Source organism: Cajanus cajan, chromosome 7 (assembly GCF_000230855.2).
Source record: "Cajanus cajan strain Asha chromosome 7, NIPB_CcT2T_4, whole genome shotgun sequence".
NCBI classification, from domain to species: domain Eukaryota; kingdom Viridiplantae; phylum Streptophyta; class Magnoliopsida; order Fabales; family Fabaceae; genus Cajanus; species Cajanus cajan.
The window spans coordinates 41479522-41551610 of NC_138523.1; the positions used below are offsets into that span (position 1 = coordinate 41479522).

At 30.9% G+C, this 72089-nt stretch overlaps 5 protein-coding genes and 1 non-coding gene across 6 annotated transcripts; 2 read left to right on the forward strand and 4 right to left on the reverse strand.

Annotated features, from left to right (window-relative positions):
* Positions 1 to 22178: 22178 nt before the first annotated feature.
* Positions 22179 to 26092, forward strand: GA2OX6 (gibberellin 2-oxidase 6). Its single transcript, XM_020372881.3, has 3 exons — positions 22179 to 22713; positions 24946 to 25342; positions 25553 to 26092. Exons 1-3 carry the CDS (start codon positions 22328 to 22330, stop codon positions 25823 to 25825), a joined length of 1056 nt encoding a protein of 351 aa, XP_020228470.1. The 5' UTR covers positions 22179 to 22327; the 3' UTR covers positions 25826 to 26092.
* A 10137-nt stretch (positions 26093 to 36229) lies between these two features.
* LOC109809704 (putative pectinesterase 53) lies at positions 36230 to 38400 on the reverse strand. Its single transcript, XM_020373085.3, has 5 exons — positions 37846 to 38400; positions 37531 to 37720; positions 37098 to 37301; positions 36662 to 36897; positions 36230 to 36561 (listed from the first exon to the last, which is right to left on the reverse strand). Exons 1-5 carry the CDS (start codon positions 38187 to 38189, stop codon positions 36411 to 36413), a joined length of 1125 nt encoding a protein of 374 aa, XP_020228674.1. The 5' UTR covers positions 38190 to 38400; the 3' UTR covers positions 36230 to 36410.
* A 3529-nt stretch (positions 38401 to 41929) lies between these two features.
* Positions 41930 to 42307, forward strand: LOC145950026 (uncharacterized). Its single transcript, XM_083060940.1, has one exon. The coding sequence runs from the start codon at positions 41930 to 41932 to the stop codon at positions 42305 to 42307; it is 378 nt and encodes a 125-aa protein (XP_082917066.1).
* Positions 42308 to 52539: 10232 nt separating this feature from the next.
* LOC109808747 (transcription factor MYB78) lies at positions 52540 to 53941 on the reverse strand. The gene is made up of 3 exons (XM_020371868.3): positions 53583 to 53941; positions 53369 to 53498; positions 52540 to 53280 (listed from the first exon to the last, which is right to left on the reverse strand). Exons 1-3 carry the CDS (start codon positions 53755 to 53757, stop codon positions 52740 to 52742), a joined length of 846 nt encoding a protein of 281 aa, XP_020227457.1. The 5' UTR covers positions 53758 to 53941; the 3' UTR covers positions 52540 to 52739.
* A 10449-nt stretch (positions 53942 to 64390) lies between these two features.
* Positions 64391 to 64486, reverse strand: LOC114916592 (small nucleolar RNA Z107/R87). Its single transcript, XR_003805149.1, has one exon. It is a non-coding gene; the product is annotated as a small nucleolar RNA Z107/R87 (small nucleolar RNA).
* Positions 64487 to 69235: 4749 nt separating this feature from the next.
* Positions 69236 to 70339, reverse strand: LOC145950027 (uncharacterized). Its single transcript, XM_083060941.1, has one exon. The coding sequence runs from the start codon at positions 70337 to 70339 to the stop codon at positions 69236 to 69238; it is 1104 nt and encodes a 367-aa protein (XP_082917067.1).
* Between the last annotated feature and the right edge of the window lie 1750 nt (positions 70340 to 72089).

Sequence of the window (72089 nt, forward strand, 5' to 3'; positions counted from 1 at the left end):
TTCTCAATAACGTCATACATATATCTCTTCTCAAATTTTTAAGTGAGTATTAATTTTCTTATTTATTTATTTAAGAGGCACATACAACTACTTATATAAGATAATATTGTTTATATACTATTAAGAGAAAATAATTTATTAATACAAATATCAATAATTAAATGAGATTTGATCTCTTATTTCATTATTTCAACTTTTTTGAAATTTATTTTAAATATCATGCACACTGTGATTTAAAAAAATATATTAAATTTAAGTAATAATTTTAAAAATGAATTGAAAAAAATCTTATTTTCAAAATTGAAGATTAATGAAAGTTTTCATCAAAATGACGTAGTATTGGATGTAATTTAGAAATAAATGATAGATACATATATATGATTTGCAGAACATAATTTAACTTTTTCCCCCTTATTTAATTAATAACGTTATTTTCAAAGAGATGAGTGATTTTTAAAAATTAAAGAAAAGATGTGTTATTCTTAAATTTGAACGTCATGTGTTGATATTTTTCAAGATAAGTAACAAAAAACACATTTACGCTAATTAGTTTATAATTTATAATAACCTAAACATATAATTATATATAGGTAATATAAGTCATACCTCACACACTTTGATTTATATTTATCTTATTTATATTTTGAAAACACCCATATAATAATGAAAACATTATATAGTGCATTGTTGTGTGTATTGATGCGATTAGGATTGGTTGCATTTGAAAAATAATTGGCTTAAATTTTATTTAATAATTTTAGACGTGGGAAACTCTGTCAGAAATTTCAGACGGATTTTAATCCGTGGGAAACTTCGTCAAAAATTTTAGACGGATTTAAATCCGTGGGAAATTCCGTCAGAAATTTCAGACGGATATAAATCCGTGGGAAATTCCGTCGGAAATTTCCCATGGATTTAAATCCGTCGGAAATTCCGTCGGAAATTTCCCACGGATCTAAATTCATGGGAAATTTCCGACGGATTTTGGTCCGTGGGAAATAATCCGTGGGAAATTTGACTTTTTCTTGTAGTGAGTAAGCCAAGTGAAAGAAAGTGCATGGAAGTGAAGAAAAAGGAGTATTTGAAGAACAAGTGAAGGAGTCCTACACAGAGTGCCATTCTATGTGCGCCCATTGCAATCTTGGCAAAGAGTCACTCAAACTCTAACGTCGAGCACTACACTACTCATGCCTGACGCCACCTTGGTAAAGAGCCTTTGTTTGGTGTCCTGGTGTTTGTGCTCAACATGACTTAACTTGTGTCAAGTGTCATTTTTATGACATAACAGTTTTGGCTCACTTTTTCACTTTCTCTTGGAGGGATTAGAGGCATTCCTTGACAAACCATTGTGGGGACAAGTTTTTTAGGGTTCTTTTGGTGCTACTAGCTAGGGCTCGCTTGAAGACCTACAATCCTCTCCTTGGCTCTCCATCTTCCACCATAGATCTTAATTAATTTCTTTTGTGTTCTTCATGATAATGAGGGACTAAGTCCATTTTGTTGGGATTAGATTTAACTAACTAAACTCTCATGTAATTTGTATTGATCAATATATATGTCTTTTCATTTCAATGTTAGTATTTTGTTTCTTCTCTTAATGTTTGTTGTGAAGTGATCAATCATAACTTGATATTTGATTCATTAGGTATTGGAAAATATCTTTTGTAATCTTGAACTGAAATAAAATACCTAATGGAGCTTGTATTTAGGGATAGAACTTGACTCATTATTTGTCTTAAAACCTTGTTATTAATGCAAGTTTGTTTATTAAGTATTCAAGGGATTGATGCTTAATAAGGGAACCTAGGTTCTTTCTTTTAAGGAATTAGGGTTTGCGTAAACTAGTGGGTTGACATAATGTTAAATGCGAAAGAAGATTGAGTGGTTATATGCATGAAAGTGAGGTTTAGTGAAGTTTAATCCCAACATTTATATTCCGTATCATTTCCTAATCTAATCTGCCTTCTAACTATTCAATGAAATACCAAAAAGAGCTTTATTTTCTCTTGCACACTTTTTATTTCTTTTACAAACCAATACTCAATTTATGAAAGTATTCTTTTGTTTAATTTAATTTTAAATTGTATCTATTGTCATGTATTATACAAGTCCTTAGGTAAACAATAAAATATTTTCTACTAGTTACTTGCACAATTGGTAAACTTGCCAAAAATTGCTTAGCAATCATTCACCATCACCACTCACAACTGTATTTTCATAACTTAATATTTTATCTAGAGATATATACATGCTATCAAGTTCATCTTTTTTTTTTTAAGAAAAAGTTAAGAAAATTAACAACTTCTATGTTGACCTCAAGAGCTAGTTTTGTCATCGATAATTTTTAAAAATTATAAAATTGTAGTATTTCATCTTGAATCTAATATTTGTTCATTAATTTGATCATAACTTGAATTCTAGACCTTATTTTTAGGTGATTCCAACGACATTTGAAAACTAACATCCAAGATTACAATTTTTATAAAGATCACAAAATTTGATTATGACGTTGACACGCCTGACACAAAGAGGAGAAAACTCTATCGGGAGCACTTGTATCCAGCATGGTTGAGGTCATGCTTGGCACAAAACTACATAGGAACAACGTCAAATGGCACCCAACATGACCCATTTGACACCTGACATAATACCAATTTGTGAGCTACTTGCAATATGTGCAAAAATCACATGTTACGAACCAAAAACCCCAAAACTCCAAACCAATCGATAATCACAATTAAAGCTTAATATTATTCTATTATATGATCAATTACTCAAAGATAACATCAATTTCACATTATCACATATTCATCTCAAATATCTTATATTAACCTAATACGTTTATCCCTTAGGGTTCCCACAAGAACCTAGGGGGTGCAATTCAAGATCTACAAGATTAGTTAATAAACACAATTGAATATACATATACATCAACAACATCAATTAAAATATTGAATAATCATATATGGGGAGTAGAAACACAAGTTAAGGTTTGAAACTGGGATTTCTCTCTCATACAACACATACAACAAAGAAAGAGATTGAAAGTCAACCTCACTACCTAACATATATCTCACACCTAGAACAAGACTACTCACTCTTCTTTACTTTGTTGAGTGTTAGGTGACGGTTGTAGAGCTCCAAGATGATCTCCTTCATGTTCTCCAAATGTTTCTTTTATTCTAGAGAGAAAAGTGTGTCAGAATATGAGGAAAGCATAAATGTGAAATACCAAAAGCGTAACTTTTTATAAAAATTGATTTTTCCTCATTTCTTTTTAAAATAAAAATACAATTAAATATTCCAAAATATAAAAACATATTTTCCAAAATACATTTAATTACATAATTAATTAAAACATATATTTTCTCCAAATATTTTCTATAAAAAATAATTTCACAAAGTTTCTTTATTAATTAAAAATACTCATAATTATTAAAAGTCTTTAAAATACTTTTATAAACTCCTTTAATTAATTAAAACATATTTTTTAATAATTTTCAAAAATTTAGGGTGTTACGTGATACATTTGTCCTCTAGCCTTAAGCATGAGGTGTGTAAAGATTGTAGACAACAATCTCCATATTTTGCTTAATAGTCGGGACCTCTGAAAATAATATCGAGACACTTCACTTGCATTCAACCTTAATCCCTTGATTTTTGTGCATGGTGGTCATTTTCAAGTTGATCTTATGTACCCATGTCTTTCCAAGATGATTTTTATGTGTGATGGCTGGTTTGTGAGCCGGTCCTACTCACATTTTTTCAAGACGATATTTGTGTGTAGTAACTAATTGCGAGCCAATCCTACTCATGTCTTTTTGAGATAATTTTTATGGGTGATAGCCAGTTGCAAGTTGGTCTTATTCACGACTTTTCAAAATAATTTTTGTGTGTGGTTGTTAGTTGCGAATTGATCCTACTCATGTCTTTCTAACATGATCTTTATACGTGACAAATTATGTCAAAATTGCACATACCTTATTTTCATGCCTATTATTTAATTTAAAACAAACAAATAAACAAAGAATTATAAAAATAATAGTCTACTAATAACTACTATCATAATATATATATATATATATATATATATATATATAATATGATAATTTTATCATTTTCTCGATATAATATCCTAAAATTTAAGATAAAAGATAATTAATGCATTTAGGTTTTTTATTAATATATACTATGCATAACAGACATCATTAGAAAAATACATTAATTATTTATTTTTGTATATCAATTGTTTTATTCCATAATTCTCCGTAACAAACCACAACTTAAACATTTTATACAAGTATGACAAAAAAAAACTTTTTTAACCAAAAAATAACTTATTAATAAGTCTGACAAGACATAAATAAAAATATCTCTTGATGAATATTTATAAAATTTAATTATAGTAACTGAATATATGTTATAAGATTATGGCTGTTTATGACAATAATCATCATAATAATTGAATATGATAATATCAAATAATAAATTATTATTGATTAAATTGTAATAAAAGAAATATAGAAGTTGCAGATGTAATATCAAATTTCATGCATCATGCATTAAAAAAAATAAAAATAAAATAAAAAGAATTCAAAAAGTTCAAACCGACACGTGTTATTTGACGGAATTATCACATGTCATATATATGCAATAAAAATAAAGTTAGATGGGTAAAAGGTATTTTAAGACCTCTAATATAGGGGAAAATGAGAATTCTTTCATATTTGTGTGTAGAAAACATTTCTTTTAGACACAATTTACTAATCTTTAGAAGTTGAAATCTCGTTACTCTAAAGCAGTTTATCCGTCTTCTGTCTTGTTTGTATTGATTTTATTCAAAACATATAGCATTAAGTATTTATGAACCAAATAATTTAAGATCATTCTCTAATCAATTAACATGATAAAAAATAATTGAATTGCTTCTCTAAACTAATACGACTAAACAAAAGGAACTTTTTTGCTCAAACTATAACTAATAATGTTTTATGGTGTTAATATATTTCACGCTTTTATGACAAAAGTTTCGATTGTAAAATAAATTTTGAGATTGAAAAATAGAAAAGAGGAGACAGAGATCAAATACTTAGCTACATTATATATTTTAGTAGTTTTTCCATGACTCCAATAATCAATGTATGAATGAAAATCACTAGAAGAGTTATCTAGTAATCTCATTTCGACACATCATGGTGTAAATTCGTCTTCAACAAAAAAAAATAAAAATAGGGATGTCAGAAAGAGTTTTATTGAGTCCCACTATAAATGCTAAAATGTTCCTGTATAAAATAAACACATTAAAAAAGATAAAATCATTGTACAAGTCTAAAACATTTAGAATATATATATATATATATATATATATATATATATATATATATATATATATATATATATATATATATATTTATTATTATTTTTTTGTTGATATAATCTTTTTTTATACTAAACTTATCTCGAAATGATTGATATTATGTTATGAAATTTAATGTATATATTAATGATATTAATTTTTATATTAAATCTCTCAATTGGATGAATATTCAATAACTTTTAAATTTATATTACTAATTTGAATATTAGACGATGAGTAGACTTCGTAGAATATTTCTGACATGATAAAAAAAAAACCTTTTATTTGTAAAAGTTAATTTTACATTCTTATGCAGGATTATTCGTGTTTTTCTCTTTTACATTTTTTTTTAATCTAAAAAGGACCATAAATCTCTTGTCTAGGGATTTTTAGAAATCATACTAGTGGATCTCTCAGTTTTAGCTAAAGACAATATAAAAAAAGGGGATGTTTAATTTCATACATAACTTTCATCAAAATATTTTAATCTTTTACCTGTCTTGTTTTATTAAGAGTATAAGTATCACAAATTATTTTTGTTGTCAAAAAGAAAATTCACAAATTATAATTATTCATTCATTTTCTTTTCTATCTCTCTTTTATTCTTTTCTTTTCTATTACATCACATAATTAATCAATCACCTTCTCTCTTAACTTTTTCTCCTCTCTCCTCATTCACTCCAATCCACTTATTTTGAGGTGAACGTTAATTAATTTAACACCCTAGAAGTATCACTGTACCATCGTAGCCGCTACATCACAGGGATTCCACAATCAAATTTTCAAAATAAGCAAGACCCAAGCATATACTTCAATTTCTAGACTTTTAATGTAAATAAAAGAAGTAATTTGCAATTACGATAATTTTTACACATTTATTTTTCTCTTTATATCTCTTTCTGGCAGTGTCATTTGGATCATATTCTCACGTAGATTTGGCCTATTCGTAAGTCTCTTTGTCCTTTTATGCTTGAGCCTAGTTTGGGGTTTTACAGACACAGTAGCATCCAATTTCGAGACTAAACTATTCAACCTCATATTAATAAAAATATTTATGTAATTATAAACTCATGTTTTTTTTTTAATGATGTGATAATTTATTTGTATATCTAAACAATCATCATTCTAATGTGTTAAAGATGTTACATAATCAATTCATAAATCTCTTTCATTCTTTTATGTATTAAATTAGACTATAACTTCATATTTCATTTCATTAATTATTAAAATATTATTGTAAAAAATTCTTGTATTCGTTTGTGAAACATTAATTAATTCTAAAAATGATTAACATCTATCAAGTTGAGTAACATGTTATTAGAATATCTTTAGGAAAGGAGCCAAAATTGTATCATAACATGACTAAAATTAAAAATTTAAGTTCATTTAATAAATATATAAATATTAAACTTTTTAGAAAAATTATAATTGATGAGTTTTTTTTAAATAATATAAGAATATATAATTGAAAACATGTTTATATATACATCAAATTAAAAAATATATTTTTAACGACCCTATATTACGACTCTCAATGATCAGTTTCATATATCAATATGAAGTTATCAATTTATTAAAAAAATGTGTACATTAACTCTATTACACTATTATTTTAAAACAAAAAAAAAACTGTTATTCATGTTATAAAAATCTACGAATCAAAATAAACTACGCTACTTATTGAATTTTCTTTTTGAACAACTAATAGTCATTTTAAATAAGAAATTACAATTGTTAGAGAATAGGATAAGAAAAATAATGTAAAATTTGGTTGATATTAGATGAGAAACACAAAGAGAATATTGAGAGAGAGAAAAATTTCAATAATAAAAATGAGAAAATATTTATTGAAGAATCTCAAAGTTTAAAATATCAATTTTTTAATTGTAAAAAAAATTCCTGATAGTGTTAGTAAATTTATTTATTGTAACACTATATAATTTTACTAGTTGTTAATTTTATTAATTATTGTGTTGTGATGGTTTATGGTTGTGAATTGTTGAAAGATTATGAGGATTTGAGAAATTCTTATGAGTTTAAATAGTTTTAACGGTTTCTCTAACCAAAGGTCCAATTTGACCCTGAAAAAAAAGTATATAAGATTTCTTTTGAGATTTGAACTTTATGAATCCATTTCTTAGAAAACTTTAGAGAAAGAATAGTGAGAAGAACTCTAGATTTCTGAAATCTCTTTTAGCCTCTTGAGAATCATATAGAAGCTCTTAATTGAGTAGCTAGCTAGTGATTCAAGGGTGTTGGGATTGAGAATCAATTTTGAATTGGTGGTGGTGTGAAGTTCTTGAAACTCATTCATCATCTTCTTCTTTTCGCTTGAATTTGGAGACTTAGAGGTAAGAAAAATTAGAATTGTTTTATGTTGAATTGGTGGAAGAAAAATGTTATTTGATTCATTGAAATGGTGATTGGGTGGTTGAATCTTGAAGGAAAATAGGTGTTTCTTGAGTTGAGTGTTCTAGATTTCTAGCCAAGATTATTGTGTGTGTGTATATATATATATGTATATTATGACATGTGTATCTAGATTTTGTAAGTATATGAATCTTAGGTTACACTCATTAACAAAAAATAATAAATAACTTTATTCTAAAATCAATTTATAATCAAATCAATATAGAAGAATTTAATAAAATCATTTCGATACAATTGCAATCATTTATAACTTAAAAATGTAAAAAAAAATTATAAAAAACTTGTTGTACACAATATTCTATCTTGAATGAAAAAGGAAACGATGGATAAAAGATAAATAAAAAATAGAATACAAATATTTTTACAATGAAGCTTATAAAAATAGAAATTTTAAGTTTTTAATATTTTTATTAATTATTTTCACAATAAATAAATAAATAAAGTATCATGTTAATAATAGAAGAAAAAAAATATTATTACTTTCAAAGCTAGATATTTCGACCAATTGAAAAAGTAACAACCCCAAAAAAATTCAACAATATCCTAATGTACATTTAAAATTTAAAAAATAAAAACAAGGGGCTAATTAAGGCCCCACCCTTAAAAATAGATTCGTCGCTAAATGTTGTGAAATGCAGACGTCAAATTATTTGATTCTCGACTAGAAGATATATATATAAGAAGAAGAAAAAAAATTATTACATGACAAACAATAAAGAATCATTTACCTTAATATATTTAAATTGAATTGATATATAATTATTTTTTTTCACATGCATGGTCATTAAATAATATTTGTTCTTCGGAAATGAAATTTTGTTGAGACCAAGATTAACATGCGTGGAGGCCAAGATAAAACATTTAGGGAGATCCAAATGAGTATGAGTTGAAATAAGATATGGTTTTCTTAGGTAGATGAAATAAGATATGGTATTCCTTTTTAAAAAGAGAGGGATGAGTCCCCACCCCAGATGACACATAAACCCAGAAAATAATACAAGAGGACCAAATTAAATTAATAAGGGGGGAGTGGAGGCCACTACCAACTGCAACTGCAACCGTAACGAAGGGGGTGGGCATGGCAGGTTGGAGACGAAAAAGGCGTTTTTGTCCCAATCGTTAATTTAATACCTACATTTTAAAACCATTTTCTTATTTAATTAACTATATATCTATATAATATAATATCATTCTGTCTTCGTCCTTATCATCATCAAAATGCCACCCACTTGATGGCCATTATTAGTAGATTCTACCTACCATTGCAAGTAGCAGAGTCATTCACGTCAACACCTTCAGCATATTCCTTACTTTTTTCATTTTAAATAACAATTTCTTTGGGGTGGGGAAGGTCAAGGGACCCAACATCAAACCATTCTCCTCACAAATTAGGACTCAAATACCTCGTCTTTATCAACCTTATACATTTATTATTATTATTATTATTATATATAATTCGTCTATTGGACCTCCTCCCGTAACTTACGCTCAATCATTGCCTTCTTTCATTTATATATTCTTTCTTCCTGCTCTTAATTAAGCACTCATCGCCCCAGTAATTCATTATACAAAATCATGTTTTTTTTCTTCTTCTTATTTATTTGTATTGCCTGCGTCTGAGAGATATCTTTCAATTTGTTTCCATCATTTTATCAATTTGAATTTGAATTTGAACCATGTATATGTATGCATGTACATCATTTCACTCAATTCTAATAGGATTTAGGGTCACTATCGCGATACGATACGGGCAAACAATTATACATACACGCCCAAACTTATATTCTAATAGGATCGTTGTGCCCCCTAATACATATCTCCCTTATTATTATTATTATTATTATTATTTTTAATAAGCAAAAGAGATTTAAATTAAGAAGGAGTACAAGGGGTACTCTAACCCGTTACAAGAAACACAGAGACATAATTAGAAATTAGAACGAAAGCAAAAACTATGAGAAACATAAAGACAGGTTATAACACTAGCTAATGTAACTAAAAGAACATCCAAGGACAGAACTAGTTATCCACTTCCATGAGCGTAGTTTAATGTTGTCCAGCACTTCCTTGCAATCCTTAACACCTTGTTAAAAGGTAATCACATTCCGATGAAGGCATAGTGACCAGATAACAGAAACTCAAACCGCAAAAAACACTGAGAACGTCTTTTATAAATACCAAGATTCGTCCAATATAAATAAAGAGAAATTAGAGAGTTAGGAAGGACCACCGCAACCTCCAACCAATTAGCCACAGATAACCAAGTATTAAAAGCCATAGGGCACATTAGAAAGAGATGAAGGGGGTCTTCAGCAAATAGAGAGCAAAAAGAACATAAATTGTTATCCAACACTACCCCGCGTACTTGTAACAATGATTTGCACGAAAACGCATTCAAAAACACCTGTCAACAAAATACCAAGCACTTGATCGGAGCCTTGCTTTTCCAAAGACTTTTTATAATTTGTTGAAAATTTGAAGAATATCTAGGTTCTCCACCCACCAAGTGTTGTAGGCAAAGGTATGCACTTTTCACCGAGAATACACCATCCTTGTCACAAGTCCATCTCCAATAATCTTGCTTAGAAGGAAAAATCTGCAAGCCTTGAAGCATATCCAACAAGGTATTTACACTACTAACTTCATGGACAAAAGGTTCTCTTCTCCACTTAACCTGCCACACCCACGTAGATCCCTCCCACGTTCCATTCTGTGCCACCACTGACAAAGGATCAAAGGCAAAGGAATATAAACGAGGGAAGACATTCAACAAGCGCAAACCCCCTATCCACTTATCCTCCCAAAACCGGGTCCTAGTCCCATCACCAATACAATGATCAATTTTTTCATATAACCAAAAATTTCCTTGTTGTAGCACATACACTAAATCCTTCCACCACCAAGAAGCCCTCTTATCCACATTAGAGCAATTAGAAAAGGACTTGATGCGTTCATACCTACCATGAAAAACTTTAGCCCACAATGTACCGGAGAAAGCATGCACCTCCACACCCATTTCCCTAGTAGTGCCCAATTAAACAATCTTACATCCTTGATTCCTAGTCCACCTTCAACGTTAGACTTACACACCATTTTCCATTTTACCCAAGGAATCTTTGAGCCATCCTTGACACCTCTCCACAAGAAATCACGTTGGATGGCCACAATTTCCTTAATCACTGAGTTTGACACTTTAAAAAATGAAAGAAAATGGATGGGCATAGCATTCAAAACCGAATTAATTAAGGTCACCCTCCCCCCAATGGACAAATACCTATGCTTCCAAGAGGATAGACGCTTGCGTAAGCCATCAAGCATTGGTTTCCAAGTAGACAACTTCCTAGGATTTGCACCAAGAGGTAAGCCCAAATGCTTAAACGAAAATTGACTCACCTTACAATGTAAAAAAGCAGTTTCCAAATCAATGAAATCTGCCCCTGAATGGATACCAACCACGCAGCTCTTGTGAAAATTGATTTTCATACCTGAAATTAACTCAAAACAACGCAAGATGGCCTTTAAACACCACAAATTCTGCCTAGTAGCTTCTCCAATAATCAAATTATCATCCGCGAACTGTAAAAGAGAAATCATCAGACCTTCACCACCCAACTGTAATCCCCCTGCTTTAATCCTCTACCAATAGATACTTCCGCTGTAGGACTCCCATTCACAAGGGCTGATAGACTACCCCCACATACACAACCTTCCATCCACCGGACCCATCTCTCATCAAAACCGCACCCTCGAAGCATGAACAACAAATAGTCCCATTCCACAGAGTCATATGCCTTCTCATAATCAATCTTCATAACAAAAATTGGCTTCTTATATTTTTGAGCATAATCAATAGCCTCTACAACAACTAGAACACTATCCAACATATGTCTACCAGGAATAAAAGCAGACTGATTCTCTGAGATAATTGATGGTAGAATACTACGCAATCTATTCGCCAATACCTTAGAAATAATTTTATACATGCACCCAAGCAACGAGATAGGACGAAAATCAGTCATACCTTGAGGGCAGGAAACCTTGCGGACCAAAGCCACAAAATAAGACAAAAGAGCCTTTGGGACCTTCAGTTTAGTATGAAACTCAGCAAGCAAATCCATCACATCACTTTTCATAAGAGGCCAAAATCTCTTCAAAAAAGCAAAATTAAACCCATCAGGTCCTGGGCTTTTGTCACCATCACTCTCCCTAATCAAACACCACACCTCCTCCTCTATAAAGTCACCAACTAACGTTGCATTCTGCGCAATAGACACCATAGGAAAACCAACAAGTGACAATCGCGGTCTAAGCCAACTTCTGGCTTTGAAATGCTCCTCAAAATATAACCTCACAACTTCCTTAATCTCATAGACCTCCTCTACCATACGCTCACCCATCTTCAAAGCAATAATCTGGTTACGACGCTATTTTCCCCTTATACAAGCATGAAAATATTTGGAATTTAAATCACCATATTTACCCCCAACGAACTCGCGCCTTTTGAGCTAACAAGCTTAGTTTGTTCCTCCGAGCACACCAAATACCATCCACTAACTCCTTTTGCCTACTCTTTTCTGATTCTGCAAGAAAGTATTCCTCATTCTTTGCATCCAACTCCTTTAATTCTTTAGTTAAGCTTTTTATCTTGGTATCCACATTACCAAACACCTCAATGTTCCACTTTTTTAGAGCAATTTTAACATTCAAGAGCTTTTCTCGTAATCTTTGAGCCGCCCACGAACCTTAAACCTGTTTCATCCATGCAGACCTCACTACACCGTCAATACCACTATGAGAAAGCCAACAATTATTAAAGCGAAATGGTTTAGGACCCCAGTTTAGCACCTTATGGTTCAAAATCAATAAACAATGATCAGAGAAAATAACATATTTCATTTATAAAAAAAACTATAATTGTAAAAATTGTCGATCAATGATATAAATGTAATATATAACTTAGATTTTATCTTATAAATTGATTTTATATTCAAAGTATTTAATCTATGGAGATTTTTCATCGTCCAACAATATGAATAAAATTTAGTATATATATAAAAAATAATTCTTACCTTATAGTAAAGTTGAGTTAAACTATAAGTCATTTTTTAATAAATAAGAAATAAATTATAAACACTTTTTAATAAATATTTTACTTTTTGTTTTATAATGTTTAAATTTTGTATTTCAATAATTAATTTGGACTAATATTATCATATAATTATATTAGCTATTTATCATTAATGAGCTTTATTTTAAATAATTAAATTAAGTAAATATATTAGACTGTTAAATTAGATGATATAAGTTTTAATGAACAAATGTCACTGTTGATCCATTAAGAAATAATATAAATTTTTTTAGATTAACATACTACAACAAGGTTACATATGATTTCTATAACAACGGAATTTATATTATTTTCTCTCCATTCAAAGAGAGATTAAGGTCCCATGCAGAAACTTAAGAAATTTGATTGAAGAAGAACCATAAAATCATCACCCACCTTTAAATCATCATCACAATCAATTGACATAAAGATTCCACAACAATTACTTAAAAAATACTTAGATCAAGAATCAGCTTTTGGACCGGAATACTTATTCTATCCATAATAATCAAACATATTAATTATAAAGTTTTTTCTAGTGTACTACTCTAGGATGTAGATCTGTCAACTTTAACTTCCGCATAAAAGATAAAGATTATGAAAATAAAGTTTATAAGATTTCCGGCGTACGAAGATTAAAATTTCCGTTCACAAGAAACAATCATATTAAAGTCATGCATGGCTACTATCAACAATTACATGTATCCTCCTAAGAACATGTCTAAGATGTTGTGACCAATCCAAACCCATCGTCTAGATAAACAATTAATGACTCCTCGGCATCTCGAGAATTTTTATACAATTACAAAAACAAAACCTTGTGTCTTGTAGGCCACAGTTACACATGTTACCATAGTCATATAAATTGCAGGAGAAAAGATTAAATATTGATTGGGCCATGGGCCACACTTGGGGAACATCCGTCTCTACAAAATGGTGCCACATGGCAGCTTTTGAATATTGCATAACTCACTCTGTGACCTAAGAAGGGTGGTTAATAATAATAATAATAATAATTATTAATATTATTTTCTGCTCTCGTTCTTGACTTGCTTTCCACATTCAAGAAAGACTGCACTCCTCCCATTTACTTATAAAGTATAGGTAAAATACAGGGTCGAGGACGACTATTATCTAGTATTTGTTTGGATCAATGAAAGTAAATGAAATAAGATAATAATTTAATTAAAACATCACTACAAAAAATGTTCCATATAGTGACATATAAAAAGTGTCACTATAGGTATAATATATGTAGGTATATACCTATTTGACATATAATTACATACAATTTTAGTGTTGATTTTGAATGAGATTTAATAACATAATTTTGTGTGTCACTATAGTCTATACCTACACATTTTAACAATATACCAACATATATTATATTTATTGTGTGGGTAAAAGTAGTTTTTAGTGACACGTATTGTGTCACTATAAAGTATGTGTTACTATATGACAATTTTCTTATAGTGCATGTTGATAGTATACAAACTTTTATATTATTAAATGTCGTATCATTAAAAATACCTAAGGGCATATTCAATGGAAGCAACTCATTTGAGTTGTTTCATACATTAAAAAATGAAAAAAGTAATCCCGAGTGTGTCATGTCAGTATTAAGCAATTTAAATACAGATTTACTCCAATGGTAAGAAACTTTAAGAAATTCAACTTTTAGAATTTTTTTTCTAATCATTTATGAACCAATTTTAAATTTTTATTAAAAAGGATAATTGTACTATAATGAAAGAAAATAAATTATGAGAAAAAAATATACAATAAGTAGATATTAAAAATAAAATAAAGCAATAGTAAATACATAAACATTATACGAAATTAATTTTCATCATTATTATTAAAGCACACATATAATTAAGTTATATATTTTTATTAAAGTCATATTTTCTTATTTAATTTTAATTAATAAAATATGTATGATTAGACTTATGTAATATTTAGTATTTTAGTATGTGTAATTTGCATGCTAGATGTTTATTAGATATAATTAAAATTTATAATAAATTATATGTAAAAATAAATACTATGTTTAAATATATGAATTATATTTAAAATTTATATAAGCATATATTTTTATAGATATGTTATATTAAGATTTATAATAAATAATTTATATTCGATTATTTTTTATTGATAATTTATTTAAAATATTAAAATTTATTTTATATATAATTATAATAAAAAGAAATTAAATTAGATTAAAAAATAATAAAAAAATATAAATTTGATTATTTAAAAAATATTCTTAAAATTATTTTTGCTTAATATAGTTGTTGATGTTTAATATATAAATTAATTTTGAAAATTGTATTTGGTTCCCTATCTTATGGGATTAGCTAGGCGTGCAATTCTCTTGCCATATATTGTGTTAATGAAAAACTCCTGATTTAAACTAAGAAAGTATTACTAAATGCATGTTTGTAGTCATTAATAATACGTAATCATCTATATAGGGGTCAGGGCGTCATATAGATTCATGTTTTGTGCGAAGTAAACTAGGCTGTGGATGAATTGGCCAGTCAACGATAATTCATGTTTGTGATTATCACCTCCCCGCAAAACAGAGATTGATAAATGCTTATTGATTGTTTGCTCTCCTTTAATGAAGAAAAATATTAATGAAACGTAAAAGTAATTCATATATTGAATTTATTTGCTATGATGATAGTATTTTTTTAAAATATATATTATTAAAAAAATATAAGGCAAATTAAGGTTTAATAAATTTTACACCCATGACATCGCTCAAAGTAATAAAATTCAACTTTGGAGAACAAGTCTTTCATATAAAAAAAAAAAATTGAATAACAAAAATCTTATTTAGTTGAGTAATCTGTATATTGATTTTCCTCTCTTAAGGGACGATGAAAGGAAACTTGTTTAATTTGTCAATTAATAGATTTGATTCTATTAATAAGTTGTGTATGTGTGCCAAAGAGGATAACTTGTTGGATTAAATTATATGCCATTAAAGAATTAGACTTGTAGATGATCTTCCTAAAATTATAATTCCAAGCTAATCTTAAATATATGATAGATAGTCAAAAGTTCATGCTTGTTAGTAGTAATACCATAATTATTAGAAAAACCCAATAGCCAATTATCACATGAATTCCTAATGAGCCTCCAAATCTTGAGACACTCAGATTTTTTATGTTGTTACTATCGACATTCAACTTTACATAGTCATCAATATGAGGCTTCCATGAAATATACTCTTAATTTGGAATGAACAAAGTACTTCATGCATTAATCATATTTGATTAGTTGTGTATTAGACAGATTATACTTAATCATCAAAGATCTTCACATTATGTTTTTTTTTTCTTCCAAATATATGTCAACACATACAAGTAAACAAAAGAGCATGTCTACCAGCTCCATGTTGAACCACGAAAGACTATACTTAATCATCATGTTTTTTTTTTATAATTAATCCTCCCTTAATTAAAATTTCTAAATAACTTATCTTCTCAAAACTTGTCCTTCTAAGTAGTAAAGATTCTTTTCATTCTTTTGTCCTTGCAATATCAAGTGCTTCCGCTTGTACACTTTGCATACCCATTTTGAAACAACATACTTGTAGTTTTGTGATGTTAACTCTCCCAATGAAATTATATTAGATGCAGCAGAAGGTACATATTTCACATTTTCAAAAGTTTGGATGACACCATTGTGAAGTTTCATTCTCACAGTCCCAATGCCTTTAACCTCCATTTTTCTACCATTTCCTAACTTGAATTGACCAAACTCACCATTAGTTTTTAGAGTATGAAACATTGTTTTTATCTCTACAAATGTGTTTCGAGGCAGCTGAATCCATTATCCATTTTGATTTAGCAACTTCCCCAATAGTTGCCAAATAGAGATCGTCATCATCATGAAGGTTTTGGATTACATTAGCTTGAGAGTTGTCATCATCTTTCCTCATAATTCTCAATTTTTGAAGATCTTCTCTCATTTCTTTACACATTGATTGCATGTGACCTTTCTTTCCACAATAGTAATATTGCACGTTACTCATATCTCGTTCTAAACATGATTGGAAATTTGATCTTCCTCTATGTCCATCTTGTCTCCATGAATTATTTCTCCCTTGCTCAGAATGTTGCGCGACTAGTACATGACTTTCAATATTAATATTCTCATTTTTCATCATTCTCTCATTTTCTCTTAGAGCGGATGTCACTTCATCTAACTTCAATGGTGTTTTTCCTACAAGTAATATCTGAACTAAAGATTTATAGGACATTGGTAGTGAAGCCAACAATAACACTGCTTGTTCTTCATCAAAAAAAATTTCGTTAACATTTAACAATTGACATACCAGTTGATTGAAATGATTGATGTGATCATGAAGATTTTTCGCTATCTCCATTTTGAGTTGATACAACTCCATTTTCAAACATAGGCGATTGATTAACGACTTAGACGCATAAATGCTCTCAAGCTTCTCCCACAAGGCTTTCGATGTTGTCTCTTTTAACATGTTGCACTTGATCTCAGGAGTAAGAGCTAACCGAATCGTGCTCACGACCTTCTTTTGGATCTGACTTCATTCTCTTGCATTGATATTATTTGGCTTTTCATCTTCCAAAGCTTGATCATGACCTTGTTGCACTAAAATATCTTGAATGGTACATTGCCAAATTATAAAATTTGTCTTACCATCAAATAAAGGTATCTCAAATTTTTGTGTGTTCCCTGCCATAGCTCTGATACCACTGATATGAAAAACTCCTCCTCACACAATAAGATCACCCACACGGTCAAGGATCTTAAACGGAATACGCATATATTTTATTTCTTGGCTCTCTATATATAGAGCAGAATTATAATACAAAATTTGAATTATATAATTCTCCTAAATAAAAAAATAGGAAACAAATCCCTAAAAGATATATATCAAAACAAATAAAAATTTGTAAATGTGAATAATATCCTAAAGATTATAAATTTCTAAAATATCTCCTTAAATATTCACTCACTCAATTTATTTGAAATTTAAATTATTTTCCCAACAGTAAACAAAAGAGCATGTCTACCTCCATGTTGAACCACGAACCAACTTTCTTAGTCCATACATAGAATAGCAATCTAACACATTATCCAAGCAAAGAGAAACTCATATTTGCTTAGTACAACACAATTTTTGAGTAAATAAATGACACTTTTCTCTTCTAAGAACACTTGAAACAAAAAGAGTAAAAAAAAAAAAAGTGTCACTTAAAGCAAAATAAGTTAGTAGAAAATTTGTTTTGAAGAATAAGCCATATGAAATGTTTTATAGTTTTAGGGAGATTTAACTTGTAAATCCAACTCCAATACTTTATAAAGATTGAGTAAATAGTAGACTATTGAATTAAGGAGTCAAAAGCATATTTAACATTATAAATATTTAGGTGAAAATGAGCTTATATAATCGTATAGTTAACTATTTAACATTATATAAAAAATTATCTAACATAAAAGCCATTTATTTTGAAATTGGCATACTATAGTTAATTATGACAATTATATTTTTATGTTAGCTTACTTCTTACAAAGTTAATCAGCTCTTAAATGTCACGCGTAGTTATTTACTAATTTACACATCATAAAACATTTGACAAATATAAAAAAACATGTTTTGATAATTTTTTCCATGAGTGTTTTTAGGAGAAAAAATATAATTTTTTTATAAGTTAAAAAATAACTTATCTATAAGTTAAATGTTTTGAAAAAAAGTTAATATAATTTTTTTATATACATAAGTTAATTTTTCTTTATGAATTTTGTTTTATTTTTTAATTTAATTTTATTAAATTTTAGTTAGTTAAAATATACTATTAATGTAAATTTATATATTCTTAATTATCCAATTATAAATTATCAGTCAGTAAATATATATATATATATATATATATATATATATATATATATATATATATATATAAAATTATCAAATTTATAGTGATTATTTTTTTAAAAAAAATTAACTGGTCGTCTTTGCATGACATTGTATACAAATTAAGCTCATTGCATTTTTTTAAAATTGTTTTTGTGATATATTAAAATCCTTCTTCTCTTTAAATTTCGACTCATCACACACACAAAAAAAAATTATTTCTTAAATATTACATACATTTTTTTTTTCATTTAAAAAACTGTATAACAGTTAAATTCCTCAGCAATACTAAAATTTAGAAATAATTAAATAATTAGTTCACTAAAAAAATATATTACAGTGACAAAAATTCTATAATAACACAATACTTGTTACTAAAATATACTCTCTTTTTTTAATTATATTCTCATAATTATTAAAAAGATGTAAGTATATGGTATAGTGATACATAATATATGTTGTTGAATTTCATTTAAAATCAACATTAAAATAGTATGTAAGTTATATGTCAAACAAATTTATATTTACATATATTATATCTATAATAACATTTTTTGTATATCATTATATGTAATATTTTTTGTAAAGTTAATTAAAAAGATAATATAAAAGAATACAAAAAATAAATTATAATTTCACATATTTAAAATAAAAATAAATGATTTTAAGTTATTGTAATAAGAAATTCAATAAAAGCTAAATTATATTATTTATTAATAAATAAATAAATAAATAAAATTATTTTAAATTAATTTGAAAAACATGTTACTCTATGTTATTTAAAATTCACGTGATTAAATTTTAAATAATTTTTATTATAATAATTTTAAAACATTGTTTATTATTACCACTAATCCTAATTATAAACAATATAATACAAACAATTAAAATTAAGAAAAATAATTAATATGATTATTTTTAATTAATTTTATCATAAAACTTAAGGCTTATTCTAAATATACATTTTACTTTAATTGTTTTTTTTTTATATTTAATGCTAGCTATAAGTAAATATATAGAAAATAAAATAGAGTTAACAATAAAAGAAAAATATAAAAAAAATAATTTTAAAAATTAATGATTTTTATTTATAATTAGAATAAAAAAATTAATTAATTTTTTATAATTAGGATTAGAAGTAGTATTAGTTTGAAGTTATGAAATTATTTTATTTTATCATTTATTCTCTTATGGTATTCTAATATTAGTTTGAAGCTTGTATCATTTAAGTATCTAATAATGTTAATTTTTACCATAATAATAAAGAGATTTAATCGTAATTTATTTATAAAACTAGAGAGGGATTGATTTGTGTAATGAGACAAAATGTACAGCAAAGTATTTTGTCAATTTTTGGTATTAAAAAAATAAAATTTAGTATTTTTAAGTGTAACATATTTATTAAATACGAAGAAGATCGGAATAATTTAATCTAATAATAAATAACAATTTTTTGTTATAAAATATAACTCAGGCAATTTTAAAAACTTGAAAAAACTTTACAAATATAATAGATAGACATTACGTACTTACAAGTTATGAAGATAATTTATTTAATAAAAAATAGTGTTCATTTTTTATTATGATACCAAAATTCTTCTTCTCAATTAGTTTATAACTCAGGAGATCGAGTAATACATGTTGTAAAAAAAAACTTGAAAAATAAAGGACAATCAACTAATTCCAAATGAAGAAGAGAATAATGTTTAAGGGATTGACATTATTAATATCAGTAGGATGAAAGGCACTTGAATAATAGTTTTTTAAAATAATTAATTAATTAACAATTTATTTTAGTCATATATATATATAAATTTTTTATGATAGTTAATTAAAAGATAAAATTGAAAACTAATTGTGGAAAAAATGATATTTTTTATTATTAGTACAATTTTAAAGTAACTTCTGTGTACAGTAATTAGTTGATTTAAAAAATGCGCCTATAATTCACTTGTTGAGAATTAAAGAAGTTGTTTAGAAGTGCATTTTGCGCTAACTTGGTTTAAAAATAGAGTTTCTGTAAAAGCCTGGCCATTAACTTTGTTGGAAAAAGCATTGTGGGGAACATTGCCGACTCTGAAGAACATGGTCCAAACCTAACAAGCCACCACCTTCCCCAAATACAAATTAAAATATCAATAAACAAAATAAGCTTGAACCTCCTACGCCCAACAATGCCTGGGCAACACCTGTTATATGTTTAAAGTTTGTATCATCAATAATTAACCTTCTTCTCTCAAATTAAAATGTTTTCACTTTGAACCACAGAGGAACATGTTTCAACAAAAACCGCCTGAGAGAATAACGATACCCGACAATGTCTTCTGCAGATTACAGAAAAACCACATTCTCCGTTTTTAGTTTTTCAACACCGCCCAACATCATCATGCGTACTTTGACCACTTACGCTATATTACTGCTGCATCCTACTATAATATACCCATAACCATAAGAATATTAATTTTCATTTAATCTTGGGCCCCTATTAGATAATTGAAAATATATATAGCCTTATTATATATATATAAATAAAATATGAATAATATATTTAAATTTCTTTACTAGAATGTTATACTTGTGAAAATATTACATGTTGAAAATTAAAAAACAGAATGATACGAGTTCACGGGTCTATATAGTCTACACAATAAAAAAAAAAAAGCAAGTGCTGTGAAGTACAAGCTTGACAGTGGGTGAGTCAAACATATACGCGTAACTCGTATGCATGATATGTAGAAGAGTAAAAAATAACCTCTTAGATCACGCGGTTCTGAAAAGCTTTGATAGCAGCCAAGTCCAATTAAGCCAGCAAAGTGCCGCTACCAGTTGCCTCCCAATTCTTAAATTTATCTTTCACCTAAACCTAATGTGCCCACTTCCTACCTTAAAATAAAATCTTACTCTGGAAAACAAAATAAATAAAATTAATGTGACAGTGTAAATTAGTCTACACTCTTGCACATTCATGTTTACACTAATTCTGATTATTAGTTAGTTACTCTTGCATTATAATATTTCATTACTTTTCCTTGTTAGATTCTATCCGTCTTAGTATATATGGTACTAGAGGCTATAGGATAGGAGGATTTCAGACTTGACGAATTTCTTCTATCAATTCATGCACATGAAGATTTGAATTCCTTCTTTCTTTTGCTTTTTTCACCCATCTTGGACTGTCTTGTCTACAAAGTCCACGCCTCCTTAAATAAACAAAACATATAATATATCAATTTATTATTGTTATGTATATTAAACTGTTCCTTAATCACCATACCCCATCTCGGTCCTGCACATAATATTTTAATAAAAAATTAAAATTTAATAATCACAACCCTTTTTTCTTCTCCTCATTCTCTCCCCATCCTATCCCTTACATGCCAAGTATATATACATGATATATGATACCACCTTTCTACAACCAAAAATCTATACCCCTCTCCATTTTAGTTCCATAAGCCATTCCCATTCATTTCCTTACATCGATCCAAAAAAAAGAAGAAAAAAAAATTAGTTGCTTGATATCACAATGGTTGCGCCTAGTCCAACTTCCATGATGGTAAGAAGCAAGAAAACAAAGGCTATGGGGATTCCGACGATTGACCTTTCTATGGAAAGGTCAAAGTTGTCGGAAGAAGTGGTGAAAGCATGTGAGGAATATGGTTTCTTCAAGGTGGTGAACCACAGTGTGGCAAAGGAGGTTATTTCAAGATTGGAAGAGGAGGGAACAGAGTTTTTCTCGAAAAGCTCCTCGGAGAAGCGTCAAGCTGGCCCTGCCAACCCTTTTGGCTATGGCTGCAGAAACATTGGCCCCAATGGCGACATGGGTCACCTTGAGTATCTCCTCCTTCATACCAATCCTCTTTCCATATCCGAGAAATCCAAAACCATTGCAAACGACCCTACCAAGTTCAGGTATTCTATTCACTATTTTCCTCACCGATTGTTCCATATGTTTTGCGTTACATATTATTACGTGGTGAAAATAGTAACGTTAATTGTGAGTTTGTAACAGGATTATATTATATAACGCCGTTTAATTAAATTTTACTGTTGGAATATGTATAATAATAATTACTGTTTATTGGCATGTGTGAGAGTGAGAGTGAGAGAGGCGAAGGGGGAGGGGGGGTCCGGGGGGTGTAGGGTAGGGAACAAGCCCTTATCTGTTTGTGTTTCTTAAGAGCCAAGCAGGCTGGTGGGTGCTTGAGTCTGCAACTCTGACGAGATTGACATAACTTTCATTTCCCATTTTTGGTGATATATATATTCGTAGCTGTATTTCTGTTTTGTGATCACTTTGGGATAATATAAAAAGGACAATTTATAATGACAAGATTTTCCAAAATGAATGCTGGGAAAATAAAATAATGGGTTATTTAGGAAATTTGTACAATATTATGAGTCTTCATAGGGGCATCTTGCCTTTAAATTGGAATTTTTTTATGCATGCTACCAATTGTTCAATATTTAATAGTTTAACAATATCGCCTTACCATTTTTTAATCTATGCTGTTTTCTTGTGGTTCATTTGGCTACTTGGTATTTGGTAAAGATTTCTACATATTTGCATTAGTCGGGGACCATTTTTTATCGATCTGGGAACAAGTCCATCTTGGTTTCTTTTACTGATATATATAGTTTAATAGGCTCCGTCTACCACTTTCTGTGTTTAAATAACAACAATTATGCTGCCTTATTTTATGAATTTTCTATCCATTAAATATGAATATTTGAGTTGAAAAGGTATAAGCAACACGTGCACTAAAAATGGCTATGCCAAACAAACCTAATTAATTATTTTCTTGGGGGTACAAACCCGGCCTGATTGATGTTTAGTTCAATTCTCTGGTTTTAACTTTTAAAATACATTGTAGATATATAGTATATAAGAATAGTCGTGTTTTATATTAACTTTGTGTAGTTTAATTTGTTTTTTATAATATTCATCAAGCAGCATCTTTAACATTAAAATTATTTAATTTCATTTGTTTGGAAAGCGGTATACGTACATCATGACCAAATAATTTTTTTTGTAAAATCATTTACTTACAATTTTATATCAATTAATTAATTAAGTAAATAGTTGGGATTCTCGACTAATAAGTAATGATCTAAAAGTGATTTTAAATCGTATTATCGCCCATCTATGATTCCTTGTATAAAATTTAGATTTTGTTTTGGGGGCAAAGTAGAGCAGAGTGCAATCTGCATAGAATTTAAAGTTTTTTTTTTAAGATAATAATTATATTCGTATACCTGATTAATATTTTCATCCGTTTCTCGTTTTAGCATATCAGATCTTTTTACGTTTTCTTTTTCGTCTCCTCTGGTCAGAAATGGGTGTGTGTATCTGTCATTTTTTCTCTTCATTAAAATGCATGGCGAATTGGCAGCAGATAGAACTGTTTTGGTTTGATGGAGCATACTTTCTATGAGTAGTGGGCCCAAGCCCAACACATAGAACCAACGTAATTGCACGACAATCATGTTATGTATTGGATTTACCATAAATCATTACGTGGCACTCAAATTATTGAGTTAAATTGATTTTATAAAATTTTCATTCTTTTAACTCATAAATCAAAACACACTCATTACTTTCATTTAGCAATGGGATCTACTTGGCCAGAGTGTGTAGGTGGCAAGTACTTCAATGTTAAAACCTATCTTCCGTAAGAAAATGACGCACGCATAACTGAGGCTTCAAATTTCTTATCTTTTAGGCAGAATTGTGTGTGACCTGAAAAGGCTACAAATCCAACATGTGGTTATAACCTTGGCTTACCACAGTAATATTCAGATAGGACAGTACAAAATTAATGTAATTAACAACACCTTGGTGTTATTTTTGCTATGACTAGCATTGGGCTTTCTTCATATTGTGGACTGTGGAGCCACCTAGCCTACTTTTCCCAGCATGCCCGTACTAGGCCAATGACCATATCTTCATTTTCACTAGAAGATGGACCAAATATTGGGCTAACATATATAGTCACACATAGAAATCAACAACTCGCACAATCAAATCAAGAATACAGAAAGGATATATATTTTTCTTTTTGCTAATTTTAAAAAAGAAAATTGATGTTATATGATATGTGATATGAGTATGACCCTCCATGTGTATGTTGTGTTGAATTGCAGTTGCGCCGTGAATGATTATATAGAAGCAGCTAAAGAACTAACATGTGAGATTCTTGATCTGGTGGCTGAGGGTTTGTGGGTCCAAGACAAGTCCTCACTGAGCAAGCTAATCAAAGACGTCCATAGTGACTCACTCCTCAGGATCAATCAATACCCTCCCGTGAGCCTAAAGGGCAACCACAATTGGGACACGTCCAAACCTGAGCAGAGCCAAAATACTAATAATAATAATAATAACAACAACATTGGCTTTGGGGAGCATTCTGACCCTCAGATCTTAACCATCATGCGATCCAACGACGTCGGTGGCCTTCAGATTTCCACCCACGATGGCTTGTGGATTCCTGTCCCCCCTGACCCCAATCAATTCTTCGTTATGGTTGGTGACGCCCTTCAGGTTGGTTTCTAATCACACTCACAACCACGATTTTTCTTTTCTTTCAATTCAATATCATGTCATTTTCACATTTTATTTCTATCTTTGAACATGCCTTGGGCTTGGCCATAATAATTAATCTCTACTCAATTAATTCCATAACACACTCACTATGATATCAATTTTGGAACATCAAACATATTGATTTATGTGTTTGTATACTTTTCCAAGGTTATGACAAATGGAAGGTTTGGGAGCGTGAGACACAGAGTATTGACCAACACAGCCAAGGCTAGAATGTCAATGATGTACTTTGCAGCACCACCGCTGAATTGGTGGATCACTCCACTGCCAAAGATGGTGACAGCCCACAATCCTAGTCTGTATAAGCCCTTCACATGGGCCCAATACAAGCAAGCTGCATACTCTCTCAGATTGGGAGACTCTCGCCTTGATCTCTTCAAGAAACAAGATACCCATCTCGAACCTGCTTCTTCTCCTTGACCCTTGGAACACTTCCTCTGTTCAATGTTCATATTCTCCCACCACCTAATGTTAGTCACTGTAGAGCAGGAGTTCGAGTTTAATATAATAGCCCCTTTTTTTTCTTTTTCTTTTCATTTGTTTTCTCTTGTTTTATAGCCTCTATAGTTGTCGATAGAGTCTTAAAAGGTCACCGTGAGTGATTTACATTGGAGGAAAAATGTTCCACCTAGTTGCCACTGTTGTAATATAGTCTTTCAAGTTCAATACAAGAGGATTTTGACATAACCCCTATGAATTCAGCACCACCATCATTTATTATTTATTTAATCTTCTGTTTTTCAACTTTCAAGCAAAATTATTACCCCATGCCCATCATGGTACAGAGCCACCGGATCTAAAAGACTAAAAGTACTAGCTTCTATTTGTATTTATTACCCATTACCACCATAGTTTGACGATGTCTAAACGAGTTAAGGTAAGAGTATGTTTTAGCACCATTTGAAAAGTTTAAACATTAATGCTCATTAAAAGATCAGCGATAAATTGAGGTTTGATATCTTGATTTGTGTGGAAATTAAAAGTTGGAATCTTTTCTATTGAATAGGTATAGCATGCTAGTATGTTTAATTTTTCATTTAAAATTATAAAAGTTAATCACTGAAGCAATCGGAGACTGATATATGTTACGTTCTTTGTTGACACTGACCGTACACAGAAAGCCAGCTACTCGAATTTGGAGGTCAACTTAATTTTGACGCAGAGTAGAACCCATATCTGTTCTGTCTACGACACACATAAATCTAGCGCTAGCTTGACCAATCAAAGCCACTTTTCCACGTAGTTGGGATGAAACTTGTGAATTTTCTCTCTTCACAATTAAATGCCACTTGGAATCTCACAACTAGTTGAAGTTTTCACCTACTATATGGTTGATACACAACTATGCTACAAGTTTCATCTCGTTAGGAAAACTGAGAGGAGACTATGAAAAAAATTGTGAGAAGATTGTATAGTTATTCTCACTTTAATCACATGAATTGGTACTTTAATTAAAGTAGGGTAATGCTTAACTATTATATGAACTTTTGTTAATACTATTGACTGTGTGAATGAAAAAATATCTATTAGAAAATGCGAGTGAATTAAATAACCCGAGTTAAAAATAAAAAGTAGTAGACGTTTACTATGTTTAATTTTGAAATTGAGATATGAAAGCATGGAATTCCTGGAAAATTTGAAGGTTGGGCAAGAGACCAGTTGAATTAGTGTCGGGTGCATTAATGTAGGAGGTGCATGGAGACATGGATTGAAGAATGAGGGAATCTGTTTGGGGTGAAAATTATGAGAGTCTGAAGCAGCATGGGAGTGGGAAAGGTTGAGCTATAGAGTATAGTATATGACAAGTAGAGAGGACAGTGTGACATTTATGTTATGATGAGGGACAACTGCACCCACCAAGACCAGTTGTACCGTTTACATTAAATCCTGTATCGACATTGACTTGAACATGGTTTATTGGCAGGGGGGTCCGATTCGTTGATATTTCATCTGTCTGGGAAGTGGGACTCTCTTCATTTCCCTTAATAAAGTTGTGCACTGCACCATTCTTGTGGTCACATGAGGTGAGAAATGAGAAATCTGGACCGCAGCCAAATGTTTTTGCTCAAGTATAAGGTCATTTCTGTCTGGGGGTTGGTTATTATTATTATTTCTTTCGGATTACATATCTTCTTTTTCAGCTGCTTTTAGTTCGTCTTTACGTCTTCCTATACTCTCTCCCTTGGACCAAATTCTTGTTTCCTATCAACATGTACTTTCACCCAACCCTTCTACCATGTATAATTACAATTAAAAAATAATAATTTATAAAATACACATTTTCTATTAATAAAAAGTTTTTTTTTGGGTGATTAAAAAAATAATATGTTTATGTAAAAATATATATCGATAAATACAAGGGGATATAAGCTTCTTCTTTAAAATATACCCCTCAAAAACAAATATTCAAAAACATATCGATTGGTTAGCAAGGAAGCACGAATTCTTTTAAATACCACTTGTGTCATGTCCTAATTACTCTCGATAATTTAGAGACGTGGACTAACAAGATTCAAATAATAGTTTGGTGCTTAAACATGTACACAAAAAGATATTATTAAGAGATTGAATTTATTTTTAGTACCCGCCTTTATCTGATAAAAAATATCTTGGTGTAAATAAAATATTAGGTATATAATATTTATATAATAAATCATATCATCACTATAAAAAATGATATTACATATAATGATATGTTACTGTAAATTATATATATATATATATATATAAAGAGAGTTATAATAATATTGGTATAATTTTTACTAAGTATATTATACCGCTTAATTAATAACTTTATATTAAATGTAAATGTTGTAAATTTAACCATTAGATTAAAAAAAAATTACTCTTAAATTATATATACAAAATTTTATATTAATTTAAAATAATTTGATATTTCATTCTTATAAAACAAAATTGACGTAATATATACATTTAAAAATATACTAAAATATGAACATTTTGATTACCCTCAAGTTGTTATTCGATTTTAACAAAATTTGATATAAACATGTAAAATGATATAAACTTTCAATTTAATAGTTGGATTTACAAAATTCACATTTAATATAAAGTTATTGAGCGGTATAATACTTAGTAAAAGTTACAACGTTATTATTATAACCTTTATATATATATATATATATATATATATATATATATATATTTGATATATATTTTCTCATAATTTTAATATTAATTTTAAATAGGATTCAACAATATGTATTATGTGTCATTATAACTTATATTTACATTTTTTAATAGTATATCAACATATATTATATCTATAATATGGATAGAAGTAATTTTTAATGACAAGTATTGTGTCACTATAGAGTATGTGTTACTATAAAATTATACAATTATTTGTCTATTCAAGTTAACAATTGTGCGATTTTGGTCCTTCAATCTTTAATTAAACAATTTTAGTCCCCCAAATATCATAATTGTGCAATTTTAGTCACTCCCATTAAAAATTTAATAATTTTAATATATATATATATATATACAATATTTTAAAATTATACAATTATTTGTCTATTCAAGTTAACATATATTATAATTTTTGTTAATATATCAAATGATATATATTTATTATTAATAAATAAATAATATATATATATATATTATTAGTATTTTAATATTATTGATAAATTAATATCAATAATATTTTTAGTATATTTATAGATAAACTAATAATTTGATAAATATGACTTAGTATATATTAATATAATTTTACAAAAATATAAATATATAACAAAAGATATGTATATTTCTAATTAATATACTTATATTTTTGTAAAGGTATATTAATATATAATAAATTATATTTATCAAATTATTAGTTTATCTATAAATATAGTAATAATATTATTAATATTAATTTATCAATAATATTATAAAAATAATAATATATAAATTTTATTTATTTATTAATAATAAATATATATATATATATATATATATATTAAAATTATTAAATTTTTAATGGGAGTGACTAAAATTGCACAATTATGATATTTGAGGGACTAAAATTGTTCAATTAAAGATTGAAGGACCAAAATCGCACAATTGCAATCTTTTAGGGACTAAAATTACCCAATTAAAACATAAAATTACAGAATTACAATACTTGAGGGATCAAAAATGTAATTAAGCCTTATATTTTTATATACCAAATATTATATAATATTTTAACTATTTTTACATATATCTTTAAGTTTTTATTACGTTTTTAAAAATTTTATACCAATATATATGAACATAGGATAAACTTGTGAAAAAACTCAACATAGTATTCACAACAAACAACTTACAATACAACATAAACAACTCAATCAATATTTAATACAACTCAATATAACAACTTTTAACTTGGTAACAACATCATGATACCAACATCACAACAACTTACAACAAAAACAACAATATCACCGTGAACATCTTTAAAACACAAATGCACCATTATGCATAACAATTACAAAGATTTTCTATAACAAAGGTAAGCAGTTTAAGCGGCTAAACCCTTCCAAATCATAACATCTAATAACCTATTACAATTAGTTTAAGTATAGATAATGTTAAGCCTCTTAGCGTTTCAAGTATACAACTTAAATTGATTTCTTAGGTTTCGTCATTTAAAATTGGAAGTCTAGTATTTTTGTCAGGGTAAAATAGTTTGGGTATGATACCAAAACATTAATTTATATCGTTAAGCCTCTTACTGGATTCTCCTACTCACTACCCTCTCCAAATACTACGTCCTTCTAGTACTCAGTTAGGAACTAAGCCTTTGACCTTGTACATTACTCGGTTGGTCACTTCAATTATAATATGGATCAACTGAACCTCCATATTGTTCCACATAAGTCCTAGAGGGTACAACATAAAATAACATAACTCTCCTCTAATTTTTATGTATCTCAACTAAGACATGTATCTTCACCACATGTCTAAGAACTTAACAATTTAGTCAACTATAGTATCATACAACTTGGCAACTTAAGTTATCTATTAGCTTACATCTTGACAACATAAATCTCTCACTACACATCATATCAACTTAAAGCGTAATGAATTATCATCACACAACATTCATCATATAATTGAATCATCATTCTTCAACTATTTATCAACTTAAAACATCATCTTTTATCATACAACTCATGCCTTATACCATTCTTAATGCGTTCAAACGTTATTAAGAAAGTAAGCAAGAAATCAAGAAATACAACAAAAAATAAAGAAATAAATAAGAAATCAAGAACATAAGGAAGTAATCTGGAAAGAAGGAAGAAATTAATAAAGTAAGCAAGAAATCAAGAAATAGGCAAGAAATTAGAAAGAAAAAAAAAACAAGAAATTAAGAAAGAAGTAAGAAACCAAGAAAAAACAAGAAATAGAGAATGGAAGCAAGAAATCAAGAAAGAAGCATGAAATCAAGAAAAAAGTAACAAATGAAAAGAGTAAGCAATAAATAAAAAAAGAGTAAGAAATCAAGAAAGAAGAAAAAAAATATATATATAAGAAATTATGAAAGAAGCATAAATCAAAGTAAGAAGCACAATATCAAGAAATGCAACAATAAATCAAGAAATACAACAAGACATCAAGAAAGGAAGTAAGAAATCAAGAAATACAACTAGAAATAAAGAGAGAGAGAAAAAGCCAAAAATCAAGAAAATAAGCAAGAAGTTAAGAAAGAAACAAGAAATCAAGGAAAAAGCCAAAAATTGAGAAAAGAGTAAAAAAAACAAAAACTAAACAAGAAATCAAGAAATAAACAACATATCAACAAATACAACAAGAAATTAAGAAAGTAAGCAAGAAATCAAGAAAGTAAACAAAAAATCAAGAAAGAAGCAGGAAATCAAGAAAACAAGCAATAAAATGAAGAAATGAAGTAAGAAATCAAGAAAAAAAGAGTACGAAATCAAGAAAGAAACAAGAAATCAAGAAAGAAAGTAATAAATCAAGAAAGAATCGATAAATCTAAGAACGATGCAAGAAATCAACAAAGAAGCATGAAATGAAGAAAGAAACTTGAAATTAACAAATACAAGGGCTTTATGAGTCTCAATGTCAATCTGCTTGCGTTCAACGCGGATAAGGTAAAGAGTCTTTGAGTACCTATGCCTAACATGGAAAAGCTCCATGCTTAACCTTAATCATACAAAGAACCCTTATCTGATTCATGTTTGACGTCACCCTTAACACTAATTCAGGTAAAGACGATTCTCTCTCCTCATGCTCGATGTCATTCAATCCCTGCCCAACATGATCAAGTCAAAGACAATTCTCTCTCCTCATACCCGACGTCACCAATCATATGCTTAATGTGATCAACATTGAAAGCCCCTGATTTGAACCACATCCGACTCCATGAAGGTTTGCCTGACTTGATGACGGGTTTGGCAAAAACTCATTTTGTCTCAATCACATGAAATTTAGAAGGATACAAACATGCAACATATACTTTAACATATGTGCATCATTAACAATACTAGCGCTACTCAAAATAACACATGCAACCATCAAAATGTAAGAATTACCCAAGTCAATCAAAATATCATTCAAGATCACTTTTCAAAAGCATCTAAAATCCAATATTTTTACCCAATCAATGTGCAAGTTGTGAATTCAGGCAGCAAAGCAACACTTATTCATCAAAGAACATCCAATTCATAACTTCCCTTACCTTTAGTAGATCCAAAAGAGAAGAGGGAGAGAAGAAGACTCCCACATGATTTTGACTTTGAGAATCCTACTCTGGGAGCTAAAATCTCTAAGTCAAGCAGTTGAATCAACATAAATGGAAGGTTAAAGGAAAAATTCAGAAGTAGAAGAATGAAGGAGAGTTTTTCAAACTCCAAGTAACTTTTCTCTAACTTCTCTCTAGTTTTTCTTAAAATTTGAACTTATGAGATTCACATCTTAAAAAATATTATATACACTTCCTTTAACTAAACAAACTTAACTTTAATTCAATTACCTAAGAGAAAACTTAGCTCTTAGGATCCCTAAACCTCCAGAACTCTAAAACACCAATAACAACAAAACAACATTTTAATCATATATCACATATATAATTAAATTAAAACACCTAAAACACACAATGTTACAAGATGTGATATATTTATAAATTCATGTTAAATGAATTTTTAATCACGACATATTAGTTAAAACAAATATTAATTTTTAACTTGAGAATAATAAAAATAAATACATTATCTGTTTCAAGCAATGAAATAATATTCCCTTATATAATTTTTTTAATAAATATTTAGCAAAAAAATTAGAAAGGCCTTAGAAAATTATTGGAAATGATAGTTGTATATTTTTTGGGAGATGGATCCATCTTGAATGGTAACATAAATAGGAAGAAAAATAAATTTGAGATGCGACAAGAGGTATAATGAGAAAGGCAGAAAGAAATTGAAAGAAAAAGAAAATGAAGAAGGAATTATGAGAAATAAAATCATATATATTGTGTATATTTTTTTTTATAGATATTTGTCTGTAATTATTTAAAACATATTATTTTTGATGAAGTTATGTATCTGTTTTTTTTTTATGCAATATATATACATTTTGTATATTTATATATAAGAAAAATTTAACTATTGTTTGGTCCTAAGTCTCATTAAATGTCCATCTCAATTATTTTTAATGGTTATATATAAGAATAATTCTTACGGTGGCATCCACACGTCATTCTCGTTTAATAATAAACACAATAAAAATGCTCCTTAACTCTTAAAACCCGCCACTTTAGAACTGTTGCTTAGCTTATTAATTTGAAAACAAGATTGGATATATCATTGTTCAGCCTTCACTCCTATGGTGTTGTACTTGCGTCTCAGCCCGAAGACATCACTATCTAATGTGAAAGATTTTGTGCATATAAGAGCAACATCAAGATTAAGACAAACATTATACTTAAGAATGCTCCATGTTAAGGAAACAATGAACATATATTAAGGAAATAATGAAGATATATAAATCACGTGAATAATCACACAAGTGTTAATTATTTTAATGTTATTGTTAATATATTAAATATTTTTGTCATCGTTGATATTAATTTTTTTATTATTATTTGTTAACAGATTAATTTCTTTTATATTATATTAGTGATATCAAGACATTTTATGTCTTTATAATTTATTTAATAAAAATATTTGAAAATTATTAATATTTGTTACATTAATTGATATTTGTTAGATTATAAATATTTTTGTCATCGTTGATATTAAATTTTTTATTATTATTTGTTATCAGATTAATTTCTTTTATATTATATTAATGATGTCAAGATATTTTATGTTTTTATAATTTATTTAATAAAAATGTTTAAAAATTATTAATATTTATTAGATTAATTGATATTGTACTTAATTTTTAAATTTTAAAGTCTTAAATTCAAGTTTTGTATTTATAATAATAATTAATTTTTAATATTTTTTTTATTATTTAAAAATGTAAGGATAAAGTTATCTAAAACCGTGTACAAAAAATTAGACTATCGTCTTTATATATATTTAGATAAAAAGAATAAATTTTAAGAGATATATGCTTATCTATTTATTTTAAATTTTCCTTCATACATTCTATTATTTTAGACATTGTTTGTGAGAATCCAACATATTTGACTTGGAGTGCAAGAGTTTGAATACGTTGTATAAACTTTGAAAAATAATCAATTATTAGATTGTATCAAAAGTTGATTAAAAATTTACTCTTAGAATAATAATTTCTATACTATATAATATTATTCTCTTTCATTCTTTTTTATCAAATATTTTCTAACAATTCCTTCTTCATGTTTCAAGACTCGGTAGACACCATAGTTATCGTGCAAATCATCGTTGTCAACTCGTGACTACAATAAGATTTGATTAGTCATATGATTTACTAAAAAAAAATTCACATTTTACCAACATTTCAGCTTTAGTGGGGATGGTGACTCGAGTTTGTAAGATGATTTTAGGGTCATTGTCTTTTTTGATCACTATTGGTCGCAAAGTTGAATTTCAATAGCCACGAATCACACAAATAGACACCAATTGTAGAATAATGAAATAAAATAAAAACAAAAAGAATAAAAACCTTTCTTACTGGATAGTAAAGTCTCTCTAGTCTAATTCAGTCTTACCAACCAATTTGACGAAGAATTACATTTCTTCCATCAAACATTTAAGATATCTGGTTGTTTAATATTTTAGTTAATTAAATTGTAGGTGTAGCTATACACCGACTTGAGAAAAGGTTTTCTTACTTTCGTGGGTAAATTTTCCCAAATTGCTTGATTGGTGGAGAATAATTTTATGCAATTCTTGCCATGATCTTTGAAGTAGTAGAAAATAAGTTTATAAAACAAAATTGGGTGAGAATCATTGGAGTGATGACAATCATCATTTTTCATTTTGTTAATAATATATTCATTTTTGCATATAAAAAACCATTTTCAAATTAAAGGTCTTCAACTTAAATTTTAGACAAGTGCTATGGACGTGAGAAAAAGAAATTCTTACTCTAAAAGTTTTGTTGGAAGCTTTTTGGTAGTGGTTCGGCAAGGTCAGTTCACCCATTTAGTTTATATTAGTATCTTTCTACTTGGGCCGTTCAACACTCTACGACATTCATGAAAAGGTTTAGATGGCCAACTCTTTACAAAGTTGGGGGGGTTTGGAATTGCATGGAAGAGTTTAGGGTTCAAAACATTTCTTAAGGCATTAAATAAATTGCTTGTAAATTTTTCCTTTTTATTTTTTATTAATTAATCATGCACCAACTAACAATATTATGTGAATTATTTGGACCCAAACCCATGATTATTACCTGCATTTCACAGAAAGATAAATAGTAGCTATACATGCACTCCCTAATACATTTTTTTTGTTAATTGAAATTTTTTGAAAAGTCGATCAATTTTTTATGACTCACTTCTTATTTAATATAAATCTCATGAATTTATAATTTTTAATAATTTTTAATAAACAATAAAGACTTTGTTAAAAAGAGTATGTTAATAGACTTGTATTCATTTCCATTATTTGGCAAGAAAATTGAAGAACCCTTGAAGACCTAACTTAATGTGATATTAATCATGATTGTTTAACTTCACAAACAATCCAAAATAAAACTTCTCCATAAGAAAGAAGAAAGTTAATTTCCCTTCAAACTTTAATATTAAAAACATATAATATAAGGGTGCGACAACTTGATATCTATATACATGATATTTCTCATCTATTTGTAGCAAAGCCTTGAAAGTTGAAAACATATGTGCCATCCACTAATGGCTTCAATCTTGTTATTACTTGAAGCGTTAATAAGATGTTGTGAGCATGAGTTTTTGCCAGAGAGTTTGGGGTGGAAAGGAAAAGAGACAAAAGACTTGACACCCATTATTGAGGTGAAGAAACCAGGGAAAGCATCAACCAGCTTCGACAACCTTCATCGCTCTTGTTCTTGGAGTTTCTTCAACGAGGAGACCAAACCCTGGAAATTAGCTGAGTATAATAACATTTGGCCTTAAAATTTTGTTCCCCGTCTATCCTGCTTCATCATGTTATTTATTTATTTATTAATATTCTTGCACATCATGTTGTTAATCCATGTCTCTCAATCTTGAAGATAAATTTGATGTTTTTTCCGTACTCTGATAGTTCTAAAGTTGGTTTAACATTTGGCACGCATGGTGTTCATTCATTGTGCTCGCGTCAGCCCTTTTTCCATCATAACAGTGTTAAGTAATATATAGTGTTTCATTTGTTTTCCCATTTAAGCAACACATGTATGCAACAAGACTTGGTGGTGGAGTGACAAGTGACATACATGCATGCATGTATGATTAATGATGTATTTAGTGCTCTTATTTTCAAGTAGTAGTTAGAGCAATGGAAACAATTATTTGTAAATTATCTGACATTTATAAATACATATTAAATTTAGAACACAATTTTCAATTATTTATTAATTAGAGCAATGCACCCTTGTGGGCTTATGGGCTAATGAGCCAAGTGTCCCCTTCAATGAATTGAGTCCCAATAAAAGGCTCGGCCTCTTCGTCCGTAAGCACTCGGGCCCATGGCACTCTTCCAGGCGAGTTAGCTCCTGGCCCACTACACTTGTATTCTCCATAATATACTCTTCTGCAAAACACACAAACATAATCACAAAATTAGCCCTTCATCGCATAATTAATTTGTATAAAGAAAATGTAGGATTTCAAGTGTGTTGTATTGAACTAACGAGTCACGATTTTGGTCACCCCAATCACTCCATCCTTTGGGTAGAACTATCTTGTCCATGTAGGTGTAAGAGAATACAACTCTGGAATAATCTCCCCATGCTCTTCCAAGATAAACTTGCCCACTACCTGTTATTGTGCAATTTTTGAACGAGAATCCACTCTCCAATGACGAATTTGTTCGCTTTTGAGCGGTGATCGAAGCCACTTTCTTGGTTGTGGAATTTAGATAGCAATTCTGCTTCCAATCAAAAACTTAAGTAATGCTAACATTAACCAACAAAACATCCTGCTGTGCTATAACATAATATAAAAGACATTCTTTTTAGTTAGATTTTATTAAAAAATTATAAATAAAACTCGTGATACAATATTGGGCCAGAAGAAGCCCATCTACATTGGGCTGAAAAAAGAAAAAGAAAAGGCAGGAAGAGGTACCTGGTAAAGGGACCTTCCGGAACCGAAGATGAAATCAACAGAACCTTGAATAGAGCAGTTGTTGAAGTAATGAAGTCCTTTGTGATCATACAGAGTGTCTTGATCCCCATAGAAAGTGCAATTGTAAAATGCAGCTTTCGTTCCTGAGATGCGAAGCGCCACGCCTTGTTCCCCCCTCCTTCCAATCACATGCGGAGCACTGTTCTGTTTTACCACTTTAATTGTTTCATTACATTTTTTACACTATATTAATTATTACGTTTATTTTATTATTTCTTTTGTATTAAGGTAGCTCACCTTTGACTGGGTAAGCCCAAACATATCTTCTTTTAATTTTTTGAATGCATGCATGATCGAAAGAGATAAAATAAGATTTTGCGGCTGTGGTCTCAATGAAATGCTATTTTAGCCTTAAGTTGTGTTACTTGTGTACCTCGAATTTGATGTTGATGGCCACAAAATAGGAAGCATCCACAGCAACAGTTGCACTCTGGAATGTCCCTAACGGAGTTCCATCTCTTCCGTTGAAGGACGCTGTATCATTTCCGGTAATGGTTGGTGGATCCCCACCATCCCCTAACAATGTGATAAAAGCCAATGTTCTGGGGATCATGATCTTCTCCCTAAACAAATTAACCATTACAATTTCAAATGTAACTTATATATATTATGACTAAAATAAAACCTATATAATATGTAGTTAATTACTATATTATTAAAAAAAAAACCACTAACATATATAATATACCTATAAACACCGGGTGCGATGGACACTATAACTCTCCTAGTGTTGCGTAGTGGAACGCTATTAAGAGCTTCTGTAATGGTCTTGAAGTCACCAGCACCATCTTGGCTAACTCTTATCCTAATTCTGTTACTCTCAGCCTGCCTAAGCTTCAAATCTGGACCAGCTGCAACCAAGTTCCGTTTGGCTTCCAAAGTGCTCTTTTTCTCATAATAATAATTCTTCACGTTCCAAGATACCCATTTGTCAAAATCGGCCCCTATCTGTGTATCCAAGCTAGAAGTAATGCATAACCATGATGAAAGAAGAAATATAATTATGACTTGGAAATGGAATTTGGGAACCATGGCAATTGCAATTGGCAATGCTAGCTAGTATTACCAAAATTTCAAGACCGGGCACTACTATAAGTAAAAGTATCTGTTAGTGCATGATCAAAGTCGAAATGGAGACACGTAATATCTATTTACCAAACTAACCCTAATCAAGACGAGATCATATACTCTTCTAACACATGGCAATAAAGTTGAAACTCATTTATATTTATTTATTTTCTATTATTTCACCTTAGAGATGCATGTAATGTGTAGTGGGCACTAAGCATTTTCTAGAACAAAATCAGAAACTTGGTGGCTGTAGGGGAAGGGAGTCTGGGACCCCAAACACCAAATAATCATCATAGTGTAATTCCCAACAATCCCATGGGAATGAATAATGGCGTAGGAGGAAGAAAACTGCTCATAGCTGTATTGCATTTTCCAAAATTCCAAATGGTAGTGGTGGGGGGCCTGTTACGTATGTAGTGCACACATTCTCTGTGTAAGCAACAAAAATAGTTGTGGGGTGAGACTTTTTTTAAAAAAAGAAAAAATATTTTATTGCATCAGGCTTATCAAGCATGTTGCTCACTCGATAGTTTTTGTATTTCTCTTTATTTAATTCTCTAATAGTTTTTGTAATTCTAACCATTGAAAAAGAAATACAACACTCACAAGAAGTTAACTTTAAAATATAGAGGTTTTTGTTTGCTCCAGCAATTCAGAGATATTTAAATTGGGCAAAGTAACGTACTGAATAATGGCCCAAGCAAATATTGCTACAATTAGAGCCCAACTAGCGTAATTCCCATAATTATAACTAGCGTAAAAAAAAAACCATTTCATATGTCTAAGTACTTTTTAAAAAATAAAAATGAACTGTTAACAATAAGAGGGTATAAGCGTTAAGCGATTTTTAGATAGTTGTGGTTATAAGGATAATTGTTCAGCTGTTTTGAAAAGTAAGATTTATTATGAAAAAGTGTAATAACTAAATAATAAAAAAAAAACATGGTAGAGATTGAAAGAGAGTGATTTAAGATGAGGTTATAACAACAAAATTATTCAAGAATTGTGTACATAAAAAGGAGATATCTCCTCTATATATAGTATAGAAAGAAATTGTTTGCAGCATGAATATGAAATTCAATGTGTTTTTTATGACAAAAAGGAGAAAACTGTGAACCGTTTATTTTTTTAATTTTGTGGGAATTATAATACTGTGGAACAAATATTTGTTTTGGTTTAGTTATAGCCATGTTAGTCCTGACTCCATCTACGAGCATTTTGTACAACAATTTTCTTGTATATATGTTTAATAAATTGGGAGTTTGTAGGTGAAGGTTTGTATAGTGTGTTAGAGTATTTGGAAGGTGAAAAGTAACTGTATATTTAATAATGTAACAGTTAACAAAGAGCTTTGAGAAAAAATTCCCTTTAATGCGTGGTCTTGGTTGAATCAACAATTTTGTGTACTCTTTTTGTACAATAAAATATAAGTCCAAGGATTTGGATTAATATGCAAATTGAATGGTTATTTGAACATTATTTTTTTGTGAAGGTGTAGTTGGATGAATGTAGTTCATAATATGTATAGAAGGTAATCGTAGGATCAAAATCTTCTGTCTCCAATTCCTGTCCCCAAATCTTGTCCCTCCAATCACAAATTACCATATCATTACTTTTAATTTTTATTTATATTTTTAAAAAGTGTAACTTGACGATTTTTTCTTTACCAATTCTGTTACCTATGGCATCGATTAATTCGAGACATTTGCTCCATACGAGTCATTCTGTAAGTTGCAGCTAACAGATCTTGGCCATTGCAGCAGCTTGGGCTTCCTGCCTCTCTTCCATGGCATTCAAGGACCCAAGCTTGGGGCATTCCCTCATGTGGCCCCTTGCATATTTCTTTAGCACCCACCACTGGGCACATATGCTTTCTTCTTTTTCTTGGTAAAGAAAAAATTGGCACAGAGTTGGTTACACTTTTTAAAAGTAAAAATAAAAATTAAAAGTAATGATGTGGTAATTTATGATTGGAAGGACAAGATTTGGGGACAGAAGTTGGAGACAGAAGATTTTGATCCGTAATCGTAACATGATTTATGGATGAAAAAAATATGGATAACACTTGGAAGTTGGAATTAATGAAAGTGTAGAGAGTTAATATAATTTATTTTTCATTGATGTGTATTGATGTATAAAATGGCTACTAACTATTAAATTAATTAACATAACATTTAATATTATTCTTTTTTTATTTGTTTGGGTATTACCGAAGTTATTTTTTTATCAAAAGAAAATATTTTTCATTTTTAGAGTTAAGTTTGTAGTTCAATATTTTTAATTAATTTTTTTTGAAGAATGGAAATAGCTATTATAATTGAAAAGTGGTTTTAAAAATAAGTTTAATAATCAAATTGTTTAAAAAATTTGTATACTAATATAGATATTTCCTTTACTATTAGTATAGATATCTCATTTCCATATAAATTAAAATAATTATATTAAATATAAATATTTAAAAAAAAATTCCCCATTAAAAATGCTTTAAAGAACTTTTTTAACAAGAATATTTATAGATAATTTTTTTTACTTTTTATATTTTCAATTTATCCCTTAATAAAATCATTAGTCAAAAATTAGTGTTGTGTGATAATATAAATTTTTAATCGTAAATTTAAAATATGATTTATATATTCAAGAATATTTACTTATTACAAAATTTAATCATAATATAATTTATATATTTAAAAATATTTATTTATCATAAATTTTAATTATATAAAATAAATATTCATACTTGTATAATCAAAAGGAATTCTTTCCTTAAATAATATGTTAGTTGAGATGTAATTTTTTTTCTTTGTCAATCGCGGGAATATCTAACAAACTTTCTGATGCATCTCCCCAAGTCCATCACTTGAAGGTCCATCTTAATGGTACAATTCAAATGTAATTATAAAATAATGTGTTTTATTTAGATTATGTAAAATAAAAAATAAAAAATCTTCTATATAGTGAATTACTAAAAGTAACTTGATAAATATCTCAGAACTTTATTTTAATGAAAAATAAATATAGATTTTCACGATAATTGTTTTTCGGTGTAAGGTATATAGTTTGTAAATTCTAATTATTTTTCCCATTATTCTTAACCCTCTTGTAACGTATAGAAAAAATATTATGTGTGTATTAAGAGATTTTATTATTGAGAGAGGCCTAAGCATGAGTATTGTAAGCCTAAACATAGTTTAAAATTTCACATTTATTATAGATATGGTCAAAGTATTTGTTATAAAAAAAAGGAGAAAGTATAAAACACATTTGATTACAACTTATTATTTATTGTAAATTTATTGATTTTGATTTTGATTTTGATAATAACTATTTTAAAAATTTATTAAAAATGATTTTTTAATTAGTATGACAGTATAAAAACTTTATACCAAGTATATAACTACTAAACCCTATAAAAATTGGGACAATTCTCAATTCATGAGTAAAATATCTAGGAAATTGTGCACGTAATAGGAAATATTGGTCCCGCAAAATAATTTACTTGTAAGCTTTTATTTGATACCAAAACATCCCATGATAATCGCTGGTCAAAATAAATGCTAACAAAAAAAGTTAAAGGCATAAATTGAATAGAAAATTGAAGGATGAAATCTGAAACTAAAATTTAAAGTTGCAAATGTTAATTTTGCCAATTTATTATAGCAGAATTTTTCAGATATATAATTAATTAAAATTTTAGAAAAATCATGCCCACCATCGCTGAAGAATCCCAGGTATGGACTTTACACGTTGACGGGTCCTCAAATTCTAAAGGTAGTGGTGCGGGTATCATATTGAAAGGACCAAACCAAGTTACTTTGGAGCAATCCCTCAAATTTAGCTTTAAGGTGACCAATAACCAGGCGGAGTATGAGGCACTCCTCGCAGGACTGAGGCTAGCCCGCGACCTCGGAGCCCGGAGAGTGAGTTGCAACAGCGACTCGAAGCTCATGGTGGAACAACTCAGTGGAACGTATCAGGCTAAGGATACTCTTTTACAACGGTACTTCCACATCGCATCCCACCAGATCTCGTCCTTCGACGAGTTCACCATACAACATGTGCCGCGAGAACAAAACGCCTGAGCTGACCTCCTGTCAAAGCTCGCCAGCACCAAAAGGCTCGGACAGCACCGAACTATCATCCAGGAGACCTTGCACTCACCCAGCTTGGACGATAAAGTCGTCAATGTCAGTAATAGCGAAGACCTGGGGTGGATGACAGACATTTGGAGCTACCTGAAAGAGGGAGTCTTGCCCGAAGGAAAGGACGAAGCTCGAAAAGTGAGGATGAGGTCGGCTAAATTTATCATTATCGGGGAAGAGTTATTCAGACATGGCGTCTCCACTCCACTGCTCAAGTGCTTGACTGCGCCTCAGGCAGCCTACGTCATCGAGGAAATCCACCGGGGCATATGTGGCATGCACTACGGCGCACGCTCAATGGCGACCAGAGTACTCCAAGTTGGATACTACTGGCCCACTCTGAAGTCGGATTGCCAGGACTACATACAAAAATGCAAAGAGTGCCAACAGTTCGGCAACACACATCGACAACCGCCCGAAACTCTCCACCATATGATGTCAGCATGGCCTTTCTCCCAATGGGGAATGGACATCCTCGGGCCATTCCCCCCCGCGAAGGGTCAACTCAAGTTCCTCCTGCTGGCGATCGATTACTTCACCAAGTAGATTGAGGCATGCCCACTCGCCAAAATCACCACTGAGAATGTGCAAAAGTTTACCTGGAAGAATATTATTTACAGATTCGGAATCCCTCACACCCTCATTACCGACAATGGCCGACAATTCAGCGCACAGGGATTCGAGGACTTCCTCCGCGAGCTCGGTATCAAGCATCTCCTAACCTCGGTGGAGCACCCTGTCGCAACCCAGATTTTTCCGATCTTGCGACCTATGGTTTAGACATTTTTTAAAGATCTCATTAATTAAGGAATGCCCGGACACCAGACTAATCCTTAATTAATGGTTTTGAAAATAGGTTCTATAGAGTCGCCACCAATGTTTTTTACTCAAAACATTGGAAAAATAAAAGGTTTTTTAAAAGTCCAATAATGGCCTTGATAACCAGAATTGGGTTCGAGGGTCGGTTACGTGTAGGGAAGGTATTAAGCACCCCTACAACGCCCTCAATCGGTACCCTATAATGAAGTTAATGAGATAAGAAATAATAAGTTAAATATTAGATCCCCTTTATGAATTACTATTTACATGCTTGAAATTTAAATTACACGGTAAACCCTTAAAATATCTACATAATTGCGTTTATTATAGTAATATGTAAAATAAAAGAAGAGAAAGATAAAACAAGAGATTGATGAGTAATACCTCGTAACAAGCTTTATTGGATCTTCAACTATGGAGGTTTTAGGTGCTTTGTGGCAACCTTTCACACTACAATAAGCCTCACAAAACTCAAGAAGTACAATAGGAGAGAGAGAGAAAAAAGGGAGAAATTTCGAGCTCTATGGAGCTTTGGACGAAATTTTGGAGGTCTCTGAACTGTTGGCCGAGATTTTCTATTTATAGGCATCAGATGTGGGCCGGAACGACCCGTTCTGGATTCGGAACGGCCCATTCCGGATCCGAACGTTATGCTCTATTTTTGTACCCTAGAACGGCCCGTTCTGAAATCAGAACGGCCCGTTCCGGGGAACCAGAACGGCCCGTTTTGATGTCAGAACGGCCCGTTCTGGGGTACAGATTTAGGCCATTTGTTTGGTTTGGAACGGCCCGTTCTGGTCTAGAACGGCCCGTTCCAACCAACGTTTTTTAGGCCTTTGAGAAGCCTTGGAACGGCCTGTTCTGATTCGAGAACGGCCCGTTCCGGACTTGGGAACGGCCCGTTCCAAACGGCCCGTTCTGGGCCACTAAAAAAAGTTAGTTTGGATTTTTGGGCCCTCTGATGTCCTATCTTGTTGTTTGTATGCCCCCCCGGACGAAATTGGGTGTCTACACACCCCCAAACCAATGGCCAAGCCGAAGCAGCCAACAAAGTCATCCTCCGGGAACTTAAGAAGCGGCTGGGGAGCGCCAAAGGGTAGTGGCCCGACGAACTTCTCAGCATCCTCTGGGTGTATCATTGCACCCCCCCAGTCAACCACACAAGAGACGCCTTACAGGCTGACCTACGGGGCTGACGCAATGATCCCAGTGGAAGTCGGAGAGACATCCCACAGACACCAAGTCTTCAAAAGCGAGCAAAACGCTCGAGAGTTAGCAGCCGACCTCGACTTGGTGGACAAGCTTAGAGACGAAGCTCAAATCCACGAAGAAACATGCAAACTCCGAGCTTCCCAAAGATACAACACCTGGGTACGACCTCGCTCTTTCCGAGTTGGTGACTTGGTATGGCGATTGCTAGGTGAAGCACGGAAAGACACGTCAGATGGGAAGCTCGCACCCACTTGGGGTGGCCCGTTCCGAGTTACAGAAGACTTGGAAAATGGAGCGTACCGATTAGAAGAGCTCAGCGGAAAACCCATACCGCGAACTTGGAATGCTACCTATCTCAAGTTTTATTTCAGCTAATTTTGTATGAATGAGCTGTGCACTCTTTTCCCGCCTCCGCCTTTTATCCCAAAAAACAGAAAAATGGGTTTTGGTTGAGAGGGTTTTTAACGAGACACACTTACATAATCAATAAAACGACTCATTCTGTTCAACTTATATTTTTAGTTCTGTATCATTTCATGTTTCACGCTAAATCAAGGTCGAGTTCGAACCTTCACAAGAGTTATTTAACGAAAACTCAAGGTCGAATTCGAACCTCAATTAACTCAAGGTCGAGTTCGAACCTCAATATACTCAAGGTCGAATTCGAACCTCAATTAACTCAAGGTCGAGTTCGAACCTCAATATACTCAAGGTCGAATTCGAACCTCAAGTAACTCAAGGTCGAGTTCGAACCTCAATATACTCAAGGTCGAGTTCGAACCTCAATATACTCAAGGTTGAATTCGAACCTCAAGTAACTCAAGGTCGAGTTCGAACCTCAATATACTTAAGGTCGAATTCGAACCTCAATTAGCTCAAGGTCGAGTTCGAACCTTGACACAATCAACTCAAGGTCGAATTCCAACCTCGATATAATGTACTCCGAGATCGAATTTAAATCTCGGAATGATCAACTTAAGGTCGAGTTCGAACCTTCACGAAAGTTACTTAACAAAAATCCGAGGTCGAATTCGAACCCCGACATGATTAACCCATAGTCGAGTATCACGAAGTATAGAAATACATAACAGACATTGAACGTGTGTCTTAAAACGAGCAAACAACAAAAAATCAAGCCTAAATGCAAAGGCAAAGAAAAGCGTAACAGCAAATAGACAAAAACAAAAGCACACATATATACAATAATGTTTTCAAAGTTCAACACTTGAATTCAGAGAAGAAAAATAAAGCAAAGAAAATTAAACTAGGCTATTACAAAATTGGCCTACGCAGAGGCATTCTCGCTGGAGCTGTCCTCAACATCATCTTCCGTTACCAGCTTCCCAAAGCGGACGACCTTCTCCACATGTATTGCGGAGAAGTCGAACCCTGGCGCAAGGAGTCTGGCCTGGTGAGTGGCCTTGAGGAAACCCCTCTTATGCTCCACCACAACGGAACGCTCAGCCTCCTCAAGTTTCCTCTCTAGCGCCGCCTTCGCCTCCTCCAGCTTTGCGAGGTCCACCCTCAGAGAGGCATTCTCCTCTGCTTGGCCGCCAAGGAGCACCTCATCGCAAAGGCGCTTCTCGGCCTCCGCCACCAGCTCCGCCTTCTGTGCGGTGACCTCGTCTTCCAAGGAGCGCACCTTAGCCCGGGAAGAATTTGCCTGCTCCCGCAGCTCACCCACCTGAGAAGCATAGGTCTCATTAGACCTCAGAGCAATCTCCAAGGACTTATGGCCCTGACTAGCTCCCTCCGAGTGGCTTGGAGCTCGGCCTTGCCCAGCAGCTTAGCATCCCCGAGAGCGGCCGCCAAAGACCGATTCTCATCCCTCAGAGCCTTGGCCTCGTCTTTCAACGGTTGAACTTGGCTCTTCATCTTCGCCAAGTCCTCTTGCTGCTTGGACCACTTGCACTTCCAATAGTCCATAATGGCTGTGCTTCTTTGCAGGAACACCTCCGCAGCATCAAGGCTTCCCACCGGCCCGGCCGACTCGATCAGAGCCTGATCAGCCAAGCTCAACGAGCCCTTGGGAAGGAACTTCTCTGGGTCACCGCGGCGCTCCATAAAGTCGATATCCTCCAAAGCACTCAAGTGTTCCAGCCGCACCTGCGAATACTATTGCGCGTAGCGATACGCTAAGTACTGACGCTTCAGCTTCGGTGTCGGAGCAGACGTCGGAACCGTGGAGCTCGGCCCCTTCCCGCGAGTCTCAACAGAGGTAGAGGCAGATGCCCCTTGCTCCGCACCAGAGACACCCAAACCTGGCGCCTCCGAGCTCGGAGTCCCCAGTACCTCAGCAGCCCTGCTCGCCTACAAAAAAAAAATAACAACAACAACATTCCTTTTAAGACAAAGGTCAAAAAGAGAAATAAGGCGTAAAGAGAAAGCCACAGACTACACTACTTACCTCAGCAGTTGGGGTGACTTGCTCAACAACCTCTACAGCAGCCATTTGGGGAGCCTCCCCAAGCGGAGGACTCCCAGTAAGGTCGACTGCGTTGGCATCAGCAGCCTTGGAGGTCACCCCCTCCATGTCATGAGAGGCAGATGTCCCCTCGACCTCTTTCTCGCCCCTCTTTCTTTTTCGGTTGACCTTAAGGGGGGAAAACTCCACCTCTTGAGGCTCAGGAACCTCGAGCTCGGCAACGTTGTAACGATGCTTCAGCTCTCGCCACTTGTTCTTCCCCATGATGCCTGCAAACAATAAAACACATCAACAAAGGAAAGTTACACGAACCCTAACAACCTAGGGAAACGGAAAACTCACTCTCTAAGCCCCTCTCCCTGTGCGCTGAGTTTGCAAGCGACATGACGAGCTTGCAATCTAATGGGCGAGGAAGCGCTGAAAGGTTCTCAATGGCAGCCGCCTCCGAAGCCGTCAACTCCAATGTCCCCACCCCGTGGAACCTGGACGGGGCGGAGCACCAGTAGAAAGGAAACTTTGGGAGCCCGCCGAAATAAAAGGCCCCGTCTTCCAGCGGGTCGACATCCACCAGTGTAACCCGAAAGAATTCTTGCTTAAAATTTTTATAAGACTGGGAGTAGGGGGTGAATAAACCCCCATCCCTACTCCCACTCAGGGACAACAAACCGTAAGGCGGAACGCCTAGTTTCAATTGGTAAAAATGAAGAAAAACACGAAGAGACACCTCTATCCCTAAGACTGTACAAAGGACTTGAAAAGCCTGCAAAAAACTCTAACTGTTTGGGTGCAACTGGCAAGAAGCCGAGTTGATGAAGTTCAAAAAATCACACTCAAACTGAGTGAAAGGAAGACAAACACTCAGGTCCCTGAAGAAACACTGGTAGACATAGAAATGGGGAGGGTCAGTAGACCTCCCCATGTACAGACCCTCACCGGCCTGACAAGGTTCAAGCTGGATCATCCGGGAAATGGAAGGGTCACAAATACGATGCGTCCTCCTAACCGCATTGACCTCAATAAATGACTGAAAGACGCTTGGGGTCTCCCCCACCTCGCGCCAGACCCAGTCATAGCCAGGGATACCTGGGACGAGGTCCTTAGGCGGAGGCGGATCTTTCTTTTCGGCGACAACCCCCCTGGCAGCCACTACCTTGCCACGCGCCTTGCCCCTACCTTTAGCAGGCGCGGAAGAACCAGCACTACCACTAGCCATTGAAAAACAGAAAGACTCGAAGAAGATTTGGGAAGAAAAAGAAAATCGTAGAAAAGAGGTACCTGGTACTCTTCCTCAGAAAATAACCCTAACAATGATCGGGTTATTGGAAACGGTGGCGAAAACAGTGAAAATGAAGATGGAGGACGAACAGAAGCAAGAAGGCAAGGAGAACTATTGTACTCGAGAAGCCAAAGAAAGGAAAAAAGTAAAGTGAATGGGAAGGGGCGCGAGAGAGAGAAAGAAAAGGTTCTCCCCCAATTTCAAAACGGTCGGGACACGTGTCGGCCAGGGGGCAGAACTGACGACACATCAAATGAACCCCATTATGGCAAATACGAACCATCATTGCATAACCGTCACTCCCATTAATGCGCCGCCTGCACATTCTCGAGAATGAAGCGACTTTCGCGCCACGCAGCACTTTAACAGGCAAACACACGCGAAAGGTCACTCCCCCCCCAACGAGCTCGGTCTTAACTCCTCGACCTACGGTCTTCGGAGCTCGGGGGGCTAGTGTACTATCCGTTCTGCGAATCCAGGTTCCGACCTTGGTACCACAGCACGAGCTGATCTCGGACACGCGCTACGTGACGTCAGCTCGGCACTTAAGTAGATCATAACTGATCTCAGGAGATCCCGGTCCAGGCGAGATCCACTATCTAATAAGATCATAACCGATCTCAGGCCCAAGGCCCAAGACAACCCTAATTCACACTAAGGTATGTGCATTACATATACGAGACATACACTCATACAAACCCTAACTTTAGCATCGGAGTCTCTTTTGCAGGTACCACCCCCATCTTGGAGCATCAACGTACCAGTGAAGGAGGCTCACCGATCTTACCCAGCGGATCATCCCTACCTCGGATTCCCGGTAAGAACAGAAGGTTTTGAAGCAACCCTCTCTCAAGTGAAGTTTTTACACTCGAGAATAAATTTGAGTGGCGTTTGATACTTCAAGGAAATTATTGATGGAGATCTTGTCAATCCTCCAAAGGATGAGTAGAGATACCCAATTAATATTTGTTTTATCATTAATACTTTGGTTAACTTGTTGTATAGTGTTTTGTTTTTCTCGACATGTAGCTGAATTATGAACAATTTTAAGTAAAAGAAATTGGATTTGATGTGCTAATGGTTGAAATTTGAAATTCATGTAGAAAAAGTAGTTTTATATGAATAAAGTGATAATCGTATAATTTGTGATATTGCCTTATGATTTCAATGTGTATACTTGGCTGATATCAAGTAACTTAAAAATATGTGTATGCTCGGTAAAATGTAATAGGATTGATTGCTTAACAAGTTTGCACATGTATTTCGCATCAATGATATGTACAATGGGAGAACACATTAATAATTAAAGATTTATATGGGTCAATTGTGTATCTAATGAGTAACTTGTCGAATATGTATGTATTATTTTTATTTATTAATTTATATGTTTATTTTTATTTTAATTTGTTGTTAAAGAATTTGGTAAGGTAGTATTGGCGTGTTACATGTTGAGCATTTACTTGGTACTCCACGTTGGGAGAAAACTTATCTCCAAGGTACATTTTGATGAATTTTCGATTCATGTAATTTTTGGGTTGTAGGTGTTACCCATAACACCGAACATAAAATCTCAAATGCCCTAATAAACACCCAACTATTGGAATGCAGCTGCGTCGGGGCAACATTCAAGACTCATAACATGTTAATCTCACATTCAGTCAATGGCCATTTTACTTTTAATTTGATTATCAAGGTTTCATAGCAAAAGGAAAATACTTCATTAGTTGAATGGGAACCAATACATAAAGCTTCTTTATCTACACAAGGCTCACATATTATATCTTCTTCCCTCCCTACTCGAGTGAAAACATATCGTTATATAATTACAAGTACGACATTTAGATTGTTTTTTTTAACATATCCGATTTTGTCCAAGGGTACAACTGACCATAATTCACAATTTCTTTCATTTTATAATTGTAAAGGGTCAATCTTTCTTCAATCACTAGGGATACTAATACATATTACTAATAAGGGAGAAGGGGGAGGGCCTACCTACAACTATTAGGAACTTTGGTTAGACAAAGGGGTTTCCACCACTATATGAAATGGCTAGATGATGCAAATACAAGCTTGTCGGAGGTCTATTCTTCAACAAATGAGCAACATAAAAGGTATAGTACAACCCACAAAATGCTTTATATTACTCCCTCAAATATTTATACTCATTAAGAGGTGCGTGAAATGGGAGGTGAAAGTATGACACGTTTTGAAGTATGACACGTGCCAAGTGTGGCAGCCTTTTAAACTCCCACCATGATGACTTGACATATGCATAAGATGTGATGCTTCAATGTAATGTTATACAACCCTAAGACTCTTCAGACTCTAGGGCTTAAGCCCGGAGGGCTGCATACCATCCAGCTCTCTAACCAATCAAACAAACCAATCTAAGACTCTTCACACTTTAGCACTCGAGCTTGGAGGGTTGTGTACCATCCAGCTCTTCAACCAACCAAACAAACTGACTTGAGACTCTTTGCACTCTGATGATTGATCTTGGAGGATTATGTATCATATCTAACTCTACAATCGATTGAATAAACCAATCTAAGACTCTTCGCACTTTAGCATTTGAGTCTGGTAGGCTGTGTACCATCCAACTCTCCAACCAACCAACCAAACCGACACAAGACTCTTCACACTCTGACATTTAAGCATGGAGGATTATGTACCATCCAACTCTCCAACTGAACGACTTGATCGAGCTTATACGTGCAACTCTTCTTTTGGTGGACTAAGCTTATACCATCCAACTCTCCAACCGACCAATTTGGCTAAGCTTATATGTATGACTCTTCTTTTGGCTAACTAAGTCGAGCCTATAGTTGATAATATGCTCCCAATCAAATTGGATCAAAGGAGTTGGCTATCCAGCGTCGTGTTTTCCCACATAGATTCGACGATTAATGAGCTCATTATACATATAATCTTTAGATCTCCAATTGACCGAATTGGCCAAGCAAAGGCTCTTTGCACCTTTAATGTTCAAGCACAAAGGGTTGTGTATCCTCCAAATCCCTATTCGACCCAGAAAATCGAATTCAAGGTCACTTGCAGGTTTCTTGTCGAGTGGGTTCTCTAAAACTAATTAGGATTTTCATTCTCATGATTATTGCACAGATTTGATTGCAATTATAGATGTGATTTATAGACTCATTATGAAAAATAATATTCATACATATTTCAAGGAATTGGGATCGAAGAAATATATATATATATATATATATATATATATATATCCTTAATATGACATCAATATATATATATAAAGGAAAAAGGACTTTACGAAAGTTAGGTTACACCCATTGAATAATTTTAGGTTAGGACAACGATTAGATTCTCTTAGAGTTCATATTACTAAGAGTTCTTAGGTTGCTATCCTTTTACCGGAACAGGTTCTAAGATGAACAACACCAAACTTTGAACATCAAACTGTTAAGTAAGGTAAAACAATATTTATGATAATTAATTAATCAATGTGTTGAATTATATCAATAGTTGAGTATTAGGACTAATTTTCCTTATAAGTTTGACAGATTTCGAATGAATGGATGTTTCCTTCAATTTGAATTTTATGCATGTATTCTCAAGAGTTAGAATTTAAACTTTAATCACTTAATTAAGAGACACTCCATTTAGATCAACTCAAGTTGGTAGTTACAAGTTAATATTTCATTAAATATTGTGGAATTTCCTGGCGGCTTGTTATAAAGTTTCAAGGGACAAACAAGGAAAGGAGGGCGGATTAGCAAATAAAAAGTATAGTAGCTAGAAGCCTAGGAGAGTAGATAGAATGAACGTTGAAAATGTTAAGAGATATCTATGCAAGATGAGACAGCCTAGGTCCTACACAAGGTGAGGCCCCCTTAAGTCAAGTGAAACCTGGTATGAAAACAACTTCAAAAAAAAAGTGCTGCTTGATCTGGGATATGAGGTCAGCTGTGACCATACATGCAAGCGACATCCCAAAGAAAAAAGATACAATAAATTTAGTTGACTGCCCAATTAGGTGTGAACGACTCAACACTTGTATATAACATATGAAGAATGAAAAAGCTCTGATTTTCAAAGGTTGCGGCATTTAGTGCTTCCAATGAGAAACCCATAGAATTTAAACCATTATACTATTATTTTCGTCATACTCATCCACTGATCCCAGTCTTCCTACTAAATTTTCTAATTCTCTTAATTTTAAACTTCCCTCACGTTTTCTATTCTCGTCTGTTTCTAGAAGATCATAACGCAAAATACAAGGCAACGTTGAAGAATTCTTAACACAAACAGTGGGAAAGCCAATGCATAATGATACTTCTGCGACATAGTTTCGATGTTCTGATTAGATTTTTTCTAGTGGTAGTTAGAGAAATATACCATTCAACTAAATATACAAGTATCTTATTTCGTTAGAAAATTAATATATCAATAGTAGTAGGACAATTGCAAAGAATCAATTATCAAATAAATGTCATTCAATAGTGTATACACTATCGTGGTATAATGAGATTTTACATGAAGATCCAATCACATATAATTCTATATGTTAACGTTAGATAATTGTGTAAAACATTTTACACCATTAATGCATGAAAATCAATTAAGCTCTAATTATAATGCCTAGTGTAAATTGAAAATGTGGCTCAAAAATCATGAGCAAGATACTGCTGCAAGAAGCTTATGTTTTCATCGGTCCACAAGTCTGCATCACCAAAGCCATTGGCTGGTTCAGATGCTTGGAGATCAGAGTAGTCCCACTGCTGCCATAGGGTGGAAGACATGGACCCCTTTTCTGCACAATCCATTGACAAGCTACCATCACCCATTAAATTGCAAGATGAAGTTGTACTTGTATCAGAGAGACCAACCCCTGATGAGTACGATGAAACCACAACTGAGTTGTCACAAAAGGTAATGGGCTTGGCCCCACTAGATTCATTTTGGGCCTTAGTGTTGCACAAGTTGGTTTTGTCGTGGGCATAGGAAGAAGAAGAAGAAGAAGAAGAAGCAGCCTGAATCCGCTCCATAAGGCGTGGCATCCAAACGAAACGCACAGCGTCTCTGAACTGTTTGCTGTTTACATCACATTTGAGTTGCTTAGCCTGCTTCACCACCCTCGTCCTCCAATAGTTCTTTATCTCATTGTCTGTTCTCCCGGGCAATTGTTCTGCTATTTTCGCCCACCTTCATTCAATTTTAATAACACATTCATTAAAACTATATAGTAAGTTAAATAATGCTATATATAGTACATACATAATAATATACGTACCGATTGCCCCAGCGAGAATGGAGGTCGAGAATCAAGAGCTGTTCTTGAAGGGTGATGTTCCCACGTCGAACATTTGGACGCAAGTAGTTCAACCATCTTAGTCTGCAGCTTTTGCCCGTTCTCTTTAGACCTGCAGTTCAAAACATTTAACACATAATTAATATGCCATGTTGCATGTTATGTATATGGGACGTGACGTGGTTAATAATTTTACCTGCAGAACGAGCGAGGGAGTTCCAGTGACCTTCACCGTGGACGTTGACATAGTTGATCAGAACGGAATCTTCTTCCTCTGTCCATGGCCCTTTCTTAATTGCCATCTCTTCTTCACTTCCATAGGAATCACTATCCGATAAACATCTCATAAATTGAACACTCATCGTCTCCATATTACAACACCTAATTCTTGTTTTGGTTTGGAATAAGAAGTAGGTAGTGATTTATATAGGGAGAGATTGGGTAAAGAGGGAGAATGGATTTAGGAGGATGAGCACTTTGAGGGTTGAATATTTGTCAAAGCTTAAAGATAAAGTTGGGGGCTGCGAAGGTTGTCCAATAGTTGCACTCTTGCTTGCAATTGTTAATTAAGTAAAGGAGTTAGGAGACATTAAATTAGATTTTGGTGGCAAGTTTTCGTGTTTTTCGTTTTGACCTTCAGACCCTTTGACTTTTCACACGCAAACAGAGTACGTTTACAAAATAATAACCATACTTTTCCATGGTGTCAAGTAGTCAGCGGGTTCTAACCCTCGGTCAGCATTGTGATTCCAAAATCCAAATACTTATTGTGCATTTGTTTGTGTTCCTCACTAGTTACCATTGAAGCTAAATGAATTCATCAGCAAAGAATAAGATAATCATTATTCCTATGCTAGCTTGCTGTAATTATTGGTGACAAAATGGGTTTGTACCTCTCTACACTTATCCTATAAAATATAAATTTTCAATTCAAACTAAATACATCTTCTTTTATCCCAATTCAATAAACTCCGTGTTATATTCAAATTTGGGCCGGGCTAGTTTTATTGGGTTTGAACTGCTAGCTACTTTTTTAAATTTTCTTGAGAGACAATTAGATGAAAGGTATATTTGAATAATTTTTTTATAAATATTTATAACAGAAAAAAATTAAGGAAAAAAAAATAAGTTTTTCATAAATTAAAATTAGATTATACATAATTTAATTTATTGAAACTGATTCATATTAACTTATTCAAAAATATGTTTTATAACTATGTATAAATTAATTTTAGCTAATAAATAAGCTTATTTCAATTTTTTTAAATTTATTTTCTTATAAGTGTTTATAGTTTAGGAGACTAAAATTAATTACTAATTCATTGTCCTAAACTTTCATTTTTTTTTTACAAAGTATTTGTTTGAAGTCACTTACAAAACGAAAATAAAAGGAAAAATAAAATAAATTTATCAAAAAGTAAAATTAGTTTATACATAAATTTATTTATACAAGTTGTATCATACTAGTTTCTTGAGAATTTTTACTCATGTATCTAAGTGAGTCTAAATAAAAATATGAATTTGAGGCGTTGAAAAAATAAATAAAACTTGAGTTTGGGTGTGAAAATTTCCCTTTAGCCTATTACTTGACTTGTGAAAATTTCCCTCTATTTTTTAAACTTTATTAATTCAGTATTTAATTAATATTTTGATCATGTGAAATTCTCCTCTATTTTTTATATGTTCACCTAAATTGTTTGAAAAATAATTTTCTGTTTTAAACAAAAAAAAAAAAAAAACAGTTCTTGTTCCCTTCTTAAAAAATTACTTTTTAAAAATACTTCTTTTATAATCATTCTTTTTAATTTTAAAGCAACTGAGCCATATAATGAGTTTTTACGTTATTTTGTATATTTATTTATTCTTAAGTGATGATATGTATTTTATATATAAGAAAATCAACAATTTCAAATTGTAATAAAATTAAATACATATATAATAAAACCTTAAGTTAATTAAGATCTCAATAATTGATTTTAATTAATAATTATTAGTGTATTTAATTTTTTAATTTATACCTTTAGATGAGTCAAATCTTTATTTTACAATTTTAGAGGTGAAAATAATGAGGTCAAACTAGACTTTAATAGGTTAGAGTTTGACTTTTGTTAAAATAAAATAAAACTTTAATTTGTCTTATTTACTAAAGCTTTTTAAATTGTCTGACCCGATTTGGTCAGCATAAATTTTTTTGGCCTAACTTGTAACTCAAGATTATAATTTTGTGATAAGCGTATAAAAGGAGAAATAAACCTATTAGTCTAACTAGATTGTTCTAAAACAATTTTTTTAATAATTATATATTTTTGATAAGGCCTATAAAAGATATTTCCCGACAATTAATTATCATTAGAAGATATTTTTTTAATGTTTTATTATAATTACTAAAAGTAAAAATAAAAAATGTCTAAAAAGATCCATTTATTGGAAGAGCAAAGAATATTAAAGAAAAGAACAAGAATTCATCTCTGTTAGTGTTAGAGATGTAATAAATACTTTATGTTCATATTTCATTGTGAACTGATAATAAAATATTGCACTGTGTTCCTTCTGTAATAAAGCTGAAGTCATATCTTACAGAAGCAAATAATAAATAATTGAACTAAATATAAACATTCCTTACATATTATGTTTAAAATATATATACTAATGACATCAAGTTATGGATGCATTTAGGATCTAAAAAAGATTTTTTTCTCCAAAGTGTCCTATTTGACACCTAGCTAGTAGGAGGAAAAAAATTATAAATATCATAAGTAAAATAATTTGATAAAAAAAATAGAAAAATGTTAATTAAGTGTTTAAATTAAATTATTCGAAATTTCGAATATCATTGTTCTGCTGCATAAAGGACACTGGTATATAACTATATATCTGGGTGCTCAGGGCTGTCAAAGTAGGTATTATATCATCAGCAGTCACATCTCATATGTATTTTGCCAACCTAGGATCATAAATAACAATCATATGTAAGAGAAAGGACCAAAAAAAGATGACAAATTATAATTTTAAAAAATGAAATCAAGAAATAAAACCATAAGTAAACGATCCCAAGCTTTTTCTATCAAATGGGGAAAACAAGTATTTCGTTTTAAATTTTTTGTTTGGATGTACCTAAGGAAATTATGTTGACGTTCAAATTTGGTAGAAAGAGCAAGAGTTGGAGTATGGCAAACATTTATTAATTATCCTTAAACTTAACAAAGGTGTCACGTGCAAAAGGATAAGCCTTAAGTTTCCCACCAATTAATCTCCCTAAGACTCATCACTCGTGAGTATCTGAATTTGTGAAAGGCAGAGAGAAAATGACACCACTTGCATGCACACAACATCAAACAAGCAATCATCATCTCCTCCAGTTCAGAAGATATGGAAAGAAGAAACATAAAAACAACACAAGCCAGCAAAAATAAATAATAATAATAATAATAATAATAATAATAATTAGAAAACTATCCTCGAATGTGCCACGGGACCACTTCCATCTCTCTGCATGTCCTGTTCTGTTTTATATGCTTGTTCTTGTTTTTCATACCTAGAATAATACCATTACTATTTCGGAGAGGCAAATGTTTCTTGATAGCTTTTCCATTCACAAATCTGATAGCGTAGCTAAGAACGTGACAAAAAGAATTGCTTCTGTCTTAAATGATCTTAAAAATATCAATTATATCAAATTATTTACATAACTACAATAATGTATTTTTTGTTCTGATAGAAAAGAACTACGCATTAAAGAACTAATAAAATGGATTTGACCTCGCACATTCCATAATTAGTCATTCTTGTCAACTAAAACCAATAAAAAGCGACAAAGAATAGAAGCAAAAGCACGAGACTTATCTTAAGGAAGCAACACAATGACAATTATGGGAGAGACAAAAGAATGCAACAATACAACTATAGGAGATGAATTGGTTGAATCGCAAACCCTCTAGCTTAGTGGCATGGCAGCATGCGTTGCGAAAAAAAAAAAATAGTTCATCAATAAGAAAAATAATTAATGCAAAAGAGTGAAGGAAGAGAAAGACGAGTAGTGAAAGCGAGAAGGAAACTAGTTTATCTCATTTGAACGAAACTACAAAATTCAGATAGTCGAGAGCTCATAAGTAAAATAAAAAATTATTTAGCAACCATTTGATCAACAATAGAAACTTTTTGGCAGATGAAAGATTGACGAGAAATAGAGAAAAGATGCTCTAAGGAAAGGAAAACACGAGACATAATATTTTTGTTATAGTAAACAGATGACATGGGCAAATGATAGATGATGGTACAAAAAGTAAAGGAAGGGTGTTAATTAACAGGCCTCAGATAAATGGACACGTCAGTATCTGAATTAGATAATCAGCCAATGTCGGCAATATCAATGCATCACTGGCCTCAGTCTCACCCACCATAAAATATAACTCAAGTACGTGATCACATATAATCTCTTTGAGATAATTAGAAGAAAAAAAAATTAATGAAGAAGAGTAAAAGCTAGCTGCTGAAAAAGACGTTGGAGAACTGCACGAGCACAACCTCTGAATTTATAACAATGAGTCTTCCCTTGATGAGCAAGCAAAAAAATGAGACTTGTGGCAGCCTCCTGTACTTTTCAAACAAAATGGATATAAAGCCTTGTAGCAGCCTTGTATATTCCTGTCAACCAAAAGTCCAAATCGTGCCATGCACGAAATTTTTTTAATTAAAACTTATACCATAGATTGCAATTTATTACAACTAAAATATTTTATTTACTTTACACGTACACTCACAAACGGATCAATTTTGTAAATATTGATAATATATGGAGAGGGATCAAATAACTTCTTCAATTACTCTCACCTAAATCTTTTATATGTAAATACCTAGGACCTAACTCAATTAGTTCAGTAAAGTATTTGAGTTATTGTAAGTTTTTATTATTAGATTTGATCTTAATCAATAAAAAAATACGTAAATGGTAAATACATATTAATATTAGACAAAACTTTAAAAATCGATGATGCTTTAGGTCACACATAGTTGATGTCTTCAAAATTTAGAGGCGTGATAAATGTCCACTTCAGGTATAGATTAGGGTGTAAAGCGGAGATATAGGCTAATTAAAAATAAATATTGCAGGAAATAATAGATACAAACTAAAACTAAAATATTAATAAGAGTAAAAGAGAGAAATAGAAGGAAATTAAAAATGAAAAATATAATAAATAATATAATCATAAAAATATGAAGAAAATAAAATAGAAATGATATAAACAAAAAAAAAATAGACGAATACTTAAAAAATTTTGGTTAAAATCCTTATTTGGTCCCTTATAATATTTTTTTTTGTTTCAATTTAGTCCTAGTTTAATTTTTTGTTTTAATTTTGTCCTCAATAATTTAAATTATTACAATTTGGGACTTCCGTCCAAATTATTTAAATGGAGTTAAATGTTGGCCACGTGGATGTCACGTAGATGCACATGTGGATGCCAAATTTCATAAATACACCTGGAACTAGAACGGCCCGTTCTGAAACTAGAACAGCCCGTTCTGCTTGCACATATTATGTGTTAATTTTGCAACTGGAACGGGCCGTTCCAAATGCAAATTTAACACAATATGAGTGCATCAGAACGGGTCATTCTGAAACCAGAATGGGCCGTTCTACTGTTAGAACGGGTCGTTCTGGATTCAGAACGGCTCGTTCCAGAACGCCAACTTCATATTTTTTATTGTATTTTTTTTTATTTTATATATATATTAATAAATAAATAAAAAATACAATAAATTAACATTTCATTTATGAATAAAACTAAAAAAACAAATCAAATAAGATAAGACCTTCCAAAATCCTTCTTTGATTTGAACTTATCCAGTTCAAATCTTGACCAAAATGCCGCAATGTGATTCAAAAATTGAAAATAAAAATTTATAACATATCATAAATTCAAAGACAGAAACATGGTTCAGAAACTGAAAACAAAAATTCAGAACATAACATATACTAAAAAAGTTCAAAGAAATTACTAAGAATGCACATGAAATAACATATACTAGAAAAGTTCAAAAATTCATCCTTGACTGTATAGTGTCAATTTGGTAGTAAGTGGTTTACTTTAGTTTGACTAACAATGAAATAAAACCTGCTATCATTGTCTTTAATGATACACTGCATCGTCCTTAATGATACACTGTATAACCTAAATGTTTAGCAATTAAAGTTATCAATCCTCATTGACAATATTAGCAAATTTAGTGTTTAAAATGCTTTGTACTTGGGTTTTTTTTTGTAAATTCTGGAACCAGAACGGCCCGTTCTGGTTGCACTCTTGGTGTGTAAATTTTGTGCCTGGAACGAGTGTATTTAAGAAATTTGGGATCCACCTACGCATCTACATGGCATCCACCTGGCATCCACATGGCCACCAGTTAACTTCGTTTAAATCATTTGGACGGAAGTCCCAAATTTCAATAATTTAAATTATTGGGAACCAAATTGAAACAAAAAATTAAAGTGAGACTAAATTGAAACAAAAAAATATTATAAGAGACCAAATAAGAGTTTTAACCTAATTTTTCTAAAATTTAACATAGCATCGCTTAATAAATGTGATTAAAAAAAGTAATAATGAAAATAAAAAATTTATAACAGGGAAAGCACAAATTTGTGCTAAATAAATTAAACAAAATATGGAATGTATGTTACTGTTTAAGTCTCAAACTCTAAGCATGCCCTAAAATGTTAATCTTTATCCTCGTTCTTGTTCTGGCTTAGAAGCTTTGGGTCTCTTGTCTTTTTCAAGTACCTCTTTCAATTATCTGTGGATGCAATGTATAGAGTCTGATTTTGAAGTTCGATTTTCGTTTCACATGATGCGGCTGCGATTGCTCGAATAACTTGGATTTGACAATGACACCTGCTCAAGCTTCAATTATCGTTCCCCTTTTGTATTATGCCACCGCTTCAAATAATTATTGTATACCTTCATGCACCGTTTAATATTATTTTGCTTAATATATTTTTTTTTATAATTCACTTCATTTATTTTTTCCATATGAATTAAAATAAATATTGTCGTCTTTATATTTTTTTATTTTTTATTTTTCTGGTCTCTACGGCTAATTTTATTATGACATTGTTTCTATCTAACTGATGTAAATTTATTATATATTTATGTGTGAGTGATGTATTATTTTTTTTATAGTGATACCTCACTTAATTGTTTATTGTGTAATTATAAATAATATGATCACTTATCTAGATCATATACAATTATAATTAATATTCACTGTTTACAAAATCATTTATATTATTCATTTTTGTTCTTTCAAATTATAAAATGATACATTACTATAAAATTTAATACATAATTGTCACATGAATTTAATAAATTTATATCACTCACCCAAAAGTGATTCAAAAGAAATTGACGATAGATACTAAAAATTAAAAAATTAAGAATTGTAAATATAAGATTAAAAATGTTTATTTTAAATTATACATATTAAAAGGTAAAGTTAATAAAATTATAAGAATTAAAAAATAATTTAACATTTTATTTTATTAGGATACTTTGTGCTTAATTATCTATAAAATCATCTCCGATCTCAACCTCACTATTGTTACTTAGCTAATTCAATATGTTCTTATGTTAAAAGTGATCCGAAGGATTAAAACAAATAATATTTTTAAATTGAAAGGGATAAAAATAACTTTTTAAATTTATTGAACCAAACAGAATTCAGGTTAAATTTATAGAAGTAAAAAACATATTTAAATCATAATATAGTATTTATAATTTTATAATGGTATTAGTATGAATGAAAGTGAGATGGTTTGAGATGTGTTTATCTTTTTTCCTGCTCAATCTAAACATTATAAGGGTGATTTACGTGAATCCAAATTCAAGTCTATCAAGATGCAATAATATATGGGACAAACACAATTTATTGATATAATATACTGATATTAACATTATTTTATGACTTATATTTTAAAATAATTAATATATATGATTATAAATATAATACAATTTTATACAAGTACTAGCTATTAAGTCAAACAAATATTATTATTTCACAATTGTTAAAAAAATTACTTTTTAAAATAGTATAGGACATTGGGTTTGAGAAAAAAATATCATTTAATTTTTAAAATTTGAACCTTTTAAAAAATGAACCTTGAATATGATTGGGTTCAATCCTTAAATGGAACGAGATAAATCATGCACATTTCTAGTTATTAGTTAAAACGACCATTTTACTAACTCACAAACGACCATTTATTTATCTGACTGATTTAATAATAGACCCTTGATTATTCCCAATTGAATGGACAACTATGTTTCAATCAATACTTTATAATATGTTCATAATATGAATGTGAAAGCGGGTGAAAAAATTAATAAAGATTTAAAAAATACTAAAATAAAGTTAACAATTTAAGAAAGAAAATCATACATTAATATAAGGATTAAAATCAAACTTATGAATTTTTTAAACACTAAAATCATAGTTTAAAAGTTTTCTTGGTCGAATAAAAAACATTTAGCACATAAAATGTCCATGTTTACAATGTTGATAAATAACATTACGCATTGATAGTTAGTGACTGAGATTTAATTTAAAATATTTAAAAATAGAGGAAAAAACAAATTTAACCCTTAATGTATTATATAATGTGAGGTCACTTCTAATAATAGTAAATTAAATTCATAAAACTTTAAGTTCATAAAACTATTATGTGAATTACTCACAATTGATTCAAAGTGTGTTCAAGTTATTTGCTTGTTAGAATACATTTTATATTATGTTTAGGTTGTTTCAATTGCAATATCATTTTATGGAATTGTATCAAATATATAGTTCTATTTTCATTTTTTATGTTTGATTTGGTCTTTAATAAATTTACATAAGTTCAATTTGATCTTTCATCATGTATAATTAATTACCAACTCAAATTTTATAGCATAAATTATTTGAAACTTAATGACAAGGACTATTTTGAGTCTTTTTATAAAAATAAAGGATTAAATTAAATTTTTTTAAAAATAAAACATCAAATTAAATATGAATTAAGTTAAATGATTAAAAGTGTAATTTAGTCTAACAAAATGACATGTAATTCATTTACTTTTTAAAGTTAAATTATTTTTAATATGCTAAAATAATGTTTGTTATACTAATGTTTGTGACTTATATTTTGTTTGGTTGAGACAAAAATGCTCAAAAAATAACGTGAAAAAAGAAGAAATATTATCGTTCAAATAAGTTGCAATATTTGTTTAATAGGAAATTCGTTAAAGGAGAAATTAGTAAACATGGGTTATTTATCTATAAATTTCTTCACAAATTTGAACTAAAATAGAAAAATAAATAAATAAATAATAATAATAATAATAATAAAGAAAGGGAGAGGACATGGTTTTTTCTCATATTTTTTTCCCTCTACTCTTTCATTCGAATATCAAACACAACTTCATTCAAATAGGTTGCTAAACATAGCAGAGAGCATGTCTCTTGCTTTTGTGGTCTACCAGATCTTGTTTTTGTTTGGTGTATGTAGTTGTTTTTGACCATTTGCAGAAGTGAATCTTGTTCTTACTTGAATAGATGCATGTTGAATTTGAATAGTTGCATTGTGTATTTGAATTCTATGGATGCTTATTTGAATAGTTGCATGATGTATTGAAATACTAAAAGTGTTTATTTAAATACATGGAGTGTTAATTCAAATATGTAATACTTCATTTGAATACCAGTTCATTTTATTCGAACATATATGTTCTATTGTTTGATTTTTATTCAAATATGTTGTAGTTACTAATTTATTTTATTCGAATATGGTATATTTTTATTCAAATGAATAATGAAGAAATTAAAAAATAAAAATTATTTTATTTCATTAATTATTTTTTTTTTCTTTCAATTAATTCAAACAAAACAATTGTATGACATTATTTCTCTTTTATTTTTTTGAAAAGGAAATAAAGAAGGATGCCGGGGTTCCTCAATAGTAGCAAGTTAGCAACAAGGGCTGTGTAACTCAAGTCGTATGGTTCAGAAGTAATTCCAAAAAACTATGGCATTGTAAATGTGATTTACACGTCATTGAAAAACTTGACATGATTTTTTTTTTTCATTCAAAATGTGTTTTAAAACATTTCATAATTCATTATCACAAAGTCTCAGTTGATCATATAAGATCATATTAAATACTTATATTTTAGGGTTACACTTTAAAAAAAAAAAAAAAAAAAAAAAACTATACACTCCATTATTCTTCTCCCAATTTCTTACATTTTTGGTTTTTTGTATACACACCGAAATCCAAGGCTTGGAGATGTGAACTGAATTTGATATTGGTAGTTGGAATTGGAAATATCAAATACCAAGAGCCGTAACCTGCACCCATCCTTATCCTCTATCCTGCTGGATTAAATATCTTAACTGGAAAAATAACCAAAAGAATATAGCACTATGCCAATTTGACACAAAAGAATGAATAATCAAACGTCCTTGCATCATATTACAGAACTAACTAAATCGAGTATCACCAATTCCACAATCATTACATCTAAGATACAACCAACTATGGGCTAATTAGGATACAAATTCCACCCACTTGTTAGCCATCACATCGTATTTGGTCTTGGGCCCGAAATGGCCGAATGCTACTACGAGGAATGATGGAATGGGAACAAAAATTCAATCAGGTGCGAACAAAGAAATGATTCAACATAAGAACCTGCTAGTAAAATAAACAAAAATGTGCGACAAATTTAAAAATAATAATAGTAATAATAAAAGGGAAAAGAGATGAAATCACTCAGTGGTGGCAATAAGATTAATGGTTCGATTCAGCCAGCAGATTTCCTCAACTTGAAATTTAAGAAGAGGGAGCTTTGGTATCCTACTCTTTTCCCCCAAAAATCACAGAATTCTACAATAACAATAAAATTTAGAAATATAACAAGAAATGAAAATGGATGGCATATTTAATGTTATTTTGATTTTGAAGAAAAGAAAAGAGATGACTCAGTCGACACGCAAAGTAATTTCCCAAAGAGAGAAAACGGTGCATTGGGGTCTGTTGAGCTTGAATTTTATGTGGTCATCACTGTGACCTCTTTAGGCAAAACGTTAAAATATAAAAAAATAATAATAATAATAATAATAAATAATAATAAAAAAAGTGAAATAATGAGTGCAGAAAGCTAAAAAGTGGAGACACACACAAGTCCTCAACATCGGCGCCGTAGAGAGGAGCACAACCTCTGAATTTATACCAATAATTTTTAGGGTTTCTCAGGAATTACGCCGTCAGCTTCGCATCTTAAACGGCTCAAACAAGTCTCCCGAAATTTATCGCTTTAAATTTAATTACAATATTTTATTATTAAAAATATAATATAAAAATTTATACTTTTTTATCGTCAACAATGAACATTTTATTTTATTAGATAACAATAAATTGAAAAACAAATTATAGAGATAATTACCAATTTAGTCTCTGTTAAAATATAATCATCGCTCAATTTGTCGAGCAGATAATTCAGTCATTGTATATAAACTTATTAATATTGACCTTAATGCATTAAATAAAATTGAAATATTTGATCAAATTGATTTTTAATAATTATTTTTATCAGTGAAAATTATGAAGACAACTTGGTCGACCTAATTTTTAATAATATAATATTTTTAAGTGAGAAAAATAGTTCCAAATATTATGTATTTTTAATTTATTTAATACTTGAAATAGATAAAAATGACAAAATAATCCTTAAAATGATAAATAATCTATCATTTAATTTTTGAAATTATAATCGGTGAAATTAGTCTTAAAAATTAAAATTTTAATTGTATTTTTATTCAAAAAAAATTAAATTATGCTCATAAACTAAAGCTTTTTTCTCGCGCATTTTAACTATAAACTTGCATAATTTTGTAAATATTATCTAAGAGGAAGAGGAAGGTGAACCACCTTAATAGGTGGTATTACGTGGACTATAATTTCTAACAATTAGATCTTATCGAATAGGTTATACTCTATCTCTACCTTATCATATTATTTCTCTTCCAACTCTCTCCCTTGTTTTTTATACTTTTAGCTAGTGTTGCAATTACGTTGTAACCGATCAAAAGGAGAATATGCCTAAGTAACCAAGGTGAATGCTAGCATGGGAAAGCCTATCATATCTACTACGGTGACAAACGGCTAAATGACCATTGTAGTGTAGTTTTAGAAATTTATTACCAGAATGGAGCTGTTTTGAAACATTTTACACCTTTGGGGCTGTTTTACTGGGTGTCGCTATGGGCCATAGCGACACTCATGACACGTGGCAAATTTCGGTTTCAATATAAGCCATGAACGCCATATTAAACAAGTCGTTGTAGCTGGTGGAAACTTTTATAGAGGCGCTATAGGCTAAAGCGCCTCAAGTCGGCTTAAAATAATCTAAAATAAATTTAAAAACAAAAAAACAAATTAAAAAATGGGGCGTTATGGCTGATGACGCCTCCCAGGAGTCTATTTAAAAAACCATATTTAATATTTTATAAATATAAAAAATGAAAGTTAATTTTATAAAAAATGTCTGATAAAAAAGAAAAAAACAATAGAAATTTTTAAAAATATAAAGTTAAAAAATGAACTAATATAATGTGAAATAAATTAAAAAACAAAAAAAAAATTTAAAATTGAGGCGCTGTGGCCTAGGGCGCCTCCAAGGCGTTTGGGCTCACAGCGCCTCAAGTGGTCTGATATTTATACCATATTTAATATTTTATAAATACAAAAAATGAAAATTAATTTTTTTAAAAAATTTCTGATAAAAAAGAAAAAAACAATAGAAATTTTTAAAAATATAAAGTTAAAAAATGAAGTAATATAATGTGAAATAAATTTAAAAACGAAAAAAAAAATTTAAAAATTGAGGCGCTGTGGCCTAGGGCGCCTCTGAGACGTTTGGGCTCACAGCGCCTCACGTGGTGTTTTTGTAAAGTATATATATTATATTTTATAAATATAAAATATGAAAAAAATTTATAAAAAAATGTCTAATAAAAAAACAAAAGAATTAAAATTTTTGAAAAATTATAACTTTTAAAAAGAGGTAATATAATGTGAAAAAAATTAAAAACGAAAAAAAATATATATAAATTTGAGGCGCTATGTCCCAGAGCGTGACCACACAGAGGCTGACACGTGTCCACAGCTAATTTGAGGCGTTGCAACTCATAGCGCCTCACTTGGCGCGAAATAAATTCACCGCGTGCTTGGCCAATGAGACGCTGACACGTGGCACTGCGGTTAAAATTTTTTTGTATGTAATTTATAATTATTAAAAAATTAAATTTATATAAATTTTAAAATGATTTCATTTAATTCTGTGTTATTTATGTTAATTAAAAAAATATTTTATTTATATTTGAAATAGCTGTAATTTAATTCTGGTTAATTTAATATTTTTTGTAAATAATTATATTTAAATTATAAATTGATATCATTTATTTCTGTGTAATTTATGTTTATTAAAAAAATAAATAATTAAAAATTTAAAAATGATTTAATTTATTTCTGTGTCATTCAATTTATATAAATTTTAAATTGATTTAATTTAATTCTGTGTTATTTATGTTAATTAAAAACAAAATTTATGTATATTTGAAATACCTTTAATTTATTTCTGCTTAATTTAAATTTTTTTCGTAAATAATTATATTGAAATTATAAATTGATATAATTTATTTCTGTGTAATTTATGTTTATTAAAAAAATAAATAATTACAAATTTATAAATGATTTAATTTATTTCTGTGTCATTAAATTTATATAAATTCTAAATTGATTTAATTTAATTTTGTGTTATTAATGTTAATTAAAAAAAATTGATTTATATTTGAAATACTTTTAATTTATTTCTGCTTAAATATTGAATTTATTTATTTTAATTCTGTTTTAATTTTATTTAATTAAAAAATAAGTTTATTTAAATTTTGAATTTATTTAATTTAATTCTGTTTTAATTTTATTTAATTAGAAAAAAAGTTTATTTAAATTTTTTAATTTATTTAATTTAATTCTGTTTTAATTTTATTTAATTAGAAAATAAGTTTATTTAAATTTTAATTTATTTAATTTAATTTAATTATGTTTTAATTTTATTTAATGTAAAAAATAATTGAAAAATGAAAAAAAAAAAAAAAATGGGGTGCTGTGAGCTACAGCGCCACTCAGGCGTACTGGGCCACAACGTCTATTAAGAAAATAATTTAAAAAATAATTGAAAAACGAAAAAAAAAAAAAAAAAAATGGGGCGCTGTGAGCCACAGCGCCACTCAGGCGTACTGGGCCACAGTGCCTACTAAAAAATAATGTAATAAATAATTTAAAAACGAAAAAAAAAATTTATGTGGCGTTGTGGCTCACAGCGCTACTTTGGCGTACTGGGCAAGCCTATAGCGACACTGGTCCAGCCCAATCAAGCCTATAAAAAAAAAACCCACGTATCATGGGTCTTACTATGGCCCATAGCGACACCCAATAAAAGAGCCCCAAAGGTGTAAATTGTTTCAAAACAGCCTTATTTTGGTAATAAGTTTTTAAAAATGCGCTATAGTGGTCGTTTAGCCGTGACAAACCATTTTAAATCGTGGCTTTTTGAACAAAATAAAATAAAATACTGAAAATAAAAATAAAAAACTATTATTATTATAGGTGATTTATGTCACGTGGTAGAAATTAAAGAAGGTGCAAGAGAAAACAAAAAAAAATGAATGGTTGGCGCATGGAGAAGTTGCTCTTTTTGTAAAATTTGACATATGTTTGCATGAAGGGAACAGAGGGACAGCCCCTGGCTGAGAGGATAGGTCGTTGACCAAATGGTGCAGGGGGCTCTTGCAAGTTGTGTTTATGCAAGTGGCCTATGATGCACGGATACGATACGTATATCGGATACGATACGTATCTGATACGACGATACGTCAAGTTTTGAAAATATAAGATACGATACGTTTAGGATGCGTATTAAAAAAATTAAATTAATATATATAAAATAGTAATCCCAAATAAATATCATTCAAAAATTAAAATTAAGAATACATTTCTTACTTTTTAATTTTTAAACATTACTAAAAAAAATTATAAATCATTTTTTATTGTCAAGAAATAGGAATAGTATCAATTTCATCCCTTTCTTGACCATCATATATAAATAAGCCAGCTTCCATTTCTGGTTCATCAAGAGATAATGACACCACTTCAAGATTTTTAACACCATCAAAGCTACCCCATGCATCTCCACCAATGTCTCATATTCTAGTACTCCGTTGCATATATTCTTCACTTTTCCTAGACAAGAGTCGCAAATTAATATGTACATAAACCAAGTTTTCTACTCTTTTAGGATTCAACTTATTTCTTTACAGGGAGTGAATGAAGGAATAAGTACTCCAATTCCTTTCGCAACAAGATGAAGAACTGGGCTGTATAAGAAGCTTTAAAGAAAGCTTTTGAAGGAGAGGGGCAGAAGAACCATGCATTACCCACCAGGATTTAGCATCTAATGTCCATCTATATTTAATTGAGTCAAAAGAAGCAAAATTATGAGCTTTTGATGAAAAATCAACATATTCAAGAGAAACCTTTCTTCTTTCTTCAGTTGTTGAAAAGCTTATTTAAACATTTATTTCTTTCCATAGAAATTTCTTCATCCTCATGTGGGGAAATTCTATTTGGAGCCTCTTGAAGCCATTCATCATTGTAGTACTTGTGAATAAATAAAAAAGTTAATAAATAAAAAAATTGAGTAACTATCAAATTATTTATAAATAAATAATAAAAACAAATAAATATTTAATAGGCTATATTTACATAGGATTCAAAGAGTGAGTCATGCAGTGGAGAGGGGTGCAACTCTTAGTCCACCTATCAATTAGTATAGAATAAACAACTTCATAAAATGTTGATGTATCATTTAACTCTTTTCCTTCATATCTATATATAGACGTCTTTACTTTTTCTATCATACTATCCCACATCTCATAGACCAAATGAAGTGTGGGACTATCTGTGTCACAAGCCCTAAGCATACTATAAATAGGCTCGGTGAAATTAAGAATATATGTAATTTTGTCCCACCACACATCATTCAAAATAAATTCTTTTGCAGCTTGGGCCTTACCCACATCATCTTCTCTATAAGAGTTCCATTCTTCACTAATAACCATCGATTGCAAAGCACCTTTCAAAAGTTTAAATCTTTTTAACATCACTAGAATAGATGCAAAGCGTGTTTCAGCTATAGCAAGCAGTTTTAGAGGTGAAAAGTGATTAAAAATTGCTAATCTCATTGAGTGATTAATGATAAAGTTCCTAACAGAAGAAACATCATCAACAACTTGAGTAATCCAATTACATTCAGCATAAGCTACCTCATTTCTTTCAGTGTTTTTGGCAACAAATACATTCTTCAATGCAAGGTTCAATGTGTGAACAACACAAGGAGTCCAAAAAATTTTAGGAAAAGAAATTTCAACAATCATTCCAGCACCTTTGCATACAGGAGCATTATCTGTTATAATTTTAACAACATTTTGTTCTCCTACTTCTTTTATAACTTCTATCATCTTATCAACCATATAATGTTTGTTTTTAATCTCATCAGAAGCATTAATAGCTTTTAAAAATATTGGACCCCCTTCACTTGTAGCCATAAAATTAATTAAAGGTCTTCTTTGGACATCTATCCATCCATTAGATACTATGCTAACACCTTTTGCATTCCAAGTCGATTTAATAGGTTTAAGCAACCTCTCAACTTGTGCCTTCTCTTGTTGTAAGAGAGTTGTCCTCAAGACATTGTATCCAGGAGGGAGAAAACCATTAAGCATGTGATTTGCAGTAAATGAATAAGAATCCATATAATAGGGATTTCTGGCAAGGTTGAAAGGCAATCCAGAAGAATAAAACATTCTAGCAATGAGAGCTTTGAGATATCTCTATTTTCTAAATTAAATGTTTTCTCCAAAGGACCAACTTTTCTCTTTTTCAATAAAGAACTCTGATGCATTTTCTCTGTAGCCAATGGGACATGCTTAGGTTTCACTTTATTTTCAGCCAATTCAATAATTGATTTCAACTCAACCAAATATTGATCATTTACACTTGCACACACAGAAATTTCAGTTCCATAAATCCTCAACAAATGAGCTTTAACTCCCGAATAAGAACTTTTATAAATTTTTTGACAAAAATTACAAGACTAACTCTTATTTCCTCCCCCTTCTGAACTTTTATCTAATATCCTAACATAATACCAAATAGGAACATAATCATCTTGTACAACATCGCCAGAAACAAACTTACTTGGAATTTTAGAATTGATATTAGAATCAGAACCAGAAGCAATTGTTGTTGACATTATAAATAAATAATTTTTATGCTTCTACAAAAAAAAAAAATATATCTATGTTAAATTGTTAATTGTTAAATAAATTATACAACTTAAAAATTTTAATCACTCTGAATCATAAAAATATAAATTATAATATATTAAGTAATTTCACAAAAGGCACTATAACTTGAAAATATTAAAATAATAAATTAAATATTATCAAATATTTTTTTATTTATAATTTTATATTAATATAAAGAAATTATATAAATATTGAGTATTTAAGTATTTAACTTATTTTAATATTATAATTTCATCTAAATTAGTATATATTAAAAAATTAAAATTAAGAAAGATAATTAAAGTTTTAAAAAAAAGATGGATGTGAGATTGAAATTTTGTTAGTTTTAAAACTAGAAATTAAAAATTTGTTAAATTTTTTTTATACATTTTAGAGATGCTAAAAAAGAATTAAAAAATTTCTAATTATTATTAATTTACAATTTTACATAAATTTAAAAACTTTTTAAATAAATCATAAAATTGAATGTAAAAAAAATGGTGAGTGATTATCCTAAACGTGTATAGGTGTTGGAATAATTATCCGTTTTTTAATAATCACAAAATTAATAATTTTTTGCTAAACATTTTACATTTTTAAATAAATCATAAAATTAAATGACGGTAAAAATAGCAGTGCAGTAGTCATTAAAAAGGAAAAAAGTGAAATACATTGTCAACAGAGAAATAAGCACAGTGACGGCACACTTGTCATTCAAAAAGGAAAAAAGTGAAATACATTGTTGCTTACATTTGCACGCAACAACAAAAAGCAAAAAGCCAAAATATTTTCCCCCAAAAGTCGAGACCAGAGACTTGAGAGAAATATGGGTGCAGGGTGCGCAATGCTCAAAATCAAAAATAGGTTTCACAAGTTCCCTCTCTCACTGCGCATGCTCTTTTAAGGTATCGGAAACCTTACCGGAAGAATAATGGAGAAAAGGAGATGATATTCTTTACTTGGGTCACTGGTGTTTTGGCTGTTTGCTAAATCTGATCTAGCGCCCAAACGCTGCAACGTATCCTGCTCTGGCTTTGGAATGCAAAACAAAAGTTTTGGAATTGCATCTGAGGATCTTTGTCTCAAATTTCCGTGTTTTCTTGCTTATTTATGCTTGATTTCTGAATAATGGATTCGTTTAGCAACAAATCTGTAAAATATTTTTTCTTTTTTTCTTTTTATAACAAAATCACTATAGATACGATTAAGATACATATCCTTAACATATCAAAACGTATCTCTATCGGATACGTATCCGATACGGATA

What these genes read in the sequence shown, in the direction of transcription:
- GA2OX6 (XM_020372881.3), top strand. Translation starts at nt 22,328, where the DNA reads ATGGTTGCGCCTAGTCCAACTTCCATGATGGTAAGAAGCAAGAAAACA. An exon ending in AACGACCCTACCAAGTTCAG is followed by an intron (nt 22,714 to 24,945) that starts GTATTCTATTCA and finishes GTTGAATTGCAG; the next exon opens with TTGCGCCGTGAATGATTATA. An exon ending in TGGTTGGTGACGCCCTTCAG is followed by an intron (nt 25,343 to 25,552) that starts GTTGGTTTCTAA and finishes TACTTTTCCAAG; the next exon opens with GTTATGACAAATGGAAGGTT.
- LOC109809704 (XM_020373085.3), bottom strand. Translation starts at nt 38,189, where the DNA reads ATGGTTCCCAAATTCCATTTCCAAGTCATAATTATATTTCTTCTTTCA. An exon ending in CCATCAACATCAAATTCGAG is followed by an intron (nt 37,302 to 37,530) that starts GTACACAAGTAA and finishes GTGGTAAAACAG; the next exon opens with AACAGTGCTCCGCATGTGAT. An exon ending in GGTGACCAAAATCGTGACTC is followed by an intron (nt 36,562 to 36,661) that starts GTTAGTTCAATA and finishes TGTGTTTTGCAG; the next exon opens with AAGAGTATATTATGGAGAAT.
- LOC145950026 (XM_083060940.1), top strand. Translation starts at nt 41,930, where the DNA reads ATGCCCACCATCGCTGAAGAATCCCAGGTATGGACTTTACACGTTGAC.
- LOC109808747 (XM_020371868.3), bottom strand. Translation starts at nt 53,757, where the DNA reads ATGGAGACGATGAGTGTTCAATTTATGAGATGTTTATCGGATAGTGAT. An exon ending in CTCCCTCGCTCGTTCTGCAG is followed by an intron (nt 53,499 to 53,582) that starts GTAAAATTATTA and finishes TTTGAACTGCAG; the next exon opens with GTCTAAAGAGAACGGGCAAA. An exon ending in CATTCTCGCTGGGGCAATCG is followed by an intron (nt 53,281 to 53,368) that starts GTACGTATATTA and finishes AATTGAATGAAG; the next exon opens with GTGGGCGAAAATAGCAGAAC.
- LOC145950027 (XM_083060941.1), bottom strand. Translation starts at nt 70,339, where the DNA reads ATGTTTTATTCTTCTGGATTGCCTTTCAACCTTGCCAGAAATCCCTAT.